The 72089-nt window shown below is 36.1% G+C and overlaps 5 protein-coding genes and 1 long non-coding RNA gene across 6 annotated transcripts; 3 read left to right on the top strand and 3 right to left on the bottom strand.

The window, feature by feature from the left end:
- Window positions 1-19087: 19087 nt before the first annotated feature.
- On the top strand, window positions 19088-21172 carry LOC113301866 (pentatricopeptide repeat-containing protein At5g66520-like). The gene has a single exon (XM_026550711.1). It carries the CDS (start codon window positions 19205-19207, stop codon window positions 21125-21127), a length of 1923 nt encoding a protein of 640 aa, XP_026406496.1. The 5' UTR covers window positions 19088-19204; the 3' UTR covers window positions 21128-21172.
- Window positions 21173-22121: 949 nt separating this feature from the next.
- Window positions 22122-23876, bottom strand: LOC113301872 (tryptamine hydroxycinnamoyltransferase 1-like). Its single transcript, XM_026550716.1, has one exon. The coding sequence runs from the start codon at window positions 23699-23701 to the stop codon at window positions 22352-22354; it is 1350 nt and encodes a 449-aa protein (XP_026406501.1). The 5' UTR covers window positions 23702-23876; the 3' UTR covers window positions 22122-22351.
- A 911-nt stretch (window positions 23877-24787) lies between these two features.
- Window positions 24788-27954, bottom strand: LOC113301889 (indole-3-glycerol phosphate synthase, chloroplastic-like). Its single transcript, XM_026550732.1, has 10 exons — window positions 27597-27954; window positions 27225-27467; window positions 26954-27130; window positions 26373-26447; window positions 26209-26253; window positions 25912-26076; window positions 25655-25733; window positions 25346-25428; window positions 25176-25244; window positions 24788-25043 (listed from the first exon to the last, which is right to left on the bottom strand). The coding sequence occupies exons 1-10, from the start codon at window positions 27759-27761 to the stop codon at window positions 24960-24962; spliced, it is 1185 nt and encodes a 394-aa protein (XP_026406517.1). The 5' UTR covers window positions 27762-27954; the 3' UTR covers window positions 24788-24959.
- Window positions 27955-30028: 2074 nt separating this feature from the next.
- Window positions 30029-33956, bottom strand: LOC113301879 (ribulose-1,5 bisphosphate carboxylase/oxygenase large subunit N-methyltransferase, chloroplastic-like). The gene is made up of 12 exons (XM_026550723.1): window positions 33495-33956; window positions 33129-33292; window positions 32931-33014; window positions 32736-32793; window positions 32165-32218; window positions 31896-31967; window positions 31728-31808; window positions 31447-31619; window positions 31011-31113; window positions 30757-30888; window positions 30419-30541; window positions 30029-30315 (listed from the first exon to the last, which is right to left on the bottom strand). Exons 1-12 carry the CDS (start codon window positions 33876-33878, stop codon window positions 30229-30231), a joined length of 1515 nt encoding a protein of 504 aa, XP_026406508.1. The 5' UTR covers window positions 33879-33956; the 3' UTR covers window positions 30029-30228.
- Window positions 33957-34009: 53 nt separating this feature from the next.
- LOC113301899 lies at window positions 34010-37696 on the top strand. Its single transcript, XM_026550741.1, has 6 exons — window positions 34010-34559; window positions 35674-35819; window positions 36398-36566; window positions 36678-36776; window positions 36968-37050; window positions 37387-37696. The coding sequence occupies exons 1-6, from the start codon at window positions 34137-34139 to the stop codon at window positions 37520-37522; spliced, it is 1056 nt and encodes a 351-aa protein (XP_026406526.1). The 5' UTR covers window positions 34010-34136; the 3' UTR covers window positions 37523-37696.
- Window positions 37697-38649: 953 nt separating this feature from the next.
- On the top strand, window positions 38650-39903 carry LOC113301910. Its single transcript, XR_003336536.1, has 2 exons — window positions 38650-39258; window positions 39380-39903. It is a non-coding gene; the product is annotated as an uncharacterized LOC113301910 (long non-coding RNA).
- The last annotated feature ends 32186 nt before the right edge of the window (window positions 39904-72089 follow it).

Raw genomic sequence — 72089 nt, forward strand, 5'->3', positions numbered from 1 at the left:
AATCAACATCTACGACTTCGCAGGAGATAGTGATGAGCTATCTCATAGTTTCTTACAATGATGTCTTTTTGACGGATAACTTCACCACGTTCTCCCTCTAGAAGACGTCTCGTATTACTAATATCAACCTCAAATGTTTCTGCAGATAACAAGAAAAACAATTACTCAATATTTTGAATGTTGCTTGTGTTCTTTCTATGTTTATTCTGTATTGAGGCAAGGGTCAATAACTGTTAGAGCATAGCTCGGTAGACCTCGCATGTGTTGCTATATCAAGCATGTTTGTCAATGTTAGTGATCAAAACTATGAGTCTTGATTTCTAGTCTATTATAGCTAAGTCTCGGAGTAGGATAGAAAAGTGTAGTTGAGCTCAAGGACTTCATGGCGATTCATCATACAACGACGAAGATCTACTCAAGGAACCGTGAAACTTCATCAACAAAAAGGTATGTGGAGACTTGAACTTATCTATCACTCAAAAGTCTATCTATTCTATCTCCTACTTCTTATGAGACAAAAAGCCATATGTTATATAAACTGGATCATACACATTTGACATTTCGAGCTGAGTATTCACTACTTATCTTTTTCTCGAAATCGTGTGTTGGTAATTCGCTTTGATCAAGTTTATCTTCACCTAGTGACGAAAGTCATGGAAAGTTTCAATTACTTTGAGAATTGCTCTGACGTGAAACTGTCTGTGAATAACTGCCATATAACGTCTTCTGAGAATGTCTCAATGATTGGAATGAGAGTTTAGATTACATAACCATGTATTCCTTAATCCGAAGTTTTCGAACTTAGTTGATTGAGAGAAACCGGAGGAATTGGCTTTGCCAAGTCCGCGAACCCAGTCCGCGAACTGACGGAAGTTCTCTTACCGAGAATTTCTGTTGGGATTTTCCAAAAACTCGTTTGCGTGTTTAGTCCGCGAACTGGCGGAAGTCTCTTTGTCGAGATTTTCTGCTGAGTTTGGAAAACTATCCCGGTTGCTTTAAGTCCGCGAACTTGTTTGTGAGCTTATGTGGTTATGATCTAAAGATGTGCTGTGAACATGAAACTTAAATTACTAAGGAATGCTTTATGCAAACCGTGGATATAAAGTTCATGAGTCGATTCATCGAATCGAATCATCTTTGTTTCAATTGTGTCTTGTGTAGTTACATAAGATCTCATAGCAATTGAACAACTTTCTAACTAGTTCATTTGAGTCAATTGAACTAGTTATTGGTGAAGAAGAACTAGGTTAATATGAAATTCTCATATGGTTAACCTTTTGGGTTACTATATTGAACCGACATACACGTACACGTTTGGGAATGGTTTTCACAAACCCAGTAAACGTCTACCCAAGTGTGTGTGTGACAAGCTAAGTTTTCGATCTAACGGTTGAGAAATATTAGCTTGAATCTAAATCAGGTTTTCATCTAACGGTGAATATGGATTGCTTTGTAACTAAGGCAAAACCCTGATTTGAAGGCTATATAAAGGAGACATCTAGCATTGGGCAAAACTGATCCCCACACGTCTGTGAGATACTAGTGCGCTCGCTAGAGTCGATTCTCCTTTAACCTTTGGTTTTCTTCTCTAAAACCAGGTTAACGATTTAAAGACTTCATTGGGATTGTGAATCCAGACCGATACTCCTTTTATCGTAGTTGTGTGATCTGATCTTGCATCTTCTATCGTACGAGTACAATATTTGATTGGCTTGAGATCGTGAGAGTTCTCTGATAGGCAAGATAAAGAAGTCACAAACATCTTCGTCTCACTGTTTGTGATTCCTCGACAAACCGCTTGTGTAGTCAAGAAGGATTGTTTAGAGGTGATTGATTAATCTAGGATATTCTTCGGGAATATAAGACCGAATTATCAATTGGTTCATGTTCACCTTGATTTTATATCTTAAGACGGAACAAAACCTAGGGTTTTTCTGTGGGAGACAGATTTATCCTTTGATAGACTTTTCTGCGTGAGACATATTTGTTTATTATCAAGTCTGCGATTTTGGGTTGTAGTAACTCTTAGTTGTGGATGAGATCAGCTAAGGGAATCAAGTGCGTAGTATCCTGCTGGGATCAGAGGCGTAGGAGTAAAACTGTACCTTGAATTAGTGGGAGACTGATTGGGGTTCAACTATAGTCCAGTCCGAAGTTAGATTGGAGTAGGCTAGTGTCTGTAGCGGCTTAATACAGTGTGTATTCAATCTGGACTAGGTCCCGGGGTTTTTATGCATTTGCGGTTTCCTCGTTAACAAAATTTCTGGTGTCTGTGTTATTTCATTTTTCGCATTATATTGTTTATCTTTATAATTGAAATAATACAGGTTGTACGTTAAAGTTTAATCGATTGGAGATCCGACCTTGTGGTTGTCGATTTCATTGATTAACACTTGGACATTGGTCTTTGGTACCGTCCAAGTTATTCCTTGTATTTGATAAAGAGTCGCTATTATTTTTAGCTTGAGTAAAAATCAAATCAAGAGAGAGATATTAACTCTTTGAGATACTTTTATCTAGACTGAGTCTGACTGTCTAGTTGATTCTCTAGCAAAGTATTTCGGAGTTAGTCCATACAGATTGCTAAGCGAAATATTGGGTGGTGTTGTTATACCCCCGCTTTTTCAATAACCATCTAACACTTCGAAAAGTAAGTTGATAATAAAAATGAGATATCAAGTAATACCAATGAGGACAAGGTACGGAAGATTTCAATTTTGAAAGGTTGCCAATTTTTGAGAGATATGAAAGTGGATAGCACCTTACCAAAGTTACCGTTGTTTATGCCAACGAGTTCAATCCGCACGAGGGTTCAATTCCTTTATCATATGATATGCTACTCCCCCTTAGTCTATGCTTTACTCTTTCGTTAGATATAACGTTTAAGCACCATTTTCCTTTCCCTTAGTGATACCAATCAATATAAATCAATACCAATATCACTTGTTTACTCCATATATTTCTCCCCCTTTTTGTCACAAAATGACAAAGATACGAGCAAATAAAGGACAAACCAAAAGGATCATACAAATCTCACAAGACTTGCAACCTATAAGAGTTAAGAACGAGGGTTCCACACACCATTTTTGATAACCAATATCAAAACCGAAACTACAAAGTAATTTTGTTTTGATATGTTACCAAGGAAACAATTGCCTGAAGCAATTTTTCCTAATAGTTTAGCAAACCAAAAATCGACTAAGCACCTTGGTTCCTTTGCTAAACCGAATGCAGAAAAACAATCGCTTGTTCGATAAGACCAAAATAAAGATAACTCTATTTTTCTCATCAGGCTCTAATTATCCATATAGCTTAGACCTTTTACTTTTAAACAAGACAAGTATTAGGTTAGTTAACTAGCATTTCTTGTTAAGGCATTCGATTAGACTTGAATAACCGAAACCTCCACTTTGATAAGTCTAACTAAGATCAAAATTAACTTAGTTTCTCTTATCCGGAATCAAATTGTACTAAACAATTCATCCCGAAAACCTTTTCTTTTGTTAAACCATAAACAATTCATACAAACCAAATAAATCTTGCATAATTATTTACCTCAACCAGAAGCAATTGAAACAACATAGACATTAAAGCACCGCAATTGCACCGAAATTTCGTAAGCCTAAACGATTGATACCAAACAATAAAGCAAGATAACAATAGTTTATCTTAACCGGAAACAATTGAATCACACACACATCCATACACAAATAATGGAATAAACATCAATTGTACCGAAATTTTGTCAAGCAAAAGCAATAAATATACGCAATAAAATCAGGCTTTTCTTAAACAGGAAAACGGTTAACTAACAAAGTCGCTACCTCAAATTTTGCATCCTCTTCTCCAATAGTGTTTGCATCTTCATTCCAGGGAGAATTGATACCGAAATATCATTATGTTGTCCTCCTTATGCAAGACAAAAGAACAACAACAACCAACCTTTACCAGAGAAAGGTTGAAAACTGGTTTTAACTATTGCAAGCAAAAGTTGAAACCCCGAAACACATATGCTTTTATGCTAAACCAAACGATTCAACATATTGTGATTTTTCACATATTGTTTCAATCGGAACCCCTCATGATTCTTTGATAAAGCCTACCAACATGGGCTAGAACTTAATCTTGCTAAACCAAAAAGTCACCTAAACCATAAGGGTTCACAACATATGAGATCGAATATTAAGTTCATGAAAACCAAAATCAAACATCCCATAAACATACATAGCAATAAGATAAAGCATTCAAGCACATGCTATGTAATCAAAAACTATCACAAGAAAAATTATAAACCAATAATTTTATTCATAAATAAGATAGTTTTATTCATAATAGACCAAATACAGTTATTGAAAGAAATCAAAAAATTGATGTCTATTTTCCTTGATTATTGAAACTCTAATTTTATCCCTTTAGAGTTTCCTTCAAAGTTGAAGCCGGATCAGAAGATTTCACAGGATTGCAATCATCATCTATGATTACTAGTCTTGATTCAAGACTAATAATATGGTCGTTGACTTCCTTTACTTCCTTTCGCAAATACTTTTCCATGTTCCTTACTTCACACAAAATTAGATCTAATTTTAGTAAAAGGTTCTTGAGAAGATTATCATTGATCGAAGAGATTTCTTTATTAGGAACATCTTGTTGAAGCTATGGAGATGAATCAGAATCACCATCAGAAGACTCGAAATGAAGTTTCTTGTTAGGAAACAATATAGTCCAGACTTTTTCGGTTTTGCGAGAGTTGCAGCTAGAGGTAGACATTCCGTCAAATCTCTATAAAAATGAAGTAAGAGGTCTTCCCTCTTATAAGTTCTATAATTTTTTCTCAAAATCTTTGAGAATATTATTTCAATTAAATTCTTAACTGAAAAATCATTTTTAGAAATATTTTTATCCAAATATTTACATATATATCCTTACTGTATACTTTTGAGGGTAACAAGTAAGGATTCATGATAACCAGTTAGGTTGTCACTTTTTGGTTATTGAATTTTCTTCCGTTGAAGATTTCACATTCTTACATACTTGAGGAGACATTACATTTGAACTTTTAGGTTCAACTCTTAATCTTGATGTAAGATCTAGATGTTCTAAAATATTATTCTCCCTTTTAGAAGAGATCTTTGATCTACAGTTAGATCTTGATTTTTTGGTTTTATAAAGTCTCCCTCTCTGTTTAATATCAGGACATTGCCTTTGATAATGCCCTCTTTGCTTGCACAGGAAGCAAAGACCAGAAATATTATGTTTTCTGGATCTAGATTCCACAAATTTATTTAGTCTTACCTATTTGTCTTTTGATATATTCATACAAGGTGATGACTTTCCAAAGCAATTGAGTCTATCTCTCAGTTTCTGATTTTCTGCTTTTAAATTCCTTATCTCATCTTGACAACATTTTAATATCGAGAATGAGTTTAGATACTTATACCTTTTCGGAACATTGAGTGACCTCGATTTTCTCCAGTCGTTTGTTAAATTTTTCTTTATCATTCAGAAAACTTCGTTTGAGTTGATAAAGCGATGATTTTATTTCAATGATGTCAGATTCAAGAAGGTGAGTTCTTTTATCTTTACATGGAGATATTTCTTTGAAAATCGAAGAGGTAAACTCTTCTTGAGTATCTAGAGTTGGAAGAATTTCAGAGTCATAGACTTCTGCAATGGTTGCAACATGATCTATCACATCAACTTGATCATTGTCATTATGACAATAATCAAGTGTGGCAGTGTAAGCATTTCTCTTCCACTGTGTATCCTTAGTTGGACAATCTGGAGATATATGACCAAACCCTCTGCACTTGTAGCATTGAGGAATAACATCATCATCATCCCAAGTGTCTTCATGTTTATGTGAAGGAATATGTTTTCCTTTTGACACAGGAGATTCTCTTTTTCGATGTTTCAACAGTTTCTTGAATCGTTGAGTGATAAGAGACATATGATGATTTAGTTCAGCTTCATCTTCAGAAGTTCGATCTTCCTGTCGGAACGCTTTTTATGGATTTGTAGGCCAGATTGTCTTTTTGTTTAGACATATTCTCCTGATCAAATATCTTCAGTTATCCAACTAGGGAACTTCTAGATAGAGAAGAAAGATCATTAGCTTCAATGATTGCATGCTTTTTAGAATCGTACCTAGATGGCAACGATCCGAGAATTTTGCATACTATATCCTTTTCAGAAATAGTCTTTCCAAGAGAGAAAGCGGCATTGATTATCTCAGAGAGTTTAAGATGAAACTCTTCAAAAGTGTCGTTGTCATCCATTCGAAGGTTTTCCCAATCAGACGTAAGAGTTTGAAGTCTAGCTTCTTTCTCTGATGTGTTTCCTTCGAATACGATCTGAAGATTATCCCAAGCTTATTTTGAAGTTTGACATGTTGATACATGATGTTGTGGATTATGGCTTACATCATGTATTATAGTATTCAAACCATCTGAATTCTGCTTAGCAAAAGCCTTTTCTTCGTTTGGAAAATCCACTAAACGTTTAAACTCAGTTTCTGAATTTTCTACCTTCGGGTAATTATAACCATCGACGACTAATAGCCATGTATTAAAGTCTCGTGATTGAAGAAAAGATCTCATAGCAGATTTCTACCATAGGTAGTTTGTTCTGTCAAATCTTGGCGGTACGTTAATTGAAGTCGATTCATAAGAACTCGAGTTCATTCTTATAGGTTGGATCGCACCAAACACAGATTGTTAGATCTTTTCGTGTTTGCCTGCTCTGATACCAATTGAAAAGACGAGGATACCCAAATATACCTCAATCTAAAACTTCCCCACCTATAAGTCCTTTCTCCGAAAGTGATTGTCTATAGACTGAGTCGAGACAATACAACTAATCGGTTCACACTTCCTGTGATCGTCTATGGATAAGAGATCGAGACAATACGACAACAAGATAACTGTATGATTGACTATGGATACAAGATCGAGACAATACAACAAAGAAGTCTGTTTACTTGATAATAGGTTCGGACTTAACCAAACACAATAGGATTGCTATCAAGTAAATAGGAATTAATGTTTATGTAATTTACTTTAAATTATAATAACAACAATTATAATTGCGGAAAATAAAAGTAAATGTCACATCAAGATTTTGTTAACGAGGAAACCTCAAATGCAGAAAAACCCCGGAACCTTGTCCAGAATTGAATACTCTCAGGATTAAGCCGCTATACAAAATCAAACCAACTTCATATAGTTGAGACCAAGCAAATAAACCTATAGTTCACCTAGTTCCATCTGTATCCCTGCGCCTCCAACTCGTTAATAAGTCACGCACTTGGAACAATTCCTTTGGTTCGTATTCCAAACAATAAAGGAACAATAAATCTGTTCGGTAACAACTCTTTTCAACCAAGTGATATGAGTTTGACAAAAGGATCTTCCGTTTATCCCAATAAACTCCTTTGTCAGGTCCTTAGATCTATCCAATAACAACTACCAAAGTAATTGTCAAGATTTTGCAGTCAATATTTTTAATCACAAAGAATTGTATTGATGTCGATCTACTTAACTAATCAATCCAATCTACCACATGGATAAACCGATTATAGTTGGATCCTCTTTACCCGAAACAAGTATTGTGCACACCAAAGATTATGAACCCAAATCAGAAATCTTCAAAGTCTTCTTTGTCTTCAAATCTTCTTAGATCTTCAATAAACACTTTCACACAATCAACTTGAATCTCTTGTGATCAATCACACACAGAAGAAAGTCTGTTAACAATGGAATTATCACAAGACGTCTTTAGATCTATAAACAATCTAAAGATCCCTGTCGAAACTTCGATCTAGTTTGAGTGAATCTTATATCAGAAGAGAAGATTCTCAAGTATAAACAAACTAGGTGCAATCAAAGTTCAACAACCGTTAGTCAATCAAATCAATCGAAAACTAATAATAAAACACAATTATCTAGTTTCCCACCAACGGTACTAATGGAGCTTCTCAATCCCAAAGAAGTCTTTAAACCGAGCTTCCGTAAGAGATTTTGCCTAATTAGGTTATTTTCCTCTTCGAATAGGCGGCTCCACCAATAACAACACAACTAGGTAGTTTTGCGGGCTCTGAGGATTAGTTTGCTCGAAATGAAAACTTTGATATTTATAGACCAAGGAAGTTTGGACACCAAGGAATTTCCAAAACCGAAAATATTCTCAAGATATGCAATATATTTCCAAATTCGGTTTCCATAATTCCTGGAAATGCTTTGTCCAAATATTAACCGAAATCTCTTAGAAAATCTCCAATTAGTAAATGCACATTACTAATTTTTATTTTCCAAATATAAAATTAAAAACCTTAATAAAAGATTCTCAATTTATTTTCGATCTGGGGTTCTCCTTTAGTTATTAAGGAATATCTTTGAACAAAAAAAGATAAGCGCTACTGCACATGTTCAAAGTATGTCGACATCTTTACTTTGTAAGTCCTCTTTCATACTTACAATCTTGGAATCGATTTTCCACACTTCCAAACAAGTTTAGAATTGGTTCATCCGACTTCCAAGGACTATGTGATTGATTATCCTATCAAATCACCAAACATGGGTTTCACGGTTCTACCTCAATGTGGGTATTGGAATTAGTCACACTAGCTTTCCAAAATTCGGTTGACTAGGTACTAGGATTGGTTCCCACATATATATGGTATCTAACTTGTATTTGTTGCACATGTCCATAGGATCGGTTCCCAATATCTAAAAACGTGTTACACATGTTCATATGATCGGTTCCCAATAAATAGAAACTTGTTGCACCTCCTACAAGGATCGATTCCCCTCTTGTGATCGGTTGCACCTCTTACTAGGATCGGTTCCCCTTTGCCTAGAGTTGGTACTAATAAAACTAAATCGATCATACCATCTCAGGTGATTACTTAAGATCAGTTTCACTAATAAAAGTCATACCAATACAAAAGTCATGCCTTGTGAATAGTTTTACCAAGAACATAAGCAATTCATGAGCGGTTATACTAATCACACATATTGGTAGTTCAAAAGATATGTAATGAATAACAATACCAATAAGCCTAGCGACTTCCCTTTCGATTCACAAAACAAGTTCATGAATTTACTTCCTTTAAACGAATGTAAAACATTGTTTCCTAGGATGAAATCTTCACCTCATACCCATGCATAATCACAATAGCATTCAAACTATTATGTTGATGTCTTATATACGAAGTTCAAAAGCTAAGTATTGTACTTCGTATTATATTCCTTAATACTACGTCTAACTAGAGTATAATCATTCATAGCTTCGCAGTTTTGTTTTCAATATGCACGACTTGAAAGATACGTTAGGGAATGAAACAGTTCAAGTCAAATATTACTAACCTCAAGTGGAAGGATGATGTTGTCGTTGTAGCTCCGTACTTCTTCGCATTTTTCAAGTCTTCACGTAATACTTGTAATGTCTCATATCCTAATACTTTCAAGCTAACCTATATGAAGCTGACTCTAGTATATAATCAAGCGACTCTTTAAATGAGTTTTGGTTCACTAAAATATGACAACCAAACTTGGCATACCAACGCTTGGTGGGTTCAACCGAGCTATGCTCTAACACCTCCTTCTCCTCGCGAACCTGATGACCTCATGAAGCTCTTCCAGTGCAAGATTGTCTACCAGTGCGAGTGCTTTCTCCAGACGGGTCTCACTCCCATATGCAAACTTGTATAAGCTTCTTTCTGGCACTGGTTGTGTGCCCTGTGAATGTCCACATGGGTGAGATCTCGAGAGTAAAATGCTAAGTGGCCGAAGTCCTATCTAAAAAAAAATAAAAAATCAAGTTAACAATCGGTACATAATTAAACATATGTAATCCGGTTCTCAATAACAAAATACACAGGAATGTCAAACATAAACAATCGGTTTATGTGATACATATATAAAAACCGATTATGAAATGGAATCTGAAGGGACAATTCCACAGTCGGTACATTAACAAGCAAATAAAATCTGATTGTGGAAACCTGGAGTTAAAAATAAAAAAGTACCCAGAATCGGTTTATGCCAATACACTTATAAACCGATTCTGGTGATGTCTTTTCATATTCCGATTTCAGACACAAAATCGGTCGATGTTATTCATCATATAAACCGATTATTCTGCATGCTCTTCATGGCCGAAGAACAAAACCCAAAATCGGTTTATTCGATATGTCAACATAAACCGATTCTGGGTAAGATCAGAGATTTTGGTTTTCAAAAATCGATGATTTAAACATGTAAATCAATGAAGAAATGCGAATACTAGAATGGATTGATGGAGATTTACCTTTTTCTTGGTTGGATCGAAGATCGTTGGAGAAGAGGATGGTTATTTTTTTTTATTAGGATTTTGAGAATTTGGAAAGATTATGATGAAAATAGAAAGTTTTTCTGATTTAGGTTTTTAGGTTTTTGGATTTTGCTGAAAATGGTAAGGATTAGTATTTATATGGGTTAGTTTTAGGAATTAATTTGGGGGTAAATTAGACTTTTTGAGAAGTTTGGCACCCCGTAGCCATTTGGTGGAGTGGGAAGGAAAATTTGGTAGGCCCCAAAATAATTGTCCTAGGCCCCATTTTAGTCGGGCTATAAATCTTTCCAATATTTTTTTAGTAGAGAAAACCAATTGGTCATAAGAATAATATATTAGAGTTAGTTTGGTTCAGTTGACTCAGTCAACTGTCTGTTTGGTCCTTTTTAAAAATGTAAATTGTTGTTTGGTCCAAAAAATTGTTGTTTGGTCCTAGGATGGACAATACCCACGCGGGATGATGTCATCAATACCTTTTTTTTCTCTTTTTTCTCTCTCTTAATAAAAATAAATAAATAAATACTTAAAACTTAAATATCTTTTGAACCATATGTCCAAAAATGATAAATTTTATATATTCGGAAAGCCCTCGACAATAGCTTTCCAACGAGTACCATTGTCGCTATATTTCGGAGCTTTTAATTTTTGCCTTATTTTTTAGCTATAAAATGAATTATTATCATTCTATAAAATGAACTACTTTAATGAACTATTATACGAGTTCTTCAACAAAATCAACTACTTTAATGAACTATTATGCTAGTTAGTTCATTCCAAAAAGTGAACTCTTTGTATTAAATAACATACGAGTTCATTCTACAAAATGAACTACCATACGACTTCATTCTACAAAATGAACTGGTATAATGAACTATTATTACGAGTTCATTATACAATATGAACACCTATCACGGGTTCATTCTACAATATGAACTACCGTTTACGAGTTCATTTTATAAAATGAACTACCATAATGAACAACTATTACGAGTTCATTCTACAATATGAACTACCATTCTTAATTACTATTATGAGTTCATTTTACAACATGAGTTATCAATCCTACGATACGAACAAATATTATGAGTTCATTCGAAATCAAGAACATCTATCACGAGTTCATTCTTCAATATGAACTATAATAATGAACTATCATTACGACTTAATTCTTCAAATTGAACTACTATTATGAGTTTATTCTACAAAAAATTTCAGTAGAAACTCTATAAATTAATGCTGCCGGGACAATCGAAATTTATTAATTAAGCGAGATATTAATTAACCGAACACAACTTCAAAAATGTTGAATTGTTCTTTTTTCCACCAAACACAAATTAAAAAATTCAACCTTGTGACACAGGGATTATACGAGCTTTTAAAATGCATTATCGTCGTCGATATAAAGGTATTTGGAAGGTTATGAATTATGGGCATCAAATCCAGAAAAAATAAATGTCTTAGATGCAAGGAATCATGCTTTCATCATTGTAAACTTCGATCAACTGATAACACAAGTTTATACAATTTGGATGAACATACTGACTGTGAAATCACTCAAGACTTGCAAAATTTGATCGAGAAGTTGGGCTATCGCAATTCAATGAATGTCGAAGATGTCCTAAATTATCCAGAAGAAAATGAAGTTACACTGTTGTTGAGTGATAAAGGAATAATCGAGAGCTTTATGGGAGCTGATAAAGATGTGGAAGAAGATGATGAAAGTTCTACAATATAGCCCTCTTTACGAAACGAGGATATTAGAGCGCCAATCACATTGAATAATTTCTTGCTGATCTATGAGCAAACAATGCCAAAAATTCTTACAATGATAAGAAAAATTAGAGATAAAATTCAATGCGATATTGATTTTAGCAAAAAACAGAAGACAATTAAATCATTTTTCAAAAAGTCTTCGTAACTCTTTAATGTATTGAATATACATATATAATGCATTATTAATTTATATTTCATATGAGGTCTACATAGATAATCAAAAATGTATTATCTTATAATTTTAGCGAATTATTAATTTGGCACGTTGTCCCCGACTCGGGACCGGCCAAAAATATTATTTAAGAGAGTTTATTAAATAATCGAGTATTAATTAAAAGAGTTTCTACTGTATCTAGTATATACGAGTTCATTTTACGAAATTAACTGCTACTATTATGAGTTTATTGTACAAAATAAATTGCTAGTATATACGAGTTCATTTTACGAAATGATTTGCTAGAACTAGAATGAAGTACCATGTTTAAAAATAGTGTTCATTCTCGGAAATGAATTACTATTATACCGAAAAAAATTAAAAGCTCCGAAACATAGCGACAATGGTACTCGTTGGAAAGTTATCGTCGAAGGCTTTCCGAATATATAAAATTTATTAATTTTCGACTTATATCTTGAGAGATATTTCATTTTTAAGTTTTTATTTATTAAAGTTAGGAAGAGAGAAATTAGTAGAGAAAATAAAGAAGAGAGAGAAAAATCATTCACGTGAGGAGGAAAGAAAATAAGAGAGAGAAATGGTACTTTGGATATTTTAATATTTTTAAATAATTATGGACCAAATGGAAAAGATGATTTTTGAAATGACCAAATAGACATAGGACCACCTAAAAAAGGACCAAACCATATTTTTTCCTATTTTTTACCTACGAGTAGGGGTGTGCAACGGACGGACAGATGAGGATTAGGGATCACCCACGTCCGATCCGTCAAAGTTGCGGATTTGAAAAATCCAAACGTGTCCCGCCCAATCACCCGCGGATTTGACATCCGCGGATCAACTGGTGATACGAGACGGATGCGGATTAACCGCAGATTTAGCCCAAAAAACAAAAAAGGTAAAACAAAACCTAATTTTACACAATACCTTAATCTGATCAAGTAATCAATAATCGTCACTTAGGAAAGATGCGGATTAACCCATCTTAATCAACCAAAGATGCATCAGGCAAAATAAACTGTCACTTAGGAAGAGCAACATCTGTCAAATAGGAAATGGCTGGGATGCAGCGCTTTACTCCAATTAAAAATAAGCTAATTTCAAACCTACACAGACTATAATTACCAGGACCAGGACCCTTGCACTTCGATACTATAAAGTTCAGATGACACCAAAGAGGACAATAGATATGCTGATGGGTTAAGCCACCCAACCAGACCAGATCATGATGCCTAAGAATGATTTCGTTAACTAATAGAAAATCGAAGCTTTGGAAGCAAGTACAATCAGTAGCTTGATATACATACTTCTCTTGTCAATAATTTGAGCTCTGCGGAAACAGCTTCCCGTTCAGATGATAAGTTCTTATTAATTTCCAGAGTCCAGACTAGAGACATGCATGATATAATCGAAGGAATCTCATATAGCCAGGTCAAATCAAACAGGTCGCTTAACAACATAGACAAAAGGTGAAAGGAAAATTGTGGGTTAAACAGAACTAAATTTGACTTACAATATTATCATACGATGCGGGTGAATCCGCGGAATTCAAAGCTAGAACTATGTATTATTTAGGTTGGTTGGAAGAGAACACGGTTGAGAAGATAATAGACTTGAATAGAAAACGTTTCTTAATATTATTTCAACTTGTACAATATACAGAGACTCAATGCATATATATATGCATAACTAACTTGGGAGTTAAGATACTATCTTTCCTAAATAAACACAATTTCCTAATATACAGGGATTTCCAAATGTACAGGACTGCCGTGTATAACAAGGAGTCACGTTGTGTTAACACCCTCCCGCAAGCGTAACGGGTTATCTTGAACCGTAAGCTTGTACCTTAAAAGAGAAAACCGATCATTAGAAAGTGATTTTGTAAATATGTCCGCAATTTGATCCTTAGAGGATATAAAACGGACATCAAGAAGTTTGGAAGCTACTTGATCACGAACAAAGTGATAATCAATTTCTATATGTTTCATCCGAGCATGAAATATAGGATTAACTGTGAGATAAGTTGCACCAAGATTGTCACACCATAATATGGGAGGAGAGCGTGTGGATATACGAAGCTCAGAAATAAGTGACTGAATCCACATAATTTCGGCGGTAGCAATAGCAAGTCCTCGATATTCAGCTTCAGTACTAGAACGAGAAACAGTCTTTTGTTTACGAGCACTCCAAGAAATAATGTTACCACCCAAGTAAACACAATATACACTTGTATAACGACGATCATCAAGAGAACCAGCCCAATCAGAATCAGTATATGCACTGAAAGATAGTTGTAGAGAAGGAGATGGCTTAAGGAGTATACCAAACGTACTTGTGTGCTTGAGGTAACGAAGAATACGTTTGACTAATCCCCAGTGAAATTCTGTAGGAGCATGCATAAATTGACAAACCTTATTGACAGCAAACGCAAGATCCGGACGAGTAAAAGTTAAATATTGCAAAGCTCCAACAATGCTACGATATTCAGTAGCATCCGTTAATAAAGTACTACGATCAGAAGAAACATCACTAGAAGTGCTCAGCGGAGTAGTAATAGGTTTGACGCCATCCATTTTGACTCGAATAAGAAGATCTTGAGCATAACGTTGTTGCGAGAGAAAAAGCCCCGAAGAAGTACGAAGTGCCTCAATCCCAAGAAAATAGGATAATTGACCAAGATCTTTAATTGAAAATTCTTGCTGCAAGCGAGTGAGAATAGAGGTAATACCTGTAGTACTAGAGCCAGTGAAAATGATATCATCCACATACACCAACAAATAGATCACACCATGAGTCCCAGTATAAATAAACAAGGACGAATCACACTTGGAAGTAACAAAACCGATTTGCAACAAAAAATTGCTAAGTCTGTGATACCACGCACGAGGAGCCTGTTTAAGTCCATAAAGAGAACTATGTAATTTGCAAACATGTGTAGGAAAACGAGAATCAACATAACCTGGAGGTTGTTTCATGTAGACTTCTTCTTGAAGTTCTCCATGAAGAAAAGCATTCTGCACATCAAGTTGATGAATGGGCCAATTGGAGGACAAAGCTAATGTAATAATAATGCGTATAGTGCATGGTTTAACAACCGGACTAAATGTTTCAGAGTAATCAATTCCTTCTTGTTGATTGTATCCTTTGGCAACTAAACGAGACTTACGACGTGCAATGGTACCATCTGGATTACGCTTGATTCGAAAAAACCACTTACAACCAATAACATTCATAGAAGGATGATATGGGACTAAGGACCAAGTACCATTTCGGAGTAATGCATTGACCTCATCGTCGGATGATGTACGCCATTCAGGGTCCTTATGAGCTTGAGAAATACAAGACGGTTCAAGAACTGAATCACAGATGAGAGCATAGCGTGAATTTGGTTTGAAAATACCATCTCTAGCTCTTGTAGTCATCGGGTGTGTGACAGGAGAAGAATCTGTTGAAGGTACAGACGTAACAGCAGTAGTAGACGTCGGAACGAAGTTTAGTGTAGCAGAAGAAGTCGGCAACAACAACTGAGAGTCATACGAATCAGGAACAGGAGACACTGAATCTACAACATCAGTTGTTGTCGGTAACTGTCTCTGACAAACGTCAGAGAGTGATGGCAGCGGCGGAAGAATAGTGGCAGATGACGGCTGATGATTAGAGACAGAGACTGGCGGCTGATGATGAGAGACAGATGCTGTCGGCTGAGAGGTAACAGCAGGTGACGACTGATGATTAGAGACAGCAGGTGACGACTGATGATGAGAGACAGCGGGTGACGGATGATGATTAGAGAAGGATGTTGTTGGTTGTGAAGAAACATCAGGTGGTTGACGAGAAAAGGTTTCTGGCGGCTCATGATTAGCTGGAGACGTTTCATGATTGACAGATACTGATGACGTTGGAATATTGTGAATAACAGACAAGGAAGAGTTACCTGTGAAGGAGTCGACGACGGTGAAGGTGATGACGCGGATGCAAAGGGAAAGGTAGTCTCATCAAAAACAACATGTCGACTGGTGTATATTCGACCCGTAGGAATATGAAGACACTTATAACCCTTATGAGAGGGGCTATAGCCAATAAAAACACAGGGAGAAGATAAAGCATCCATCTTATGAGACCGATACGGACGCAAGTGAGGATAACATAAACATCCAAAAACACGAAGAGAAGTGTAATCAGGCGGAATACCAAAAAGAGCTTCATATGGAGAAGAATTATTAACAGAAGTCGAAGGGACACGATTCATCAAATAACAGGCAGTGTAAAAGGAGTCATACCAATATGAAGACGGCACAGAGGCCATGTTAAGAATAGTAAGACCAGTTTCACGAATATGACGATGACGACGTTCAACCAAACCATTTTGTTCAGAAGTGTGTGGACATGAAAAACGATGAAAAATTCCAAGTTCTTGGAGACGTGGAGTGAGTTTGCGATATTCAGCAGCATTATCAGATTGAAATATTTTTATCTTTCGACTAAAAAGATTTTCAACATGCTTTTGAAATAAGAAAAATATAGAGAAAACATCAGATTTTTGAGACATAGGAAACATCCAAGTAAAACGACTATATGCATCAATGAATATAACATAATATTTATATCCTTCATTAGATAAAATATGAGAAGGTCCCCACACATCGGAGAGAATTAAATCTAATGGATTCAAATAAACTGTTGTACTGGATTGAAAGGGTAATTTATGACTTTTATGCTCATGACAAAAAGTACAAAAACTGATAGTTTGATTTGAAACCGGAAGAGAAAACTGAGAAATAACTTTGCGAACTGTGCGTATCATTGGATGACCCATTCTAGCATGCCAGGCTTGTAAACTAGCACGTTCTCCTATGTAATCCTGAGGAATTGGAGATGAAACATCAAGTTGATAGAGACCACCCTTCCTAATGCCGCGAAGAAGAACCTTCCCGGTACATCGATCCTTCACAAGACAAAAATTTGGATGAAATTCAAATAAGACATTGTTATCAGTAGTGAAACGAGAAACAGATAAGAGATTATGAGAGATTTTGGGTGCAAAGAGGACATTACGAAGCTGCAACTTACGGTTGGGAGTCCCTAAAATAGAGGAACCAACATTAGAAATTGGTATAGAAGAACCATTACCCATCTGAATTTGATCAGGACCAGTATACTCAGTAGGAAATTGAAGACGAGAGAAATCATTGGTAATGTGATCTGTTGCACCACTGTCAGGCGTCCAAGAAGGTGATGATGAGAGCCCAGGTCCATAAGCAGCATAAGCCCGAGGTGCAGAGGATGGTGGTTGACGCCTAGGTGGTCGAAAACTCTTGTCATATCGGTTCCAGCAGTCTTGGGCCTCATGATTTTTACGCCCACAAAGTTGACAGCGAGTAGAAGAAGAATCAGAGTTCACAGGCCCACGGTGATTGTCAGGTGAAGCAGGCCCACGTTGATTCTGAAAACGAACAGGATGAGATGAAACAGGCCCATGTTGATTCTGATTTCTGTTGTTACCAGTAGGACGAAAAGAAGATAACTGAGAGTTGGGTGCTGAAGATGATCCAGATGATGAAAAAGAAGTAAACGAGGACTGTCGATTCTGGGCAGCAAGATTAGCAACTGGTTGAGAGTTGGAAAGCTTTGTCTGTTGATCAATACGTAGTTCAAACGTCAGGAGAAAAGTGATAAAATCTTCAACAGACAGCGAACTCATAGTGGTGGTTAATGATGTGACAATAGCATCATAGGTACTGTCCAAGCCAGCTAAGAGACAGTGACGAAACTCTTTGTCTGTGACAATGGTATCTGCTGCTGCTAAGCTGTCCACAAGATCACGGGCACGGTCTATGTACTGACGCATAGTTTGGGAACCTTTCCGTAATGCTCGTAGTTCACAGTGAAGATGATGAACTTGAGCATCAGATTTAGAGCCATAAAGAGATTCAAGAGACAACCAGATTTCTTTAGACGTTGTTAATCGATGTACATGACGAAAAGCAGCCGGGGTAAGAGAAGAAAACAGCCAACTAACTAAGAGTTTATCATGTTTTCTCCAGGAAAGATAGGCAGGGTTTGGGAGATCATCAGCAAGAGTTGTTGGAGGGAATGGAGTTGTACCTGTGACATAACCATCCAAGTCATGTCCCTGAAGAAAAGGAAGAAATTGAGCACGCCATAAGGAGTAATTGGTGTCATCTAGCTTCACAGTGATCATGTGATGTGGTTGAGAGAACTGAAGAGAAGACATAGAAGATTGCATTGAAGACATGGTAGAGTTAATTATAGCAGATACTGTAGAAGAGGTTGTAGATGAGATGGTTGATGATTCTGTCATAACTGAGTAGGATCGGCTAACCTACTGATACCAAGCTAGAACTATGTATTATTTAGGTTGGTTGGAAGAGAACACGGTTGAGAAGATAATAGACTTGAATAGAAAACGTTTCTTAATATTATTTCAACTTGTACAATATACAGAGACTTAATGCATATATATATATATATATATATATGCATAACTAACTTGGGAGTTAAGATACTATGTTTCCTAAATAAACACAATTTCCTAATATACAGGGATTTCCAAATATACAGGACTGCCGTGTATAACAAGGAGTCACGTTGTGTTAACATTCAAAGTCCAACCGTAACCAAACCATTAAAAGTGCGGATTTGAGAATTCCACCCATGTCCGACCTATAGATCTTGCGAATTGAGTTTCACTTATAATCTTACGGACGGATGCACGTGAAATGGGTGGTTGCAGACTTTTTGTTCACCCCTTCGTACGAGTATTCCAATAGGTACCCAAAGGCTCCAAAGGGACCCAAGCCGATAAGGTATCCTAAGCTTGCGAGGGTTGCATGATAATACCCAATTTTCGAATGACCGTTGAAGTTGAGATGTTCGACTGATATCTTGATGCAAAGTTGAGAAATGATTTCTTCATTTTCCTTATCTTCTGTTCATATTCCTCCATTACCGAAACCAAATCAAATTCAAAGAAAAAACTTGAAATCATCTTCTTCACCAACAGAAACACTAACTCCAACACCAAAAGATCTTCTTGACAATTTCAATACTGTCTTTGAACTCAAACAACTTCATTCCTACATAATCAAAACCAACAAAGACTATTCTATTTTACCTGTAACTCGAATCGCATCTATATGTGCTCTCTCACCGAGTTTTGATTATGCCCGTACAATATTCGAGCGCGTCGAAAAGAATGAAACTTTTATATGGAATTCTTGTTTGAAGACTTATGCTGAAAGTGAGTCTCCAATTGACGCAATTCATTTCTTTTATCGGTTAAGGCAATCTAATCTTTGCCCAGACACATTTACTTGTTCTTTTGTTCTCAAGGCTTGTTCGATCTTATTAGATCTTCATAATGGAAGAATTGTTCATGGGTTGGTTTTGAAACTTGGTTATCAATCAGATTTGTTCCTTCAAAATACGATTGTTCATATGTATGCAAAGGGTGGTGCAATTAATGATGCTAGGAAGTTGTTTGAGAAAATGCCTAGACGAGATAGTGTAACTTGGAATATCTTGATAACTCAATTGACGAAGTTGAATGAGATAGATAAGGCACAAGAGCTGTTTGATCAGATGCCTGATAAAAGTGTTAGGTCCTGGACGGCCATGATTGCTGGTTATGTACAGTGTGGCAAACCCAAGGAAGCTGTTGAGCTTTTTAAACAGATGGAAGAAGCTGGGGAAAGTCCTAATGAGGTGACCGTCGTCGCTGTGCTTGCTGCTTGTGCAGATTTGGGCACGTTGGATCTTGGTCGCCGTATTCATGAATACTTGGATAAATGTGGATATAGGAAGAATGTGCGCGTGTGCAATACATTAATCGATATGTACATAAAATGTGGTTGTTTAGAGATTGCCAGGAGTGTTTTCGATGAGATGGAAGAACGGACAATTGTATCTTGGTCTGCCATGATAGGTGGCCTTGCAATGCATGGGGAAGGAGAAGAAGCTTTAAAGCTTTTCTCAAAGATGACTAGGATAGGCATTCGGCCTAATGCTGTCACCTTTGTCGGTCTTTTACACGCTTGTAGTCACATGGGATTGATAGCAGAGGGTCGTGAATTCTTCACCAGCATGACTAGGGATTACGGAATAACCCCAGAACTTGAGCACTATGGGTGCATGGTTGATCTCTTAAGTCGCTCAGGGTTACTTTCAGAAGCACACGAGTTTATCAAGAACATGCCAATAAAGGCTAATGGAGTTGTTTGGGGCGCTCTACTTGGTGGATGCAGAGTACACAAGAATATCAAATTAGCAGAAGAAGCAATCAAACATCTCCAAGTTTTAGACCCACTTAATGATGGATACTACGTGGTTCTTTCAAACATCTATGCAGAGAAAGGGAGATGGGAAGAGACAGCTAGAGTAAGGAGGTTAATGAAAGATCGCGGAGTGAAGAAAACGCCTGGATGGAGTACAGTGACGGTTAACGGTGAAGTTCACGAGTTTGTGGCTGGGGATGGAAATCACCCTCAAGCTGAGGAGATATATCAGAAATGGGATGAATTACTCACACAAATGAAGCCAAGAGGATACATTCCAAATACTAAAGTTGTATTGCTAGACATGGATGGAGAAGAGAACAAAGTGCAAGTTTTGTATCGTCATAGCGAGAAACTAGCGACAATGTTTGGACTTATGAAAACACCTCCCGGAACGACTATAAGAATCATGAAAAACCTCCGCGTTTGCGAAGACTGTCATTCAGCTTTAAAATTAATATCAGATATTGTTGATCGAGAGATAGTAGTGCGCGATAGAAACAGATTCCATTGTTTTAAAAATGGGTTGTGTTCTTGCCGAGACTACTGGTAGGGAAGTTTTTGAACCCAATTCCATATTGCTGTAAATGTGAAATATTTGTTTATCACGGCTGAATTTCAACTTTTTCAAACATCTATATCTAGAGTTCAAACTCTGGGACCTGGGTAATTTAATGGGATTTTTATCTCTACTAGTTCTGGCTTTTCATCTTGTACCTGAAATCCTCAGCTTACTTAAAGAGTATACCACCCATCACCGTACCAAATCCTTGTAATTATTCCAATCCAGTGGTCAGCTGCAGCGCTGAACCCTTGAAAAGCAGCCAACCAGTTGGCAGCGTATCGGTATCATTGATATCCACTTATCCAGGGGATAAGAGAATAAATGTAAAACCACTCGTTAACTCTACTGAGTTCTGGGGGTCATTAAGTTCGCAAGTGATATGACATATACTCCATTTCCCCTTTGGGGTTTCAATTTTCAGTGGAAAGAAAGAAAGCAGAAGCAGTCTTTTGGGGTCGATGTCTCCGGTCATCATAGTGTGGATAAGTGGAGGTGAATGGAGAATCCACTCTTCCGTTATTACATTATAATAATAATTTAGTGGAACAATATTTATTTTCTTAGAACCAAAAAAGCCTATGTACATTGACATAAAAAAACTTGATGCAATGCGCTTTACAAAGACATTACAAATGAATTTCACGTTTCCCCTTCCACTCAGCTGCCACTACACAACATACTGCAGTAGTTTGCAAATATTTTTTACATGTCTCATTCTTATGAGAAGATATTTTCCTAAATAAATAAAGGAATATAGATGTAAAGGGATGTTTCTTGAACACATGCTATTCTGAATGCCTAAATTATTAAAGTAGAACTGCAACTCATTAGCATCCGGGATCATGTGCATAATGTCTTCAGTTGATTCATTTCACTATTGCAGAAATCACATCTTGGCCAAACCATCTTATACATGATTCAATTATGGTTTGATCTGATATCCCCACATAATTATTATACTCCATTTGTTGACACCAAAAGTTTCAAATTCAAGTAAATACATTTCATTTCATTTCACTGAGAGATTAAAGAATACAATCAAACTATACCTTATTTTGATAAGTTTATTACAAGTATATATGCGATTTTACATATATAATAACACAGCTTTACAAGAATTAAGAAAATAATTTACCTTGAACAATTTAATCACTACTAAACATACATAAACAACCTTCAGTTTGTTTATAAGGTTAAGTTAGGAGACTGTAGCTAGTCATCCATCGAGTGGGAAATTTGTCTAAAGAGAGGCACATGTTCAGGTAAAAGCGAAATCACCACATCAACCCCGCCATCTTCACTGCATGTAGGCAAGAAAATTATTAAACCTTCAACCGGAATGTTGGGTGGAAAAAAGGCACAGGGACTTCCACCACCAAAATCAAGATCATGAAACTGGAATCTCAACCAACTGTCCACTTCCAAATTCGGGCACAGTGTGTTTCCAAATTCTGGTGCTGTTGCTTCAAGTTCCTCACCTTCAGTATTTCCAACATCTGTTGAGGCTCCGAAATCGATAAAGGATTTGAAATACCTACTATCTACACGAATAACCTCATCATGGATTGCTTTTGCAACATATGAATGACTCTCGTGCAACAATTCCTTCACTTTCAAAGTTGGATAAGCCCACAGTACTAAATTGCCGAAATACTCCATTGGTACTGCTGGTTTGATTCTTGCTCTTCCATTTACAGCAACTCTAACTTGTGTTGACTCTTCTAAGTCAAGTCCTCTAGCTTGGGTCACTTTCTTCCACGTATGAGAAAGTAAACATTCAAAAGTACTGTATCTTCTGTGTGGGTTACTATTTTCACCAAGAACCTTAGCTTTGAGCTTGTTAATGAAATCAGTTGAATAGTTGATGATCAAAGTTTCAATGGAGGAAAAGACTGGAGTGATGTCTGGATTGACAACAGTCTTTTTGAACTCGATGGACGGATGGTCGAATTCAACATTAGGTGGGCTTCTAGGTTGAGAAACAGCAAATCTATCGTGATAAGGAAGTGTATCTATGTCGAAACCTCTGACCATTCTAGCCCATGCTACAAAGAAAGAACTCATGGATTGACCATCCGCAACACGGTGATGAGAAGTTTCACCGATGACTAGACCACCGCATGCGTAACGGTTGAGTTGAATTTGGAACAACTCTTCAACTCCTTCAACGGGTGGAAGAAGATGGCTAACATCTTTCGATGGATTGAATGGAAGCTGCTCAGCTAATGTTGAGGGGATGTAGGTTTCGGTTATGCGAACGCCTGCATTGTTCAAAATGATACAAGTTCGGCCTAGATCATCAGTTATGAACCTTCCTGCTAAGTGTGGGTAATAAACAAGAACTTTGGAGAGTGCATCTTTCAAGACTTCATTTGATGGCATGGGAGGTTTAAATGCATATAAAACAGCTACATGGAGATCAAACGCAGCTTTATCAAAGACTGTAAGAGGAATTACAACATCATCAGTAGGGAAGCTAACCGATTGATCATGCATCGTGCTTAGTGATGTAAGAGAAGATCCAGCTTTCAAGATGGTGTTGTTAATCAAACCAATTGCCATTGCTAAGGAATTGTGAGAGGTTGCGTTTAAAAATCAAAACCAAAGTAAGGAACCTAAGAATGGATGAAGAGTACTGATCTTGGAAATGGATATGAAGCTTGGAAGTTGAAATGAAAGTTGTTTTAGTTTGGTAAGGAGGAAAGGATGAAGTTGTGTGATTCTTTTAGATCATTCCGTCGGGTTTATATATATGTTGATATGGATAGAAAGAAATGAGCACTAACAGCCTACCTTGATTTTTATTTCTAATCAGTCACGTGTTTCTTTCTGTATATGCTAGAGACTTTCCAAGCAGATTCATGTTCTTGGCCACACCCAGCATATGTACTACTACTAGTAGCCCATTCACTTTTTTACTTTTCCTTTCCACAATTAGTGTCTTTCTTTTTTTCGAAATTCAGAGTGGTGTTTGTGGACCAACCAAAGGATGACTTTGTATATAGGTGAGAAGAAGCTAAGAAAGTCAGAAGAATGAACTACTGAAGTATTAGATTGACTCATGCTGATGCATCACTATCTACATGTAAGCAAGCACAAAGGCTTGACCTGACCAAATGAGGGGGTTGGTGCATGATTACCATAATCATATTTACTACTTCATTTTTTATTTAAAGGTTTTTCACCAGAAAAAATACATTATACTTGAAGAACCAACTTGGTGATGGGAGTAAAGTGCTCCACCGGTCAAGAAACAAACACCAAGTAAAACGATTAAAATACTGCCACAGCAGCCGGCTTATTTAGGCTAATTCGTGCTATAATTTTGAGATGGGAAATTAGACTGGCGCTCCACCCCTGGGTAATTTATGTTGACAAATCCTAGCTTAAAACGAAATCTGAATTAAGTTTTAAACTGTTAAAGTATGAAAAATGACATACATATTTTTTAAAATTTTAATCCCACGTATCTCAATATCCCTGCCTTAGGCCTGATTCGCCTGAATAGTATTCCAGCGCCAGGCCTGGAGTCTGGTCATATTTCTTGGTGCATACGAAGGTTGGTTCATCGTATGCACAACAAAAGATAGCAATCCATCGTACTGAAGGTTGGTTCCTTGAAAGATCATTTTGATTTTAACATTCATGGAATTTTTATAATCGTCATTCCCTTGTTTCTGGTTTCATTAAATTATTAAGAAATAAAAAACATTTCAGTGTTTTCTGGGAAAAAACTCAATTTTATTCATGGCAGTGCTAGTAAACAACATACAACAGTGTTTGTCGTAGACAAAGGGAAAATGAAAAAATTGAATCATGCTTATGGCGATATGTCTTTACCAAACAGTCCACTTATTCCTTTCCCTGGATCATCTTGTTTCACAATCGACTCCCCAACCAGTACCTGCAAATGAATATCAAGATTTGAATTATGCTACATGTAAAGCAAACAAACCCAGCCATAGAGTAATAAGTGGTTTGGGAAAAATAAGAAAGAAAACTCTTCAGCGATATTGAAGTGTTTTAGAGGGCTTACCGCTTTAACCCCAGCATCTTGTACATAAGCAATATCACTTGGAGTAAACAACCCTGATTCCCCAACTACCTGCAGTATGACCAAAAGAACAAGTGTCATAAAACAAATTTGTTCAATCAACATCTACGACTTCACAGGAGATAGCGATGAGCTATCTCAAAGTTTCTTACAATGATGTCTTTTTGACGGATAACTTCACCACGTTCTCCCTCTAAAAGATGTCTCGTATTACTAATATCAACCTCAAATGTTCCTGCAGATAACAAGAAAAACAATTACTCAATATTTTGAATGCTGCGTGTGTTCTTTCTACGTTTATTCTGTATTGAGGCAAGGGTCAATAACCATCTAACACTTCGAAAAGTAAGTTGATAATAAAAATGAGATATCAAGCAATATCAATGAGGACAAGGCATGGAAGATTTCAATTTTGAAAGGTTGCCAATTTCTGAGAGAGATGAAAGTGGATAGCATCTTACCAAGGTTACGGTTGTTTATGCCAACGAGTTCAATCCCCTCTATTCCAAGAACACGATCCATTTCCTTTTCATCGTGAACCTTGAAAGAAGAATTAGGCCAAACAACATTTAGTTCGTTAATTCAGTGAAAGAACGCGTCTACTTGTACGATACACATCATTAATTAAAAATATATTAACCAAAGGATGCAACACAAGCTATAATAAGTTCAAGTTAATCATAAGATAAAATTTAAAATGGAAAGTAAATGCACAAACCTCAACTAAGGCTGCCAAACCAATAGTTTTACAGATCTTGGTCATGTATTGTATATCAAGATCAGGCAACACAGCCGCAATCAAAAGTACTGCATCTGCCCCTTTTGTGCGAGCATAGTATATTTGCCATGCATCGATGATGAACTCTTTGCACAGAAGAGGGCACTGCAATCGTTGCACAAGTACCGTGAACTTATTAGCTTGCAATGGGTGGACAGACTACTATATCGGCATATATTTAAAAAGTATGAACTCAGGGATAGGGTACATAAGTGTGATGATTTAAGTAACAAAAACCTTTACTCCAGCATTGCGTATTTTCTCCAGGTTTTCAAAACTTCCCTTCAAATAACAATAACCCAAACAAATGGAAGAACAATTAGATACTTCTATACCTTTCGCATTTCAGAGCCCAGCAAATCTTCAACAAGTATCCATGAAATCAATATACAATTATATACCTGGAAGTACTTCTCATCCGTCAAAACACTGAGGCATGCTGCTCCCCCTTTCTCATATGCCTGAGCTATTTTAACCTGTTCAATGGTCAAACCAAAACCCATCTTATGGATGAGAATAATCATCACCAACCAAAAGTTGCATCATTTCATTTCCAGAAGCCATTTACTAGAGATGGGATGTTCTATCATTAGATTCAAGTGAAGCCTAATATTCATGCTAATTGAAATGTGACCAGTTCGAGGTCCACTTTTAAAATCACTAATGACTATTCAAGTAATGCTTGTCGCTTGAGGTGTTCTAGATGAGAAAACTGAGACAAGATGCATCAACCAAGCATACCACTGAGTTCCTATCTGTCACTAGTTGAAATCTGATCAGACCTCCTAAATTTATATTCTTCACAGCAATGAGTTTGTCATGTTTAGATTGATTAGTTTCATGGAATGAACAGGACTAAGAGTTTCAATGATTGAATACAGCCATTGGGTTTTACAATGACTTATAAGGAAATGGGGAATAAAGCGAGATTAAATCAATGTAAAAGTGAATCAAGAAAAGAAAGAACCTAAAACAGACTTACCGGATCAAAGTCCTTTCTCAATACCCCTCTGCTTGGAGAAGCCTTTTTCACTTCAGCTATCAAAGCGGGCAATCCTGTCCGCAGATGAGATTTGTGCAAAGCGCCCAAAAAATCTCTAACTGGGGGAGCATTTTCGAGCTCTTTCTTTAGAGTAGCTAGAGGCTTTCTCTCTTTTAGCTGCCACCCAACAGTTTAAAATAATTCAAAACATAATTATCCATCATCAATGACAAATAGTGAATTGTATCGTACAAACAAGATTGGAAAGTACCAGTGAGACTTCTTTGTCCTTGTTCCATACGATTTCCTCTAGGATGTCACGAGGAGTATTGTCATCTTCATTTGCTAATCTAAACTCAAATGGACCAACATAATTCAAAGGAGGTCCTGTAGGTGGCCTTCTTCTGATTTTAATTCCCTGGCTTGCAGCTAACTCATCTTGGAACTTACCCACTTCCCACTCCTTGATTTTGAGTGCATTCTTGTAATCAGTTTCTGTAATCGTCGCTGTGGACTGCAAATACCAAAAAAGCAAAACAATAGAGAATTTTGTGATTAAAAATGCATATATTTTATCCCAATCAGCAAATTTAAACTTAAACCCTAAATCTTGGGGGAAGCAAAGCAAGATGAAGATACTAACCTGTTGAGCTCGAATTGAATTTGGAGAGATCGATTTTGTATCCATTGGAGATCTTAATAAGACAGACTTTCTGAATGAGAGATAGTTTTGTTTAAATTTCAGAGCGGTTGAGTTCATAACACAAACCCTAGTTGTGGTTGCTCTAATAGAAGTTGTTGCTTCCATAACTATTGGATTGCCCAAAAATGAAAATGCGCTATAATTTTTAGACAGGTTGGTGAAAGAGATTTTTAGGTCAATGTCCTGAGAAATTTCAAATAAAAACAAAGAAATCAAACGGAAAAGGAAAGAATTTTTTGTTGGTAGAGAGGTGAATCATCTATATGTGAACTACGAAACAAATTTAATGGGAAAAAAATCCCATGTGATCCCACAATTAACTAGTAGTTATACAGTTTGATGGCAGATATGAGTTGGCGTCTGACTCAGGTCTCCTTGAATGTTTGGATCTGACTCGACCTAATAAACTTGATGCATTTTTGACCTAGCATTTTTAGGGGCTACTCAAAAGGAATTAGGGGCCATCTTTTTATTCCCATCCATTGAAAGTGGTTAAGGGGTGTCTTAAAATAGTAAAGTGTCTATATTATCCTTTACGTTTATACTAAATCTAAACATATGTCCCTCATATCATTCCTCCTCTTCTTCTTCTCTTTTCTACCCATTGAATTTTTTTCATCATTTTAGTTTTGATTCAAAACAAAGATCGTCGATCAAACAGACATTTTGATAGATTGTTTAAAATTAAAATTCAAAATTCATTAACCTTAAAGTTGAAACTTAGAACATAAAAGAAAGGAGTTAAACAAACAAAACGAATAGATGATAATAGTTGTGATTCAAAATTAGGATTTGATTACTTGAAATCAAAATTTTGATCCGAAAATTTTCTTGCATTTACAGTAGCAGAAACATAATCGGTAGATAATAATCTACTTTAGCTACCGATTATGGTTGATGTTCTTGGATTTGCAGTAGCAGAAACATAATCGGTAGATAATAATCTACTTTACCTACCGATTATGGTTGATGTTCTTCATTTCTTAAGAACATCAACCATAATCGGTAGGTAAATTTATCATTATCTACCGATTATTCTTGATTCAAAAAATTTAATTTCTCTGTACTAAAAGTTACGCACAACCGGTAGATAATGAACACCATTAACTACCGATTATGAAAGTAGATAATTTCGAAATTTTATTAAGTTTTGAAAATTTGAATTTTGGGCCATGAACACAATCGGTAGATAATAAGCATCACTTATTAACACAATTTACTAACGATTATTGTAATACCAAAATTCGAAAATTGAGTATATTCGGAGGTTAAAGTAACACACTTTACTACCGATTATTGTAGCACGGAAGTTCGGAAATTTTAGAATTTTGGCAAAATCACATTTTATGGCCAATATATATTCGGAAGTTAAATTTACTACCGATTATGGTAGTACCAAAATTCGAAAATTGAGTATATTCGGAGGTTAAAGTAATACATTTTATTACCGATTATGATAGTACCAAAGTTTGAAAATCTTAGAATTTTGGCAAAATCTCATTTTGGGGCCAATATACATTCGGAAGTTAAATTTATTACCGATTATGGCAGTACCAAAATTCGAAAATTGAGTATATTCGGAGGTTAAAGTAATACACTTTACTACCGATTATGATAGTACCAAAGTTTGAAAATTTTAGGATTTTGGCAAAATCACATTTTAGGGCCAATATATATTCGGAAGTTAAATTTACTACCGATTATGGTAGTACCAAAATTCGAAAATTGAGTATATTTGGAGGTTAAAGTAATACACTTTACTACCGATTATGATAGTACCAAAGTTTGAAAATTTTAGAAATTTGGCAAAATCTCATTTTGGGGCCAATATTCGGAAGTTAAATTTACTACCGATTGTAGTAGTACTAAAATTCGAAAATTGAGTATATTCGGAGGTTAAAATAACACACTTTACTACCGATTGTAATTAAACTACCGATTGTAGTATTAACTACCGATTGTGGAAGGGCAACTTTGCCATTACGAAATACTCGAGATAAGGACTAACTTTCATTTAGGTTTGGGTGACCCTATTTTCTCTTATTGTTGGCCCCTAATTCCTTTTGGGTGGCCCCTAAAAATGCTAGGATTTTTGACTCGATTAATATATCTGACTGACTCGGAGATATTATTGTACTCTTTATGCACGTCTGACAGGATGCAATTTTTTTTTTTTTTTTTGTAATCCAACTGTTTAATGATTTTGAGTCACACATAATAACTTAGATCCACATGCAATGAGTCAAATTCAGATGAATCAGATTTGATTTAGAAGAAAGCATAAAACATGTCATAAACCTTAGACGGAGTGACAACCGAGTAAGACAGTCACGACTTGCAAATGACTTCTGTGACATGAACCAGAGAGCAAAAGAGAGAAAAGGAACCCATGAAATGAGCAATTTGTTCTTGCGTATTCACTGATCAACCTTAGAGTTGCAACAACATACAAGGATCTATAACAGCGAGACATCCCGAAATTCTTATATTACACATAGTATTATCCTTTAGTTCCTTCCTTGCAATGTTACCAGTGAAGCACTACTTGTGCCCTCTTATCTATCCATCTATCTTAGTTGAAGAACTTCAAGAATCCATTCAGAATCTTAAGACCCTGAAGTTCACCGCTTTTCATGTCTCTCAACTTCCTTCGCAGTATCTGGATTCCAACATAAAAGGTCAAAAATTAAACAGCTGCAAGAAAATTCATATAGTGTAATATTCAAGTGTAGCAAAATAAGAGGGCATATTAATAATCTTACGTATTGGGAACGGAATAATATACGTCTCTCACTGGTACACAAGTCTATGGCTAACTGTTTCAGAAACAACTTCCTGTTTATTTGCTTAGGTGAAGTGACATCCAGATCCAGTGAACCACTCCCCTGAAAGATGGAAGAAAATCAATGCGTAAGCATAAACCCAAGAACTTAGACCTCAATAGAGTAGTAAGCCTGAGTAAGTAGTAAGGAGCGGCCTCAAGTACTTCGGCATATGTAGACAATGTGTTTGGAATGATGATTTATGTTTCTAATACGACTAATCTTAGTTAGTGAGTAAGTGGCAGCATATTAATCAAAAAATGAGAGAAGTTCCTTACCTGAAGGAACTTCGTGTATTTTGATATGCTTGATTCACAACTATCCAGAATGAACTGTAGAGCCTGCTCTTCCAATTCAGGGTATTTCATGTCCTTCTTGGATGTTGTTTTATTTGAAGCTGCTGCAGCCATCTGGTTCATGAAAGGAAGGAACGAAGCACTATATTAATCTCATATCATTCTCAATCCGTGTGTATCTTACGAAGCATTTGAAGAAATTATAGGAACGCCAGAGAGGGTTTCAACTGCCTAACCTCTTCAAACTGTCCAGACATACTTGGAGGACTGACTGCTAAATAAGCATATGCCATCAACTCTAATGGCCAACCAGTGATCTGCACCGGAAACCGCTGAAACCTGCTCAACGAGAACATAAACCACAATTGTGTGTCATGCTCATCATGTTAACAAAACATTGAAGTTGTAATAAACGTGATGTCACATACATCAGTTCTAACTTCCTATATGGGGCAATACGTGGCACACATCCACACTTCAAAGTTGCAATATCGGGATAAGAATATTAGTCGAAGATAATCACCCTGGATTATCTCTCGTTCACCATCTAGAGAAAATTTTACTAGTCAAGTATGACGATGTATTACTGAGAAGATGCGCATTATAGCTGGAGTTAATCTTTGACTAACAGTAAACACTTTTTTTTTAATATCTGGAGAACTGTTCACTCACGCAGACAAGCCATGCCTCCTCAAAGCTTCTACTTTCTCCCCATAACAGTCGTCAGATTTATCAAGTGATAGTGACAATTCAACTGAATCACTTGGGTTTGTGCCTTCCCTTGGAACAAAACCATAAGACAGCAACAGCTCTCCGTTAGATTTCCTCCCATATGATATAAAAACCTGTCAGCAAGCAATTGAAACAAAATAATTGCAAAAGCTTAGTATATAGGAAAAATAGTAAAACCTTTAAAGAAATATTTAAGATATAATAGTAAAGTTGGTAGTTACTTGCTCGCCTGGCTGATATGGCCGATCAGTTGTAAAAACAATTCCCTTTGATGACTTATCATAGTCCAAGAATGTCTCCACCTAGAGAAACCAAGTGCAGCATCTAATTAGACTCCGAAATACATTAGCACGAACGCAAAGCATATTGAATTATGCGCAAGAAGTTACATCGCAGCTGTGATTCAACATGTCCGCCCAAGGGACTAAAGCATTCCTTCCATCCAGTGAGGGCAACCGAACCTGTGAAGAGACGAGTAAATTTTATCGAATAAGTAACCAGTTGCCAAGTTTTTAGAAGCTAAGCATTTACACGAATTTACAGTGAAAAGTAAATGCCAGTAGTGCAACTGCGCACACCTTTTTTTGATACTTTATTCAGCTGTTATTCAGAAATTGAAAAGGAAATAAATCTGAAACTAAATGTAAGGCTTGCTTACTAAACGTGAGAAAAGAATACCGAAAGACCACTTGAAAGTCTCCATATTGAACACCTGCAATTACATGCAAGTTAAAAATACTTTGTTAATAAAATCTGCTTAAGAAGCAATAAGAGGATAACAGCTTCATATATCCAACAGTAGAGTTAGGAATCAAACAAAACACTGCATACTTCACCAATTGGAGATAGGGTTCATGATATGACTTATTAATACAAAGATTTAGAAGATATGGGTGAACAACAACCCTTAGGGGCTAAAAGGCTAACTAGCCGGCCTACTACTGAACATTATATCCTAAATTATTGTCGATGGTCAGAAGATAAACATGGAAAGCAAATAAACATTCAAGATTGCTCCTCTAGCCTCTGGTCATATTTTCTTACTCTATAGCTGATTAAGTATTACTACACCTCATATTTACCTTACAAATAAAACAAATTCAAGTAACCTATACACGAGTTGGTTTGCAGGGATACAACACAAAAGTTGCTTAATGAATGACGTACAAGACCAAATTCGAGAACAAGTTCAAAGTTAAACAAGAGTCAGATGGACTTTAATGAAGTACCTCCTCTGGAAATAAATGAGGGTACTTAGAAAAAATCCTGAGCCTCAAATCTTCGTATCTACAAAAGCAATTTAGACTAGATTTAGTTACTAGAACCTCCAAAGCCATAAATCTAGCTACATAGAAAAAACTAACAAGGATGCAAAGTACGCGAAAGAAGTGGTACACATTGGTAAAGCAAGATAGAATGCATACGTTCCAGTTACATTGTTTATTCTTTCAATAGCTCTTTCTCTGATCTGCGAAGCAACTAGATACGTGTCTAGTTCTGAGCGTGTCCTGAAATCATATATAGAAGCTGTAGGGAAAAAACTGAGAGTACACCCTTCTGTAACGGGAAACATAGACCTTCACAAAGTACTCACTAAGTAGTTAATGTAGAAGGAAATATACCAATACAAGAGTGAGTAAGGTTGTCGTGGCAAGGCCGAGATATAATTGTTCCATCTCGAAGACTTCATGTAACTTGCTTCACTAATAAGGTATGTTGCCAGCAATGGCCAATCCGGTACAGAATTCTTTTTTAAAACCTCTCCAGCTTCTGGACAGCTCCATTCCTAATGCACATAACAAGAGATGCAGTTCTAATTCATCGACAATAGGTGATAAACCTAAGCAGTTCAAAAATCTAATAAAAAGTGCAAATGCCTGCTTCTCTAGTACAGTGGTAAAGCCATTGGGCTGTCAACTCCATAATTCCTACTAGTCAATAGAATAAAAAATGCTAATAAGATAAAAAGCTTAAATCAAAATTCTTACCGAATCAGCGGAAATAACCAAAGATGGAGGAACAAAGAGCAATTTTTCACCCTTTCTAATATTTTTCAAAGCAACAAGACCTCTCTCACCAACATCGACTTTTCGGATAGCCATTCTTTGTTCAGGAAGACCTGATTCTGTTAACCATGACTGCAACAAAGAAGCATTCTCTAAAGAATCAACATCACAACCCCAAGGAATTTTCTTATTTGCTGTGATTGTGCTGCTATCATTTGAAGTAGTAGTAGAAATACTAGAGCAAAATATTGAATTCCTTTTTATGATTGTAGTTGGAGAAACAGATGTTGTTCTTCTAATTGAAGAAATGGGTTTTGAGAAATTGGGTATCAGTGTTGAATAGAAACTTCTGGAAGTTTCAGCCATGGTTACAACTTACACAGAGAGTGAAGTAGTAGAGAACTGAAAGGAAAAACCCTTATCTGTAAGGAGAAGAAGATAAAATGTAAGGCTTTTATTTGTAGTGTTTACGGTAATAAATACTGTTAAATCTCGTTTTCTATGGCGGGTAGGGGCAATAACTTTGCCTCGTAATTGACGAAAAGACCCATGGCTTATCTACAGAGAGTCAAAGGCGATGAATCCCAAGCTTGAGGACTTCCCTCTCTGCGTTTCCCTCCAAAAATGTTACCCAATCTAAACCTAATCTCCTGCAATTTATCATCCTCTCCATCACTATTACTAATCAAACCGGTAAACTCTAGGAATTCGTTTCAGTCAATTCCCAAATTCCAATTTGCTATATCTAAAGTTTCATTTTTCAAAACTGTAATAAATCATAGAATTTCTCTTAAACCTTGCAATAATCTCTCAGTTTCAGCTGCATTTTCCCCATTTAAGAGACCTGGGTTTCTTCAAATTTATAGAAGTTCTTTTAGTATCAAGAATTCAGAGAATGATGTGTTGAAGAAGAGTACAAGTGATGAAAGTAAGCTTGGTAATAGTGGTAATAACAATGGTGGAGATTGGACGACTTCAATTTTGCTATTTGGTCTATGGGCTGGACTTATGTACTATGTTTTTATGCTCACCCCCAATCAGACACCGGTAAAAATCCCTATCGCATATTCTAAAAATGCATTTCGTATATGAATATGAATTAAGTGAATTGCCTTGTATGTTTCGGATTCGATCGCATATTAGCTTTTATGCACATTGCTTACATAATATAGAAACACTCTGGTTTTTCCAGCTCAATCGTATTAAGCTTGTTGCATTTCATTTTTTTTGATTGCTTATAATGTTAAGTGTTAACCTTTTTATATTGGAATTGTCAAAAGACATGAAAAGGCGAATAGAAGATTGTTCTTTTAGGAGTTTATCACAGTTTTGCTTAGGATTTATTATGAGTATACTCTTGGTAACAGCTATGTTGTCTGATAATGACACAAGATGTAGGGGATGTTGAGATGCGAAATAACCAAAATGAGGTCACGGGTGTACATGTTCATATATACTTGTCTCAGATATCATCTGCTTTACTTTAAGTTAGAATTTAGAGTTTTGGATCAAAGATTGTTACATATGCACACAACATTAACTGAGAAAGATTGCCATGTCTGAACACCAACCAAAGACTGTTACATATGCACACAACATTAACTGAGAAAGATTGCTATGTCTGACCGCGTACATACTATATATACGCACAATATCTAACATTATTAAGTGCTACTGCTCACTAGAGGGTCTGCAAGTATCAGACACAAGTTATGAGTTCCGAAGTGTTGATATGGAGAATATGTTGAAAGTGGAGTGTCTTGTTACATAGACTTAGAGGAAGAATTCTGAAAGTGGGAGAAGCTCAAACTTATGGTGGTGGTGATTGTCAAACTAAATTACCTATACTTAGAGGCCCATGTTAAAAGCTCATAGCTTGCAAAGGGAAGAGTTATCCATGGCTTATACGTCGCAGAAATCCAAGTTATCCGAGCAGCTTGGACTACCTTAACAATCCCTTGGCATAACATGTGTCTTCCCTCCTGGGTATATACCATTTGAGGTCATACTCCTTGTTGTCGCTATTCAGTTTAACTATATGTTTTTTCGACTAGAGTTGAAACATATGTGTACCTGGATATATAATCGGAAATATATCTTTATTTTGTTTTTCTGATTTAGTGATTTACTTTTTCTAATTGCCTTTTTCGGACTTTAACAGACCAGGGACATATATTTCTTGGAAAAGCTCTTAAATTTGAGGAGAGATGATGGATTTGAGATGAACCAGGTGCTAGTGTCATTGTGGTACATCATGGGCCTGTGGCCCTTAGTTTATAGCATGCTTTTACTTCCGTCTGGTAGAAGGTAAGTTATGATGGTTTATGAATATAATTTCATGGTTTATGATTCGAATTTGCTATTATCTAGTGATTCAAGGGTCAGATGGTAGCTTTAAAGAGCTGAAATTGATCTGCACAAAGGGGTTACCAACCATCCATTGAGAAATTGTGTGTTCTCATTATTCACTGCATTCAACCACTTCGAATTGAGGATGTCATTTTTTTCTCTATAAGATATGGTTAAGATTTAGGTCATCGAATGATGACATTTTAAAGATGCTTGACAGTTAAGTGTCATCATGAAATGGCTCTATATATTCACTAAACTGCTACAGCTAGGTTTAGAATTATGAAATAGTATACAAAATGAACATTAGATGAAAAACAGCTCTATTAGATGATCATAAGTTTATAACCAGTTTACCTTGAATTGTCCTTATGGGACTTCCTTCATAAGATTTCCTTGATGAGTCATATTCCGCTGTGGCAATCTCCATGCATGCATGGAGCTAGGTTTAACAACACCTGGCTCGAGTATTCCCTTTTACTGCTGTATTGTAAATGAGTATGTCTAATTTCTCCACTATCGAATTGAATATGCAGCTCAAGAAGCAAAGTTCCTGTGTGGACATTCCTAGTTCTTTCTTGCTTTGGTGGTGCATATGTTCTTCTTCCATATTTCGTTCTTTGGAGACCACCTCCACCTCCAGTAGAAGAAGCTGAACTCGAGAAATGGCCTTTAAACTTTCTGGAATCAAAATTAACTGCAGGGGTATGAGACTTATCGGTACTTGAATTAATATATACCATCTCAGTTTTTTTTTTTTTTAAGTCATTACTTCTTTATTCGATGAGGGAAAAGTATAACTCCATTGCACATTAGATATCAGTTGCTGCAGGATTAGGTCTGATCATATATGCTGGACTGGCTGGTGGAGATGCGTGGAGAGAATTCTATCAGTACTTCAGAGAAAGCAAATTTGTAAGCGTTTTAGTCTGTGTTGATTCGTTTAATATAAATCTCCAAAGAGATTCCTATACAAAAGCGATACAAATATTTAAATATAAGAAAGCGCCAAACCATTACTCTGTTTGGAATTCACTAGTTGCAGCTTGCTACACAGTCAGGTCACATTTACATTTTCGTTGAGTATTTTATGATCTACATTGCAGATCCATGCCACATGCCTTGATTTCACTTTACTGTCAACATTTGCTCCTTTCTGGGTGTACAATGATATGACTACCAGGAAATGGTGAGGTTCTATCCACCCTTGTTTCTGTGTTGTTCTTTGGAATTCCCTATCATCTCTCCATTTTTGGTTGTCGAAGCCTGTTTTGTTCAACCATTCTTTTAGCAGACCAACTGGACCAATATAAATTACAAGGAATAATCGGTTACATATCTTCCCTTCAAACATGTTCCCCTAGTAATCAGTTACAAGAAGAGACTGGCTATTTAAGTCCCACACCCAATAATCAGAAGTTACAAACTAAAGAAATACTGCGGTCTTGTTGTTGTGTTCAATGACCATCTTATATATATTATGTATATAAAATTATGTACTTCTGTTCCATTCTTTTCTTGGCAGGTTTGGCAAAGGATCATGGTTGCTGCCCTTCTCACTGATTCCATTCTTAGGTCCTGCTTTGTATCTAGTACTGCGGCCACCAATTCCAGCTGTTGGGCCTGCATCCATCACTTCCAATACTAACGAGAAAGATTAATAGATCTCTCGTTTGATTGGTTGGTTGATTGAACACGAAGAAGTGCTGGAAATCTTGGAGTTTTATATATGTTTGTACGTGCATATCTTATTTGTAAAGGGTGGTTGTCCTTAAAAAGACCAGTTTAACGGTTATTTTCCTCTTTTTTATCGGAAATTATCAAGGTTTTTCTTATCTCATCTCTCCTTGGCTTTAGTGATTTTTCTTGGAGCAAAACTTCCGGTGATCCCGTTTTGTTGGGATCAGTCCCACATCATTTAGATGGTGCAAGGGATGACTTGTATAGGATGGATTAAGGTGTGAGGGCACTATGTATATGGGCATAGTTGCCATCATATTGAATACTAGTAATCGAGTGACTTATATCAAGTTGTGGAGGCACTGTCTATATGGGTATAGTTGTAGTGGTCGAGCGGAGCCACCACATTGAATATCAATGGTCGAGCGGAGCCGCGAAAGACGAAAGGGGTGTGGGGACACCATGTATGGCCATATTTGTCACCACACTGAATGTAGTCGAGTGGAGGCACCACATTGATTATTGGTGGTCGAGTGGAACTGTCGGAGAGGAAATGAGTACCGCCCAGCCAGTGTTGATCGAATGGGACAACGAGAATGCTGGGTCTAGAAGCATGATGGAACGGTGGGACCTTAATCCCAACTGGGTAGTTTATAAGCACGTGGGTTCTCTCAATTTGTAGACCATTTTTAGAAAGAGAATATTTCTACTCATGGGCATATAACGATTTAGGGTTTGGTATCCTAACAATTACTAATCCATGAATCAAGAGAGTGATAGCTTCTACATGCAGTCCGATGTAGCTGTATCCGATTTACGTTCAATTTCTAAATCAAAATCACCATTTTTTTATGTTTTTTTTTTCAAAGATTTATTTTATAAGAAGAGGCATGCTACGTGCCCGAGTAGCTTGGAAAAGAAGAAAAAAAATGGAATAATTGGAGTTTGGTACTCAGACTTAGACCGACATTAGATTTTGGTCTAACATTTGTCCAACGTTAGGGCTTGGTACCTGGACCTGACGGTGACCTATGTTGACTGTTTATGACGGGACTTTAATAAATTTGTGAAATAATTTTTTTTTTAAAAATAACGAGTTTACCAAAGTACTCTTGGGGTGGGTTTATTCCCTGAAACTAGATCCAGAATCGAGATTATCCATTCCCAATTCTTCCCCTCTTCTCCTCCCTACTCTCTGCTGCAGCTGCAAATCGATTTTGAGGATGAATTTTGATTGACTATTACAAGAACTCTGTTGGTGTCAGTGCCATGAAGATGGATGTGCTAATTCGAGAAGAAAAAACACTGGTTTGAATCAATGAACAGACAGAAAATAATAAATTAGGGTTTGCAGAGATTAGAGATGGGTTTTGATGGAGGAGATCAAGGATAGAGACTCAAACAACTAGGGGAGGTGTCTGTGTTGATTTCGGGGGTAAGATTTAGATGGGGTTTGAAGGATTGTGGTTGAATCGAAGATGGTGATTGATTTAATGGCTTATTTAGATGCTGGAGGTGGATTATAGATCGATGAAACGGGATCTGCAGTCTCTGAGTGAAGCAGTGAATAGAAGAGATCGGTCGGTTTCTTTAACTGAGATTTGAAGCTGGTGATGATAAGTCCACAATGTCGAAAGGAAACTCTCTTGGTACTTCAGGAAACTATCGAAACACGCATAAAAACAGTCGGCGTTTAATTGATGATGAAGACAAGGAGGTAACTAATCAATCTCCTATTATGCAATTCAATTACTGTAATTAATGGCAGAATTATGATAAACCCATTATGAAATTGAATTTATCCATCTAAAACTTGCACCTGTGTTTTGATTGAAAAGGGAACAAACCCCATGAAATTTCTCCTCAGGAAAATTGATTTCAGACTCCATTTATGAATTAAATCAGTGAATGGGTTAAGCGTGGTGGTTAGATTTATGAATGAATGAAATCAGTGAATGAGTTAAGCTTGAATATGAGTATTGCAGATCGAAAGATGTTATGGGTGGTCTGAGATGGATGCAATGAAGGATTTTTGTGATGTGTATGAGTGGGGAAGATCAACATCAACAGTTGGGATAAGAGACGGAATAGATGGGGTTTGCTGAAGTTGTATGGGTTTGGTGGCTGTGTAGGTCTTTTGCAGCTGAATTGGACAAGTATTGTTGCTGTTACAGGCAATGATGTAAGAAATGGTTGCCATTTTTTTGTTTTTTTGAAGCATTTCAAAAACAATCCGTAAGATTTGAGTTGCACCATGGATTCTCTGTATTGAGAAGAAGTTGAGAATTTTGTAAATATTAAAAAACAAAAGGGTATTATAGCAAACACATTAATAATTAAATTTTATATTATTTTTTAAATAATTACTAAACAGAGGTTAGGACTTAACCTAGTCAACACGGGTCAACGTCGGGTTCAGGTACGTTGGACAAATGTTAGACCAAAGTCTAGTGTTGGTCTAAACCTGAGTACCAAACTCTAATTATCCCCAAAAAAATCCCCATCACCCTGATGTTAACGTGTATCGAACTCGAATCTTCTGTTTATCAAGAGGGAGGGAGAGCTTCAACATGCTTGACACAGTGTGATGTATATGTATCTGATTTACGTCCGAATCGGAGTCGTCATTTAAAAAAGGAAAAACCTTTCATGAGAAGCGGCATGCTACCTTAAAGCCTAGATAGCTAGGCAAAGAAGAAAAGAAAGATCCCTTTCATCCCGATGCCGAGGAGTTTCGAATTCGGGTCATTGGTATATCATCACCTAACGACTTTATCAGTATATTGAAGCTTAACACTGACAAGGACATTAATGACACACAAGTCTATCAAATCACATAAGATATAAATTGAGTTATTAAACTTTTAGGTTGTTCTGGTGATTAATACCTTCGTAGCTACTTCTTTAGGATCCATGCTTCTCACTGGCAGAACCAAGATTCACCAAGTTAACGTGGAAAACACCATTTCACCTTGAACGTACTAATGAAATAAGATTGTATTACTTGAGGAAAAGAACAATGTACAAAAATGTACTCAATAGCCTCCGCCTCCGATGAAGAAATCTAATATCAATCTGGAATTATGCAAACACTTCCAATTACGATTTACCAAATACAGTCCAACCTCGATAAATGAATAACCTCGCCAAATGAATAATTTTCTCCGATCCCGACTTGGGAAAAGGAGATACATGAATAACCTCGCTTAATGCATTCATGAATAAAAAAGATCGAATCCCTAAAGGCCCTATAGAAATATAAACGAATAATCACTAAATTTCATATGAAAAAATAGAGATGAGAATAAACCAAAATACATAATTAGTAAATTTTACATAAAAACTTATGTAGAAACAAACTAAAATGTGAAGTTATTCTTCATCTATGGTTGATTGTATTTTTCTTCCACCCAAACCAAAATGCACCGCATCCTTAATTTTGTGTAATGCTTGCATAATTTCTGGAATATTTTGCTCATGTTGTAGCAAGTAATTTTTTTTATGGTGATCATCGCTTGAAATGCATCTTTGGATGACACATTTGGTACGATGCTACAATCATCTGGTTCACGATTATTCTCACCGTATATTACTGCCTCAATAGTTTCTTCATTTGTTGGAGATTTCATAATTGCATCATTTTCGTTAGGATACTTTAAAAGATGTTCGACGTCCATCACATTTCTATAACGTAAATTAAGAATGACATTTCTATAACGTAGAATGACACCAGTTAATCATTGGTTATATTTTTCTATGACCATTGAATTATTGAATTTTGACCAATACCCTCTAGGTACATTTGTACATCTTCTTTTATACAATTTAATTTCTTAATTTAGAAAATATCGTCTAAGTAAATAAAAATTCATTTATCGATAAATGAATAATGTATTCATTTATCAATAAATAAATAACTCGCTAAACGAATATTTTTTGTTGGTCCCGAGGGAATTCATTTATCGGGTTAGACTGTAACTGCCAACCTTAGGCTATACCCAACATAAAAATACTCAGCACAAGGTACCCGACTAGCGTCTTGATGAACTTGCAATGCGGAAAAACTTGATTCATAATTTGCAGGGAACAAGCTTCATTTGCTCTCTTTTGATTCATAAATTGAACATAAATCATATACGCCTACATCAGACTGTGTCAGGCATGTGAAGACTGAACCATCGACAAAGAGGTATGTGAAGATTGAACCATCCTACTTACTTACTTGGGTGAAAAAGGGAAGAAAAAGCTTCGTTTGATCTGTTTGTATCTTATTTACGTTTAATTCTGAAACAAAAGAGCTCCTTTCCAGGTGTATCTGAAGTTTTCATATACCTCTTTGTCTATGAAGTTCTCCAAATATATTTTTTTTTCAGTCTTCAATCTTCGAGAATTATTCAGTGATGTCTGGTATTCAACCACCATACTACAATCCTAGTCCGGGACTTGATTTTAGTAGACTAGAAATCAAGATATAGTGTTGTGCATCTAACATTGATATAACAATCTTGAGATAACAAAATTTGCGAGTTCTACCGAGCAGTTCTCTAAACGTAGTTTTATCTCCACCAGGAGTGTCCTCTACGCAGACTTAGGATTTGGATATATTGGACCCTTCGGTGAGCAAGTAGTATATGTCGGCGCTTAGAGTTTGAATGTGCATCACCAAGTGCTAGTAATGACGTCAGGATGTCAGCAAAAATATGAGAGATAGAATGTCCAAAGATGAAGCCTTGTGTTATAGCACGTGGCAGTAAGGTCGGGGACAACAGAATCCAGTAGATTCTGATTTATCTCATATCATGAGCATTAAGTAATAAGGATGGCAACATCAGCATCAGAATTTGAAACGACAAGGGTCATAGCAGTGGAGTAATAGTGACACAAGGTTGATGAGATCTTTTGATGTGAACTCTCTTAGGAGATTAAGTGGAACCTGAGGTGATAGTGTCCTTGAGCATATGAGAACCTATGAGTGGATAAGGTCTTCGTGAAGCTGAGTTTCTTAAATACCCTCTGGAAACCCTTATTTGCACACCATTCACTCTAGAAGCCTTACAAAAATTTTAGTTCACTAAGTTTGCATTGAATGAACAAATGTTCTTTGACTACCGAATCTCCTCATCGCTTGTATATCATCTCTGTCTATGCTCTAGTAACTTGATCTTATCATATATAATAAGGGAGATATCAGAGTCTTATGTATTGTCGGTTGTTATTAATGTAGTTGGATTATAACTTGGATGGAAGTTGAAGTTGAAGTCAGCGCTAGCGTCGAGCATCTGCACTGTCAATCATCGTGATACGGGGCGTGACTGAGATGGTCTGTCTTCTAATGAATGCTTATTCTTCTGAGTATCTATATAGATTAAGTTGTCGTATAAGTATAAACCATCTTTACTTAGAGAGTGAGGTAACTATAAGCATCTATTTCTCTTCATCATTGTTGATTATTGTTGGAGCATAGACATCCTCTCGGCGAGTAATACCACATCCTTGAGAGTCTTGATAGGTATGATATTGATGGTGGTGCCAACATCGATATTTCCAAATTTAGTATCTTTGAGACTGGTGGTGGCGAGCAGTCCGCAGAGAGTGAAAGTCCCTTTGAGAAGTAGAGAAGATCCGGGATTTTACTTTTCTCTTACAGGTTCTCTAGAGAAAGTAAAATTCCTAACTGGAAGAGGAATTCGGTGTACTATTTCATTACCCAAGTGCAGCTCTCCTGATTCGACTTTTTCCTTAATTATGCACTTCAAACCATTACATTTACTTGTGGAATGATTAACAAACCTTTGGAACCAAAAATACTTGGGTTATTTATTTCTTGTTCAGTTGTTGGTCGTCGGGAAGGTGGTCATTTAATAGCTCTATCTTGTATCCACACTTCCAGTAATTCAACCATTTTTTCTATAGGAAGAGGAAAGTCCAGAAATATTGGAGCTTCCCTCCGTTGTTGTTGTGGGCGTTGAGTCAGAGATGGTGTCGCTTGAATTTAAGTTGCTCTTCATGGCAGTCATGCTAGTGGTGCTGGAGTAGAGGATAGTGATGGTTCCACACGCTTAGGTTGTTGCATCTCTGTTGTGGTACATTTCCTCTTGCTCCCTTCAGTGATTACAGACTGCTGTAGGTTGTACGGCTTGTTGATGAGGCATCTGTTGCCGTTAGTTCACAAGCTTCCTCGATCTTGGTAGGTCTGCCTCTCTCCAACAAGGTAGGTGCAGTAGTAGCCTATCATTTGGATGCTTCATGAAGTTCGTATGATGTTTGGAGGCACAAGTTCTCCAATAATGCTCGATATATAAAAATTATGCCATTAATACATAATTCTACAAGATGATTTACGGTCATATTCGGATCACGATAATCTAAAGTTTGGATCGTGAACCTCTTTACGTAATCGTTGGGATGTTCGTTGTTTCTTTGAAACATATTTCCTAAGTTAGATAAAGCGATTTGTTCAGACAAAAATAAATATTTACTATAGAAATCTTTGATCATCTTTCCCTAGCTGGTAATATAGTTTGGGATGTGTTGTTGTACCACGTGTAGGCTCTCTCTGTAAGGGACGTCGAGAATTTAACACGTGATTGTATTCGTGATCTTCTAGCGATCCCAAGAAACGTAAAATGTGTTCTCGGGCAATCCCAGTTCCATCATAAAGTGAAAACGGGGGAGAGGAGTATTCTCTGGGAAGAGGCCTCCTCTGTATCTCAGCGTGATTAAGAGGATGATACTGGTGGACATAGGATGAGCTTTCCTTTCCACGGATTTCCAGGAGACATTCTAAGTATTCACGGGTAATGAAGTTAGATTGTTGTCTCCTTTTTGGTGTTGGATTCACGATAACATGGACCTCTTCATCTCTAGGAGTAGTAGTTATTGAAGTGCCAGCATCATCGGATGATATGAAAGTGTTCATGGCTCTTCATCATTTTGGTGGCGTTGTTGTGGTAACTTTTGCTCCGTCAAAGTCTTGAGATAATCAAGAACTTCCTTATGGGTTGTAGACATATCTTCCTTAGTCGTAGTAAGAGCTTCCTTCCTCTGCATTAAATCAACTATGGTAGGCGAAGCCTGGTCATTCCTCACTTCTTCAGTAGCCCGACCGGAGAGAGAAGTGTTAGTAGTGCCAGTATTGCTACTAGTATTAGCACCAGCGTTGGTAACAAGAGGGTGGTACCAGGAGTACCAATGTTGGAAATGGGATGAGTGGTACCAAAAGCACCACCACTAGTTCTAACATTGGGATTAGCGTTAGGGTTGTTAACTGAACCTGAACTAAGATCAACCATTTTTGAGAAATTGAGTTTGTAACCGAGAAATTAATCCCCCACTATGGTCGCTAGTTGTTTTGAGGTAAAAACGATTTACATGGAAGAAGGTAAAATAAAGGGGTAAGCTGATGCTAGTGAGAGTCTAAACCCTTAAAAAATGTATTATATAAGTACTTTTAAGTTTGAAAGATCAATTTGTACAATCCTCACCTAAACCAATAAATGGTCGTTCCAGAGCATTTCTCGGTTGAACCCATTCGCGTTGGTATGTCAAGTTAGTTGTCAAATTTAGATTACAAAATGTATTATTGATTTAGTCTCCTAAAAGTCAGTTTCGGACTAGATTAGGTTTAAGAAGTAGAATATAAAATCAAAGCTATCAGTGAAGAATAGATATTCAAGACTACTCGAAGACATCTTGGATAACTTCATTAAAGGCTAGTAAAAACTCTTGATTATCTTGTTTATTCTACCTCTCTATCAAACGAAACAAGTGCTCACTCTATGGAACAATTCATGTGACGGTAAGTATACATTTTTGCATAGACTCGAGGATATTTGATCCCAAGATTTTAATGAGGATGACCTTTATCCCTAGAAAGGTTCTCATGTTGTAGTCAATGAAAACACGAATTCAACGAGCCAGGAATCCCCTCAATTTTGAGTTATAACGAAGAAGTTATGAGTGATTTACTATAACAACACTTATATGTGTGGATAAATATGATTTTGTGAATTGGAAATTGTGCACAAACTTTTGGCAACAATTCAAGAATTAAAACCGTGAGTGCGTGACTAAAGGCCTATTTTAGTCATATACTTGGTGTTTTCGTGTTCTAGACAAGATAGTTTTGTTTCCAAGCAACCTAGCCTTGATCAATCACTATAAATAGAGGTTTCATGTAACCACACAAACCATCCTTTGAAAAATTGTGTGTGTGTGTGTGTGTTGCATAAGGTTGTTTTTCACATCTTTTTTTTCATGAACAAGAGTGAGATGACTTTGCTTGGGGATCGTAAAGTAAAGAGGAGTTATCTTCGTTAATAGTTAGGAACTTGTTCTTAGTGTTTTCCATAAACCCTGGATTTGATATATCAAGATATCTCTAGATTATTTCTAGGTGATCTTGTAAGGAAGAATCAATTATGTTACGGAACGGTAAACCCTAATTGTCGAGGAGCATCTTTTAAAGAGATTAACGTTCTTCTAGAAGATTTTCAAGAGTATATTCTAAAGAGAATTGGTGTTCTTTTAGAAGATTTACAAGAGAGATTACTAAAGAATCGGTGTTCTGCTAGGAGTTACACAGGTGCAAGAAGACTACTGAAGCATGTATTGCATCTAGTCCGAAATCTGGTAGTAGGTAATTGGTGTAACAGTTTAAATCAGTGTGTGTTTAATCTGGACTAGGTCCCAGCGTTTTTCTACAAGATTGTAGTTTTCCTCGTTAACAAAAATCTCCGGTGTCTGTGTTATTTGTTTTCCGCATTACATTGTTTTATATTTATAATTGAAATATCACAAGTTGTACATATTTAAACCTAGATAGTATTAACTCAACTGTAAAGAACCTACATGACTCGTTCTTGAATTCGTATCTTGAAATATAGATTACAAGACTTGTTCTTGTTGGAATTTGGTTCGTGAACAATTCAGGTATATACTAGGTTTACCTTGTTAAAACAATCTTAAATACGGTTTCGTAACCGAACGTATAGATTGTACAAGGATTGTCCATATAAGTTCCACGAACTAAAAAGTTGGTGGTGTACTAGTTACCCTATCCATTTCAGTTCCAGTCTTGCTTCAGTCACAAAGGTGGAAAAGGGTCGATCTATAGGTAGAGAAGCAAAGAAAGTATTGAGATCAATGGAATTGAGTGCTTATATTAGGATGTATTTAATGCTATAAAGATGATTTCTCTATGTTAGAACTGAGAGAAAAAACGTCTATAAGTGTGATAGATTTGTAAGTATGTTGGAGATTTCGGAGATATAAGTTGAAGAACCTATTTGTATCAGTAGTAGTAGAACACATAGATATCGGTAAGTGGTGTCAGTTGAAGATGAGTGGCAGAGTAGAGAAGTAGAAATCGTGGTGTAACCAATTCCTCTTTGTTATGGAGACTTCACGGTATTATGACCACCACTCGATTTACTCATTCAACGACCATTAGACTTAGTTACTTTCCCATTTTGAGTGTATTGCTACGCTGCGCCTTACATAGGCCGTCAGACCAAAGCCCTAGTGAATGTCCCCCGATGTGACATGATTGATGTCTCGAGTAACACTAAGTGATTTTACGGTTTAGTCCATTTAATCATGGACATGTATTTATTTGGTAAATTAGTTGACATAGCTAGACTGATGTTAGTCTTATCATATTGGTGAGTCTAGCACACTTCTCAGTGTTGCGTCTGGCATGCTTCGCAGAGGCTCATTATTTTAGTAAATGAAGCATAAAGTGTCTACTGAGACAAGTAGTGATGTTTAATATACGTGGAAGTAGGAAGTCTGGTAGAATTTGGTATTAATAATATCGGCATATATATTACAGTGTCAACTGAGATATTAATGGTTTATTATATTAGTAGATGTAGGTCTAACAAAGACCGATATATATATTTTTCGAGATTTTATATGTCAAGCATTGACAGGAATTCATATGAATATCAATTAGAATAAACTGCTAACATCACCAATAATCTTAAAATATTTAGCTTCGATCTATGTCAAAATGGTTTGAACAACAAAGCAAATACTAAAATATAAACCTTATCAGCATGACTTAGGTGATAATAAGTGAAAAGGCGGGGGTACAACAACCACACCCAACAATTCGATTAGCAATCTGTATGGACAAACTCCAATATACTTTCTAGAGAATCAACCAGACAGTCAGTCTCAACCTAGATAAAAATATATCAAAGAGTTTATATCTCAATCTTTCGATTTGATCTTTACTCAAGCAAATAGAAATCTGCGAGTCTTTATCAAAGAGAGATAACTTGGATGGTACCAAAGATCAATATCCAAGTGTCAATCAATTTAAATCAACAACCAAAAGATCGGATATTCTAATTTATTGAACAACGCACAACCTATGATATTTCAATTATATAACAAAATATAATGCGGAAAACAAATAACACAAACACCAGAATTTTGTTAACGAGGAAACCGCAAATGTAGAAAAACCCTGGGACCTAGTCCAGATTGAACACACACTGTATTAAGCCACTACAGACACTAGCCTACTCCAAATTAACTTCGGTCTGGACTGTAGTTGAACCCCAATCAATCTCACACTGACCCAAGGTACAGTTATGATCCTACGCCTCTGATCCCAGCAGGATGCTACGTACTTGATTCCCTTAGCTGATCTCACCCACAACTAAGAGTTGCTACGACCCAAAGTCGAAGACTTTAATAAACAAATCTGTATCACACAGAAAAGTCTACGTCAATAAATAAATCCGTCTCCCACGAATATACCTACGAGTTTTGTTCCGTATTTTGATAAATCAAGGTGAACAGGAACCAATCAATAAACTGGTCTTATATTCCCGAAGAACAGCCTAATATTATTGATCACCTCATAATAATCTTAATCGACGCAGCGAAAAAAGATATTGTGGAATCACAAACGATGAGACAAAGTGTTTGTGATTACTTTTCTATCTTGCTTATCGGAGATATAAAATCTCAAGCCAATTATTTCAATTGTACTCATACGATAGAAACAACAAGATCAGATCACACAACTACAAGAAAAATAGTATCGGTCTGGCTTCACAATCCCAATGAAGTCTTTAAGTCGTTAACCTGGTTTAGAAGAAGAAACCAAAGGTTAAAGGAGAATCGACTCTAGCTATGCAACTAGTATCACACGTAGGGTGTGGGGATTAGGTTTCCCAGTTGCTAGAGTTCTCCCTTATATAGTTTTCAAATCAGGGTTTGCAATCAATGTTAGCTTGGTAACAAAGCATTAAATATTCACCGTTAGATGAAAACTTGATTAGATTCAAGCTAATATTTCTCAACCGTTGGATCGAAAACTTAGCTTGTTACACACAAATGAAATGTCCTATTTTGGGTTTACGAACCGTTCCCAAACATTAACATTTGTTGGTTCAACAATAGTTAACCAAATGGTTATCCATATGATTACTTTCATATCAACCATATTCTTCTTCACCATAACTAGTTCAAATGACTCAAATGAACTAGTTAGAGAGTTGTTCAATTGCTTAGATATTGAAGCAAAAAGGGTTTGATTCACTCGAATCGGTTCATGAACTTTATAGCCACGGTTTGCAAAAGCATTCCTTAGTTTAAATAAACATGAGTCCAAGAACAACCGGTTTTAGATATAACCTGCACAACTTCGCGGACTTAAGCTCATGGAAGGAGTTCACAAACTCCAACAGAAATTCTCGGGTCGAGAACTTCCGCCAGTTCGCGGACTTGGCTCACGCCACTTCCATTTCTCTTGATCAACAAAGTTCGCAAACTTTGGTTCAAGGAATAAGGACTTATACATATATGTGTTTCCACAACAATGCTTATATCCTACTAATGGTTATGTAATCTAAACTCTCATTTCAATCATTGAAACATTCTCAGAGGACGGATATAGCCGTTATTCACAGACCATTTTTCGTCAGAGCAATTTTCAAAGTGATTGAAACATAACATAACTTTCGTTACTAGGTCAAGATGAATTCGTCTAAAGCGAAAGGTTACCAACACATATTTCGAGAAATAGATATGCGAGATAAACTCGGCTTGAAATAACAAATGTGCATAATGAAAGTATATATATCAAAATGACTTTTGTCTCAAGTAGGAGATAAAATAGATAGACTTTTGAGTGACAGATAAGTTCAAGTCTCCACATACCTTTTAGTCGATGAAGATCCACCAGTTCCTTGAGTAGTCCTTCGTCTTGTATGATGATTTCCATGGAGTTCTTGAGCTCAACTACACTTTCTATCCTAGTCCGAGACCTTTAGCTATATAGGCTAGAAGTCAAGACTTATAGTTTTGATCACTAACATTGACAAACATGCTTGAGATAGCAACGCATGCGAGTTCGACCGAGCAATGCTCTAACAATCTCCCCCTTTGTCAATTTTAGTGGCAAAACCATTAATACATATGGAATACAAAAAATAAATAAATTAACTTTTGTAGCTCCTATTTCACATGCCTAATCTTCAATATTACTCAAAATATTCGTCACTTCTATGTACTCCAATTATACCAAAGGTTGTAAGTTTAGCATCATCGTTGTTGAAAATCCTTAGCTATAACAACAAGAAAACAATAGTTCTCAATCATTGTTATACAGTGTCATAGTATCATTACACAGTGTCAAAGTCCAATTGTATCACAACTTCAACAACAATACTATGGTGATATGTATCACTCCCCCTTAGTCAATACTCCATCTCACATGGAAACCACTCCCCTTACATAATAATCCGAAAACCATATGTATTTGTATTTGTAGTACATATTAATTCTCCCACTTTTTGTCAATAAAATCGGCAAAGGTACAAGAACGGGATCCTAATGAAATTTCCGAAAGAGACATTTCTTGACCAAAAGAAAGCAAAAATATCAACTTGTTCTTTAGATGCAATCATAAAGCCGAAGTTAAATGCATTCATCAAGGAGTTTATAAAGATACAAGATAACCCCTATAATATTCCACAGCCGCACTCCCCACAAAGATATGGCAATAAAGCGCAAGTTCAAAAGAACTCTTCCCCATTAAATGTCATTCCCGAAAGAACAACAAGAGCGACCTTAATTTCGAAAGAAAAGAAGGATTTATTTGGACATAAAAAATCACATACAAGTATGAATTTGAATAAAAAAAAATCAATTTAATTAACCGCAAGAGAACCCATGATTAATTTAATCGACAAATGCTCAAACATAAGTGAACTTATGGAGACTTAAAAAATACAATTAGATTAATCACAAGAGAACCCATAATTAATTTAATTGAAATATACAACCAAATTAATCACAAAAGTAATCAATTTAATTGGTCATGCTCGACATAAGAAAACTTACGGAGCAACAACTAGATAACCAAACAAGATGATTAACTTAGTTGAAAATGCTCGACATAAAGTACCTCACAGAACAACAACATAGCTAATCAAAAATAATCAACTTGGTTTTTTAATGCTCAACATAAGACACTTTACGGAGCCTCACAGTAATACATAAAATATGGATCAGGGAAGATCAATTACTGCAGAATACACAAGGATTCATTCTATTTTCCATCACTATTTTGACAATGACATACAATAGACATAATCCTTGCAAACAAAATATTTTAACCTATTTTCCATCAATAATTGACAATATAGGCTTAACTTTTGTATTTTTCAAAATTCCATTCATTCTTTTATCAATACATGCATATCGACTTACGAAAGACTTTACTTTTGACAAGATATGGGACGGTCAAGTTCACGGACGTAAACACACACATCCCATAACAATATTGCAATATATAAAACCATAAAGTTTAATCCTGCAAAAATCATCTTCCAAACAAATTTAGAATTTAAACCAATAAATCTAAAAACATGAAGATGAAAACGTTGGACATAGCTATGTGTAATCACAATAATGGCTATTCCAAACTCTTGTTATTCTTCTAATAAAAACAAATAAAAAAGAAGATTTACTAGAAATCGACAAGCTAAGGAACAAAAGCAGACTCCAGTGCCATGTCCGAACACCAACTAAGGTCAAATAGACGGTTCAGGATCCTCACGAGTCTTGGCGTCTTTGAGCTTGTGATTAGCAGCATCCGTTGCATCTTCAGAGAAGAGATTCTCTTTATGAAGATCATTGATGTGAGATTTTATGAGACCAAGGTCAGTTGAAACCTTTTTCAACTCAGTTTTAAACACATCAAGATTTTTCAGAGTATCAACGAGCTGCAGTTTTGCTTCCTCAAAATACTTAAGAAAGTCATGGACCACTTCAGCAGAAATCATATCATCCTTCTCAACATTCTCATGAGTATATGCATAGTAACACGAGGCATTACGATGATCTTCATCTACAAGGGTTCTTTTCTTCCTCCCTCCGGATTCAAAACCAATACCTTTATCAAGAAAGCCTTTAGCAAAACCACACGTTTGTGAAGAGGACGACATTCTTGATAAACCAAAATAACCTAGAGTATGCAAACGAGACTCATAGGTTTGCTATATATATGGTTTCTTAGGGAAGAAGACCTTTAGGGTTTTCAAACCGTTGACTCGTGATGGTAACCCATGTACACATACGAATACAACATGGCCCATAAAGACTAAAACAACAAAAGAACTTTTGCTACATGACAAATGGATCAACAAATTCCTTACCATAGGAGAAATTTAGAGCACACTTGTAGCAGCTCACAAAGATGCAAAAGAAATGCAAAGAGAGAAACGATAAAATAAAAATACATCCTAGGCAATATTGTCTGCAGGCACTAGTTTAGCTATAAACGATAAGAGGATAGCTCAACTAAGCAGAACACCAAATTGCCATAGTATACCTGATTTTTACACATCTTGCTCAACAGGATTTTTATGAGCAAGTTCTTAACCCTTGTGATTAATTAACACAAGTATGAGCTCTGAGCTCATTAAAAGAACTGTATTTATGATCGAGTCTCTTTTTCCTTATGAATCTAAAGAGAGATTCCCTTTTATGTGAGAAATTATCATAAAACTTACTCTCATCAAAATACGAGACATAGTTAGAGTTCTTACCAGAAGAATTTTGACTTGCGGAGGATGACAACCTGTCGACAATTTCTTTATATCCTTCGATTATCTCCATCAGGTTATCATCAATTTTTCTTCTTTCTCCTGGAATTTCGTTCACATTAAGGGAAATGTTATTTCCAAAGGAAACGACTTGATCCTTCCTTGGACGATTCTTGTTAAGACTACTATTCTGCTTTAAAGCATTTGAGGAACTCATTGAACTGACCTTCCTGGTAACATACACGGGGTAAGTACGAAAACCAACTGGTTTAGACATACGAATGTCAGTTACACCTTTGAGAATTAAGTCTAAGGTGTGTTGAAGTTGAACCAAGGAGGTTTTATTCAACCTAGAGTTTCTCTTTTGTTTAGCAGAGCCTTTTGCATTGAAAAAGAGGCATGCTTTCTGATCACAAAAGTGATTAGACAAAGCAGTCTTAACAACCTCGTTAGGAGATTTCTTCCTTCCATGTGATGTGGAACATCCTTGATCAATAGGTAATTCAGACACATTCTTTGCAACAGGAAGGGATTCCAATTTTACTTCTGGAGATGGAACGTTTTTAGGCTTAGCAGAAGTACTTGGTATATTATACTGCTTAGAGCATCCTTGAATAGAGAGTTTACTCAACCGATGTTCAATTTACAAAGCTTCTTTTTTGAGGCTAGCCTCAAGAGTCATACGTGAAGAATGATCTTCAGTATTTTCTATGAAATTGCAGTCTCTAATTACACCAAGTAGAACATCGACATGATGTTTTAACCGATTAAATCTATCAGCTTAGATTCTAGCAAGATTTAGAATCAAGACACTCTCTTCAGCCGTTTCCCGTTCATTTAGAGAGATAGACTCTTTTGAAGGGTAATCGGAAATACTCATGTCGGAGCATGTTTGTCTTGTTGGAACGCATGGTTCGTCTATATTCGAGATTGAGGAATATTTCTCTTTAATAGAATTAGGCAAGACAAAGCCTTTATTTCTGGTGACTCGTTTATCAGAAATACTATCGTCCATCCTCAGATCGTTACAATCACAGACTTGTAAGGTCTTGAACGTGTTTTCCTGCTCTGATACCAATTGAAAAAGCGGGGGTACAACAACCACACCCAACAATTCGATTAGCAAAATGTATGGAAAAACTCCAATATACTTTCTAAAGAATCAACTAGACAGTCAGACTCAATCTAGATAAAAGTATATCAAAGACTTTATGTCTCAATCTCTCGATTTGATCTTTACTCAAGCAAATATAAATCTGCGAGTCTTTCTCAAAGAGAGGTAACTTGGATGTGTTAGACCATTGCTCTGTTGAACCCACTAGCGTTGGTATGTCAAGTTAGTTTTCAATTTTAGTTTCCAAAATGCATTCTTTATTTAGCATAATAAAGATAGTTTCGGACTAGTTTAGGTCTAAGAAAGTGAATCGAAGCTATCCTTAAAGGATGAAGATTGAAGATTGAAGGCTACAAGAAGACATAAACAAGGACTTCATCAACAAATGTATGTGATTGATTTCATTTGGATTCTTGTTCAATTCTACATTTCTAATCTATCGAGATAAATGCTCACTCTATGGAACAATTCCTATGACGGTAAATGTACATTTATGTATATATACTTGAGGTTATTTGATTCATGACTTTGGTGATAATAACCTTTATCCCTATAAAGGATCTCATGTTATAGTGAATGATCTTGTGAATCCAATGAGCCAAGAATCACTCAATTCCGAGTTATAACGATAAAGTTATGAGTGATTTAAGTTCATTAGTAGGAAACATTCCATGGGCTTTGGAGTGGTCCGCGAACTTGGGCCCAATACGTGACTAAAAGGGATTTTTGGTCAAGTTGGTGATGTTTCCTTATCTAGGCAAGTTAGCTATTGGTCCAAACACTTTTGATTACCATATTAAAGTGTTTGTGATTCCTGCCCAAGTTAAAATGTGATTTATTCACATAAATATAATTTTTGCTAAATAAGTTATTTATTTAATTATTTTGGCAAGAGTTTTAACTTAGGAAAGACTCCCATATTTAGGAGAGTCTTGTAAAAGGAAAATAGCTTTGCTTAGCTTCCAATCTATTGTTCATTATAAACAAGGAGTTCGCGAGTTTACACGTTTTTCATCCCTTTGGAAAATTGGCGTAAGCTCTGCAGGTTGTTTTCCACGTCTTCCGTTCTTCGTGAACAAGAGTGAGATAAAAGTCTTTGTAATAGGGATCACAAAGCCAAGTTGGATTTAATCTTCGTGATTGATCATACAACTTGTAATCTAGGTTTTTCACCTCTTGTCTATTCTAAGGTTTTCTCTTCTGATATAAAACCATTCAAGAGTTGTTGATCATAAACCCTAGGTTTTGATAGATTTCAGTTTCCGATCATATACCAACACTTGTTAGTCGAAATCGTAGGCTAGAAAGAAAAAATTCTTTTGAGGCATCTAGTAAAAATCTTTGAGAAGTTTTAAACAAGATATCTCTAGATTTATTCTAGTTGTTCTTGTTGTAGAGTTATTAGGTTTCTCTTCCTTTTATTGAAGAGTATAATAATCCCTAATCTACAGGTTTGTTTTGATATTACTTTTGCCTAGTAATTGTTTTTATCAAAATAAACACAATATTTCCAAAACCTTTATTTACATCTAAAGGGAAATCAAACCGGTGTTTTGTGCAAACAAAATATCGAATCGTATCAATCGTGGTGGTGTATCTTCTAAAGAGAGCCTTGGGTTCTGCTAGAAGATTTGTGTGAAGAATTTCTAAAGAGAATCGGTATTCTGCTAGGAGTTCTACAAGTGCTGAAGAAGGTATTACATCTAGTCCGAATAGGTAGTAGGAATTTGGTGTAACAACTTATAATCAATGTGTGTTTATTCTGGACTAGGTCCCGGGGTTTTTCTGCATTTGCGGTTTCCTCGTTAACAAAATTTCTGGTGTCTATGTTAATTCAATTTCCGCATTATATTGTTTTATCTTTATAATTTGAAATAATACAGGTTGTGCGTTAAAGTTTAATCGATTGGAGATCCGACCTTGTGGTTGTCGATTTCATTGATTAACACTTGGACATTGGTCTTCGGTACCGTCCAAGTTATTCCTTGTATTTGATAAAGACTCGTTATTGTTTTTAGCTTGAGTAAAAATCAAATCAAGAGAGAGATAATAACTCCTTGAGATACTTTTATCTAGATTGAGTCTGGTTGTCTAGTTGATTCTCTATCAAAGTATTTCAGAGTTAGTCCATACAGATTGCTAAGCGAAATATTGGGTGGTGTTGTTAGACCCCCGCTTTTTCAATTGGTATCAGAGCAGACAAACACGCTAAGACCTCATAAGTCTGTGTTTGTAGCAATCTGATTCTATGGACAGAAGTGTTATCTATATAAACGTACCTCCAATCTTCAATGGCACGAACTACTTATGGTGGAAAATTTCTATGCGAGCTTTTCTTCAAGCACGTGATTTTCAATCATGGGTATATGTCGTTAATGGCTCGGATGCTCCCGTTGTGGCAGTAGGAGATGTAAACGTTCCCAAACCTATTGGTGAATATAACCCTGCTGAGATACTTGATGCAAAGAAAAATTACGACGGTTTGAATGCTATTATCCATGCCATTATCCCATATCTTCAGCACCACGTGACTACGTGTAATAAGTCTAAAGATGCTTGGGATATATTAGAAACCTTATTTGAAGGGAATGCCGCAGAAAAAGAAGCGAGGCTTCAATACCTAGCATCTGACTGGGAAAACCTTCACATGTCTGATGATGAAACCTTTGATGTGTTTGACCAAAGACTTTATCGAATAGTTAATTCCTCGTTTGCATTAGGAAGAACTATTCCAGAGAAAGATATTGTGTGAAAAATTCTCAGGTATCTACCATCAAGATACGAGTCTAAGAAACATGCCATTGAAGAAGCAAACGATCTTTCTACACTCTCCAAAAATACTCTTGTTGGAAAGTTAAAGATCTTTGATAATGAGCACGCAAGAAAAGAGGTGATTTCTCTTAAAGCTGCAAACAATTCTGAATCCCCTAAGGATAAATTTGGTTCTCCAGATACTAAGGATGTTACTCCACGACAATTTAGAAAATTCTTGAGAGACAGGAAAAAGAGTTTTTCTAAAAGTACAACATCTCCTAAGGAGAATGTACAATGCCATAACTGTCGTGGTTTCGGGCATCTTTCTTCAGTATGTCCTAGTTAGAGCCCTAGACAATCGACATATGCAGCAGATTTGCCTACTCTTGATGATGGACCTGAATATTATAATCCTCAAGAGCTCATAGGCGAGGTTGCATTAGCTTCTGGAAAAATTCTTTCGGATACTGATTCTGATGAAGAAGTGTTCCATGTTGATCCAGTTGCTAATAATCTTCTTAAAGAATGTCATCGGAAACTTTCGGAAGCTGATAGTACCATTTTTCAGTGATAAAGTTAAATATGACAGACTTCGTAGTCGGAATAAAGACTTGCAATACCAACTTGATTCTAATGGTGCAAGAGATTATCTCAACGAAATACGAAAGCTTAAAGAAGAAATTGCCGAAGGTCGAGATCGGGAAATTACTCTTCAAGCAAAGCTAGATAACTTGGAAAACATTGAACTTGTTATTTGATTCGGAACGAGAAGATCTCAAAGTTCAATGTGAATCATCCAAGAATGATCTAGTTATTGCGCTTGAGAAGGTCAAAAGTTTGGAAGAAGAAAACTTGAGCTTAAAAGAGAGTTTGTCTAGAAATATCAGATCAGATAAATTAACCTTGATATTGGGAGCATGTAGAATTCATCGTGATACACGAGGATTGGGCTATGAAGGAATAGACACTCCTAGTATTTGCAAATAGGTAAAATTTGTCAAAGCTAAATATTCTTCTCAACCAAAACCTTCCACGGTTGACAAAAGTAAAGTATCTCTACCAACTACGGATGGCGAAAAGAAGAAATCCTGCCAAGCTCCAAAGCAAGCACATACACATTCAGGTAATACTAAACATAACTATTTTCATTATACTAAACATTGTTTTTATTGTGGAAAACCAGGTCACTTGCAAAGGAATTGCAGATTTCTTAAACGAGATAAAACCAGATATGATTTTGTTAAGAATACAAGATCTGATGTTCCAAACTGGAGAAAAACTGAGTCTCATAATATCAGTTCCTTCAGTATTTCCCCCAAGAAGTTTTATAATTATATTGGGGAGAAAAGGAAATACTTTGCTCCAAAAGTTACTCAGAAATGGGTACCAAAGAAGATCAATAAAGCAACGAGTACTATTAAGAAGGATCTTCCAGACAAGAGTTTGACAAGGGATAACATCTTAAAAAGGTATAGAACATTTATTGAAAGTTTCAAGGAAGTTGTTAAATTCCTAGACTCTATGCATGATTTTGTTTCGAATACCTGTCGTGAGCAAGATTTTACTCACCTCAACACAACCTGATTGTGTTGAAAGTGCATCCTCACCAAGGAGCCCTACTAAATGCGGTGAGGATTGCAAAAGAATTGGGGCGCACGTATTAAGTTGGGAAAATTCTGAATATGTGGAACAATTTATTGTTTCGAGCTGAGTTTAACTCGCTTATATATTCCTCGAAATATGTGTTGGTAAGCTTTCGCTTCGATCAAGTTTATCTTTACCTAGTGACGAAAGTCATAATGTTTCAATCACTTTGGAAATTGCTCTGACGAGAAAGGTCTGTGAATAACGACTGAATAACGTCCTCTGAGAATGTTTGAATGGTTGGAATGAGAGTTTGGGTCTATATAACCAATGATGTATATAAGCATTGTGTGGTAACACATATGTGCATAAGTCCTATTCTTTAATCCGAAGTTTTCGAACTTTGTTGATTGAGAGAAACCGGAGGAATTAGCTTTGCCAAGTCCGCGAACTCAGTTTGCGAACTCAGTCCGCAAACTGATGGAAGTTCTCTTACCGAGAATTTCTGTTGGGATTTTCCAAAAACTCGTTTGCGTGTTTAGTCTGCGAACTGGCGGAAGTCTCTTTGCCGAGATTTTCTGCTGAGTTTGGAAAACTCTGCCGGTTATCTTAAGTCCGCGAACTTGTTTGCGAACTTGAGTGGGTTATGATCTAAAGATGTGCTCTGAACATAAACTTAAAAGACTAAGGAATGCAGTATGCAAACCGTGGCTATAAGTTCATGAGACGATTTAAGTGAATCGTATCATCTTTGTTTCAATTGTGTCTTGTGTAGTTACATAAGATCTCATAGCAATTGAACAACTCTCTAACTAGTTCATTTAAGTCAATTGAACTAGTTATGGTAAAGAAGAATATGGTTAATATGGAAGTGATCATATGGCTAGATACCACATGTATGAGTCTTAATTACCTAACTTGATTTGTGATTGAAATTCTTAAATTCAACAGGTTAGAAGCAATTATCAAAGCCATGGATGTTGGTTTTCATTGTCAAAGAAACTTTTTCATACTCTTGTGGTAACCATTCTTGGTGTAAATCCTTGTGGAAAAGTTTATTCTTCCTTCTAAGCATATCAAGTCTTGTTTATACAAGTTTGTATGTTAGAAAAGATGATCACAATACTTGATCTTCATGATCACATATTGTGTATTGTTACCATGAGATAGTTCTAAACATTTTAGTAACATGATCTCATGAGAGACTTTCAATGATTGGTTCTTAAATCATATCTCCTTGTAGGATTTCTAAGATCCATTATAAATCCTTCTCTCTGGAGTAAGGTCGCTCTTGTTGTTATTTCGGGAATGACATCAAATGGGGGAGAGTTCTTTTGAACTTGTGCTTAATGGTAATATCTTGCGGGGTGTGCGGCTGTGGAATTTTAGAGGGGTTATCATGTATCTTTAAACTCCTTGATGAATGCTAATAGCTTCGCCTATATGATTGCATCTAAATTAAGATGATGTATGTCTTTTCTTTTAGTCATGAAATGTATCTTGTGGAAATTTCATTATGATACCGTTTTTGTACCTTTGCCAATTTTATTGACAAAAAGAGGGAGAATTAATATGTAGTTCACACTACAAATGCATATGGTTTTCGGATCATTGTGTAAGGGGGAGTGGTTTCCATGATCGAGATGGAGTATTGACCAAGAGGGAGTGATACATATCACCGTAGTATTATTGTCAAAGTTGTGATACAATGAAACTTTGATGTTGTGTGATAATACTATGATGGATCTTCAACAAGTACAGGATGAGCACACTCATAGTTGAAGAACCAAAGAAATCAAGCATGTAGGTTTTTGGTTTTGTCAAGTACAATCCATATGTAAAATGGTTTTGTCACTAAAATTGACAAAGGGGGAGATTGTTAGAGCATTGCTCTGTTGAACCCACTAGCGTTGGTATGTCAAGTTAGTTTTCAATTTTAGTTTCCAAAATGCATTCTTTATTTAGCATAATAAAGATAGTTTCGGACTAGTTTAGGTCTAAGAAAGTGAATCGAAGCTATCCTTAAAGGATGAAGATTGAAGATTGAAGGCTACAAGAAGACATAAACAAGGACTTCATCAACAAATGTATGTGATTGATTTCATTTGGATTCTTGTTCAATTCTACATTTCTAATCTATCGAGATAAATGCTCACTCTATGGAAAAATTCCTATGACGGTAAATGTACATTTATGTATATATACTTGAGGTTATTTGATTCATGACTTTGGTGATAATAACCTTTATCCCTATAAAGGATCTCATGTTATAGTGAATGAGCTTGTGAATCCAATGAGCCAAGAATCACTCAATTCCGAGTTATAACGATAAAGTTATGAGTAATTTAAGTTCATTAGTAGGAAACATTCCATGGGATTTGGAGTGGTCCGCGAACTTGGGCCCAATACGTGACTAAAAGGGATTTTTGGTCAAGTTGGTGATGTTTCCTTATCTAGGAAAGTTAGCTATTGGTCCAAACACTTTTGATTACCATATTAAAGTGTTTGTGATTCCCGCCTAAGTTAAAATGTGATTTATTCACATAAATATAATTTTTGCTAAATAAGTTATTTATTTAATTATTTTGGCAAGAGTTTTAACTTAGGAAAGACTCCCATATTTAGGAGAGTCTTGTAAAAGGAAAATAGCTTTGCTTAGCTTCCAAGCTATTGTTCATTATAAACAATGAGTTCGCGAGTTTACACGTTTTTCATCCCTTTGGAAAATTGGCGTAAGCTCTGCAGGTTGTTTTCCACGTCTTCCGTTCTTCGTGAAAAAGAGTGAGATAAAAGTCTTTGTATTAGGGATCACAAAACCAAGTTGGATTTAATCTTCGTGATTGATCATACAACTTGTAATCTAGGTTTTTCACCTCTTGTCTATTCTAAGGTTTTCTCTTCTGATATAAAACCATTCAAGAGTTGTTGATCATAAACCCTAGGTTTTGATAGATTTCAGTTTCCGATCGTATACCAACACTTGTTAGTCGAAATCGGAGGCTAGAAATAAAAATTTCTTTTGAGGCATCTCGTAAAAATCCTTGAGAAGTTTTAAACAAGATATCTCTAGATTTATTCTAGTTGTTCTTGTTGTAGAGTTATTAGGTTTCTCTTCCTTTTATTGCAGAGTATAATAATCCCTAATCTACAAGTTTGTTTTGATATTACTTTTACCTAGTAATTGTTTAAACACAAGATTTCCAAAACATACAAGAAAAGTATTATTTCCAAAACCTACAAGAAAAGTATTATTTCCAAAACCTACAAGATTTCCAAAACCTACGCTAGAAACAACAAGATCAGATCAGACAACTACAAGAAAAGTAGTATCGGTCTGGATTCACAATCCCAATGAAGTCTTTAAGTCGTTAACCTGGTTTAGAAGAAGAAACCAAAGGTTAAAGAAGAATCGACTCTAGATATGCAACTAGTATCACACGTAAGGTGTGGGGGTTAGGTTTCCCAGTTGCTAGAGTTCTCCCTTATATAGTTTTCAAATCAGGGTTTGCAATCAATGTTAGCTTGGTAACAAAGCATTCAATATTCACTGTTAGATCAAAACCTGATTAGATTCAAGCTAATATTTCTCAACCGTTGGATCGAAAACTTAGCTTGTTACACACAAATGAAATGTCCAATTTTGGGTTTACGAACCGTTCCCAAACATTAACATTTGTTGGTTCAACAATAGTTAACCAAATGGTTAGCCATATGACTACTTTCATATCAACCATATTCTTCTTCACCATAACTAGTTCAAATGACTCAAATGAACTAGTTAGAGAGTTGTTCAATTGCTTAGATCTTATGTAACTACATAAGACACAATCGAAGCAAAAACGGTTTGATTCACTCGAATCGGTTCATGAACTTTATAGCCACGGTTTGCAAAAGCATTCCTTAGTTTAAATAAACATGAGTTCAAGAACAACTGGTTTTAGATATAACCTGCTCAAGTTCGCGGACTAGGTTCGCGGACTTAAGCTCATGGAAGGAGTTCACAAACTCCAGCAGAAATTCTCGGGTCGAGAACTTCCGCCAGTTCGCGGACTGAGTTCGCGGACTTGGCTCACGCTACTTCCATTTCTCTTGATCAACAAAGTTCGCAAACTTTGGTTCAAGGAATAAGGACTTATACATATATGTGATTCCACAACAATGCTTATATCCTACCAATGGTTATGTAATATAAACTCTCATTTCAATCATTGAAACATTCTCAGAGGACGGATATAGCCGTTATTCACAGACCATTTTTCGTCAGAGCATTTTTCAAAGTGATTGAAACATAACATGACTTTCGTCACTAGGTAAAGATGAATTCGGCTAAAGCGAAAGCTTACCAACACATATTTCGAGAAATAGATAGGCGAGATAAACTCGGCTCGAAATAACTGTTAGAGCATGGCTCGGTTGAACCCACCAAGCGTTGGTATGTTAAGTTTGATTGTCATATTTTAGTGAATCAAAACTCATGTTAAGAGTCGCTTGATTATGTACTAGAGTTAAACTTCGTATAGGTTAGCTTGAAAGTATTAGGATACGAGACATTACAAGTATTGCGAAGACTTGAAGATGTGAAGAAGCAAGGAGCTACAACGAAAACAATCATCCTTCTACTTGAGGTTAGTGATATTTGACTTGAACTGTTTCATTCCCTAACGTATCTTTCAAGTCGTGCATATTGAAACATAACTGTGAAGCATACTTGAACTCTAGATAGACATAGTATTAAGGAATACAATACGAGGTTTATTGCTTAACCATTAAGATTTGTAGATAAGACATCGCCATAATCATTGGAATGCTATTGTGATTATGTATGGGTAAGAGGTGAGGATTTCATTCTAGGGAACAATGTTTACATGTGTTCTAAGGAAGTAAGTTCATAAACTTGTTATGTGAACCGAAAAGGAAATTGCCAGGTGTTATTGGTTTTGTTATTCATTGCATATCTTATGAACAACTAGTATGTGTGATAAAGTAGAACCACTCATAACTTGTTGTGTTTTTGGTAAAACTATTCACAATGTCCTGACTTTTGTATTGGTATAAATTTTATTAGTAAAACCAATCTTAAGTAATCACCTTGGTATGATCGGATTATGTCTTCCTTGGGGAAAAGGAATCGATCCTTGTAAGGTAAAGGGGAACTGATCCTAGTATGGGAAGGGGGAACCGATCCTTGTAAAGGGTGTGGCACATCAAGGGGAACCGATCCTTGTATGGGGTGTAACAAGGTTTACAACATAAAGGGGAACCGATCCTGTGAACATGTGCAACACATATAAGTTAGATACCATATATGTGTGGGGAACCGATCCTAGTACCTAGTCAACCGAATCTTTTGGGAAGCTAGTGTATGCGTATTACTCACATGGAGGTAGAACCGAAACTTGTTTTGATAGAACCGTAAACCCATGATTGTGATTGAATGTTGGTTTGATCAATCACATAGTTCTTGAAAGTCAGATGAACCAATTCTAAACTTGTTTGGAAGTGTGGAAAATCGGTTTCAAGGTTGTAAGTGTGAAAGAGAACTTACAAAGTTAAGATGTCGACAAACTTTGAACACGTGCTGAGAATATTTATTTCTATAATTGTTCAAAGATATTCCTTAACGGCTAAGGGAAGAGAATCCCAGGATCGAAACAAAAATAAGTTAAGAATCTTTTAATTAAGGTTATTAATTTCATTTGTATGGAAATTACAGAATTAGTAATGTGCATTTACTAATTATATTTTCCAAGAGATTTCAATTGTTATTTTTGGATAGAGCATTTCCAGGAATTATGAAAACCGAATCTGTGCATTTATGAATATCTTGAGAATATTTTCGGTTTTGGAAATTCCTTGGTGTCCAAACATCCTTGTCTATAAATACACTAAGTTTTCCTTTCTATCAAACTAATCCTTCGTAGCAACAGACTTCCTCTTTTGTCTTTGTTACTGATGTAGCCGCCTATCGGAGAGGAGAGTAATCTAATTAGGTGAAATCTCTTACGACTGATCGTTTTAAAGTCTTCTTTGGGATTGAGAATCTCTAGCGCGACCCGTTGGTGGGAAACTAGATAATTGCGGTTTATCTTTGTTTTCGATTGATTTGATTGACTAACGGTGGTTGAAATATGATTGCACCTAGTTTGTTTATTCTTGAGAATCTTCTCTTCTGATATAATATTCACTCAAACTAGTTCAAAATTTCGACATGGATCTTTAGACTGTTGTTAGTTCTAAAGACGATCTTGTGATAATCCATTGTTAACAGACTCCGTTTTGTGCGTGATTGATCACAAGAGATTCAAATGATTGTGTGCAGGTTTTTATTGAAGATTTAAGAAGATTTGAAGACAAAGAAGATATTGAAGATCTGACTGGGGTTTTATAATCTTTGGTGTGCACAATACTTGTTTCGGTAAAAGAGGATCCAATTAATAATCGGTTTATCCTTGTGGTAGATTGGATTGATTAATTGAGTAGATCGACATCAATACGTTTCTTTGTGATTAAAGGTATTGATTGGCTTAATCTTAAACGATTACCTTAGGGTGATTGAACATAAGATAGATCTAGACCCGACGAAGGAGTTTATGTTAAGATAAACGGAAAAGTCTTTTTCCGACTCATATCACTTGGTTGAATAGAGTTGATACCAAACAGATTTCTTGTTCCTTTACTGTTTTGAATACGAACCAAAGGGATTGTTCCAAGTACGTGACTTATTCATAGGTCGGAGGCGTGGGAATACATATGGAACTAAGTGAACTATAGGGTTAGTTACTTGGTCTCAACTATACGAAGTTAGATGTAATTTTGTGTAGCGGCTTAATCCTGAGAGTATTCAATTCTGGGCTAAGTCTCGGGGTTTCTCTGCATTTGCGGTTTCCTCGTTAACAAAATCTTTTTGTGTCATTTACTTTTATTTTCCGCATTATAATTATTTTATTATAATTAAAATAAATTACACAAACGTTAATTCATATTTACTTGATAAGCAATCCTATTGTGTTTGGCTAAGTCCGAACCTTTGTATCTAGTAAACATACTTCGTTTTTGTATTGTCTCGATCTCGTATCCGTAGACAATCACAAGAAGTGTGAACCGATTAGTTGTATTGTCTCGACTCAGTCCATAGACAATCACTTTCGGAGAAAGGACTTATAGGTGGGAAAAGTTTTAGCTTGAGGTATATTTGGGTACCGTCGCCTTATCAATAGCAAATGTGCATAATGGAAGTCTATATATCAAAACGACTTTTGTCTCAAGAGTAGGAGATAAAATAGATAGACTTTTGAGTGACAGATAAGTTCAAGTCTCCACATACCTTTTAGTCGATGAAGATCCACCAGTTCCTTGAGTAGTCCTTCGTCTTGTATGATGATTTCCATGGAGTTTTTGAGCTCAACTACACTTTCTATCCTAGTACGAGACCTTTAGCTATGTAGGCTAGAAATCAAGACTTATAGTTTTGATCACTAACATTGACAAACATGCTTGAGATAGCAACGCATGTGAGTTTGACCGAGCAATGCTCTAACAATAGGTATGTAATCCTTGATAGGAGGACCAGTTATAGTGTTGGTAGCAAGACCAATTAAAATCTTGGTAGCAAGATCTCTTAGAAATCAGGTAGCAAGATCCAATTTAAATAGTAACTGGACTTACTAAATATTAAGTAATAAAACCTAATATGGCGAATGAACCAACCAAAGGAGAGGCAGAGAGACCAATTAAAGTGGTGATTGAGGGACCAACCAATTGGTAGAGAAGGGACCGGCCAAATGGTAGAGAGACCGTCCAAGGTGAGAGGGACCGTCCATGATGGCCAAGGTGGTGTAGGAGTCGACCATAGTAGTAACTAAACAAGCCATGTGGTCACGGGACAGGCCATGGTGGTAGCGGGATCATCCCATGTTGTTTTGTGTTTCTTTTGGTCATTCTGGGAATATTTAGGCTTTGTAGAATCTTGGTAGAAAAACCTAGACAACAAATCCTAGATAACGGACCAATGTGATGCATGTCGTAACAACAACAAATTAGTGAATATTTGTCCACTTAATTAACAAGTAATATAGTGGTAGTTAAGTTCATCCCCACGAGGAGCAAGAGGTTTTAGTTGTAAGATTTTCGTAGAAGGGGGTTTCTTGTTTCTAGTTCTGAAAAGAAAAAGAACTAAATAAAACAATTGAAAGTTTAAGTTGGAATCAATAAAAGAAATATGATCAAGGATTCGTTCTTCGTTGCAAAATCATGATTCGATCAAGTTATGTTTTTGTTTATTTTTTATTTATCACAAATTATCATCAACCGTGGGAATGCAGGTTCGCTTAGCTAACCCCAAAATTTTTAGTTTCACATAATAACAGGTTCACTTAGTTATCGGATTTTATTCTGCTGAACCACCTTGAAGTTCATTTACAAGATGTAATTCAATTGAATACATTAAGATTTATGAATTTAGGTTTAACACTAGTAGTTAAACTCGGATCGATCGGTAAAATTTCTAGCGCTGTTGTTAGATCATAGCTCGGTTGAACTCACCAAGCGTTGGTATGTCAAGTTTGGTTGTCATATTTTAGTATGAAAACTCATCTAGAGTCGTTTGATTAAATACTAGATTCAACTTCATTTAGGTTAAACAAGAAATCCTAGGAATGTTGAGACATACAAGTATTACTCTGAAGACTTGAAGAATGAGAAGAAGTAACAACTACAACGACGATATCATCCTTCCACTTGAGGTTAATAATATGGACTTGAACTTGTTTCCATTCCTAACGTATCTTTTAAGTCGGTTTATACTGAAAACATAACATGTGAATCGAGTATATAAATAATACTCTAGTGGATAGACATGATCATAATAGTATGGTCATAGTATTAAGGAATTGTATTACGAAGTATAACGCTTATCTTTTGAACTTCGTAGATATGACATCGACATAATCTTGTATATAGTTTTATGATTATGTTTATGAGTTAATGGTGAAGATTTCATCCTAGGAAACAATTTTTTACATTTGTTTAAAGGAAGTAAGTTCATGAACATGTTTCATGAATTAAAAGGGAAATCAATTGGTATATTGGTCCGGCTATTCATTGAATATTCTTTCGATGACCAATATGTGTGAGTTGGTAGAACCGATCTTAACTCAGGTTATGTATCTTGGTATAACCAATCACAATAACTAGACTTATGATTTCATATGACCGGTTCTGGTAATCGGTGGAACCGATCCTACGTAATCACCATGAGATGGTATGATCGATCCTTGTAATTGGTGTGACTGATTCTGGCAATTGGTATGATCGATCATAAGAGGTTGTGTGACCGATCCTTGTAAATGGTATGACCGATCCTAGTGACTGGTATGACCGATCACAAGTAGGTACCATGTTTAGGTAGAACCGATCCATGTGATTGGTATAACCGATCTGAACCCATGTATGTGACTTGGTAGGACCGATCACAACTAACCATTGTGACTTAGTATGACCAATCACATGGTAGTCTTGGAATATTGGTAGAACCAATTCTAAACTTGTTTGGAAGTGTGGTATAACCGATTCCAAGATGCAAATTCGTTTTTCCATGAATTACAAATTTTCTTCATGAACTTGTGTAGTTTTCGGAATTAGGTTTTGTTGTGTAAAGATGTCAACATGCTTTGAACATGAGCATTAACTCTTATCATTTATTGTGCAAAGATATTCCTTGGTACTCAAGGTGATCCTGTACCAAAATAAATTAAAAATATTTTAATTAAGGTTTTTGGTTTTATATGCTTTAATGACCAGCAATTAATGCATAGTTATAGAGAATAAAAATTAGTAATGTGTATTTTCTATGAGAGATTTCGAAAAATATTGGACTGCATTTATTGGAATTAGGAAAACCGAATTTGGGCATTCATTACATATCTTAAGAATATTTTCGTTTTTGGAAATTCCTTGGTGTCCAAACAACCTTGGTATATAAATACTTAAGTTTTCATTTCTAGCAAACTATCCTAAGAGCCAGACAAACTTCATTTCTTGTTGTTTCTGGTGGAGCCGTTATTCGGAAAGGAAAGTATCCTAATTAGGTGAAATCTCTTACGACCGCTCATTTAAAGACTTCTGTGGGATCAAGAAGCTCTACAAGTACCGTTGGCGGGAAACTAGATAATTGCATTGTTATTGTAGTTTTTGATTGTTGATTTGATTGACTAACGGTTGTTGAAACTTTGATTGCACCTGGTTTGTTTATTTATGAAAATATTCTATTCTGATACAAGATTCACTCTGACTAGATCAAAGTATCGACGGGATATTTAGAACTGTTGTTAGATCTAAAGATATCTTGTGATAATCTATTGTTAACAGACTCCATTTTGTGTGTGATTGATCACAAGAGGATTCAAGTGTTTGCAGGTATTTGAAGGCAATAGAAGATTTGAAGACGAAGAAGATTTCTTATTAGTTTTCGTATCTTGTAGATTTAATGCACAAACCTTGATCGGTTGGGATCCAACTAGAATCAGTTTATCTTTGATAGATTTGATTAATTAGTTGCGTGAGATCGACATCACTTTATAGTTTCTCGTTGAGATCTATATTGATTGATTGCAAATCTAAACTTGACTATTTCAGTAGTTATTGGATAGATTGATCTAACCAGACAAAAGAGTTTATTAGATTAAACATAAGAGCCTTTGTCAACGACTCATCTTATCTTCTAGCAAGAATGATTAGAGTGGTTACCAAACATACTCTTCCTTTACTGTTTTGAATACGATCCAAAGGACTTGATATTCACGTGTGTGAATCTAGAAGTCGAATGCGCAGGGATACTGGGGGAACTAAGTAGCTAGAGGTAGTCTGCTTGGTTTCAACTATACGAAGTTGGTATTATATTTTGTATATCGACTTAATTCTGAGAGTATTCAAAACTGGACTAGGTCCCGTGGGTTTTCTGCATTTGCGATTTCCTCGTTAACAAAATCTTGTTGTTTCTTTTACTTTGTTTTTTGTATTATAATTGTTATTATTATTAAGTAAAATACACAAGTACGTTAACTCCGTAATACTTGATATTGATCTTATAGAGTTTCGGTTATTACCGAACCTATTATCAAGTACACACTTTGTTGTTGTATCGTATAGATCTTGTATCCATAGTCAATCACAAAAGTGACCTTGTTGTTGTATTGTCTCGATCTCGTATCCATAGACGATAACACGAAGTGTGAACCGAATTGTTGTATTTTCTCAACTCTGTCCATAGACGATCACGTTCAGAAGAGGACTTATAGGTTGATAAATAAAATATTGTAGTGTATTTGGGTACCCTCGTCTTTTCAATTGGTATCAGAGCAGGCAAACACGAAAAAATCTTAAAATCTGTTGTTAGAGCACTGCTCGGTCGAACTCGCATGCGTTGCCATATCAAGCATGTTTGTCAATGTTAGTGATCAAAACTATAAGTCTTGATTTCTAGCCTATTTATAGATGTCTCGGACATAGATTGTGTAGTTGAGCTTAGTTTTCACGGCGTTCATCATTTGAAGACGAAGAACTACTAAGGGGAGCTTGTGGAACTTCATCTACAAAAGGTATGTGGAGACTTGAACTCATCTATCACTTGGAAAGTCTATTTCTACTCTATCTCCTATATTGAGACATAAGTCGTTTTACGATATAGTTTTCTATATACACATTTGAGATATTGAGCGGAGTTTAACTCGCTTACATATTTCTCGAAATATGTGATGGAAAGCTTTCGCTTCGACCAAGTTCATCTTATATCATGTGAAAATTGTCGAGTAACATCTTACATGGTTTGTGTGATACAATCATTTGGTGTTGTCTTGGAATGTTTCGTAATGATTATTTCAATAACTTGAAAATTGCTTTGATGTTAATAGTGGGTGAAAAACGGCTATTGTCATCCTCTAAGAAAGTTTCAATGATTGAATAAGAGTTTAGAACACTTAACCATTATTAGATATGTCATGTTATGCACTATTGCACATATGTAATCCATGTCCGAGAACCATAGTATGCGCACCCGTTTGCGTACCTGTTGGTTTGAGAAATCCAGGAACCTAAGTATGCGTACCCGTTTGCGTACTGGCGTACAGGTTCATGTCTGAGAATTTCTGATGGGATTTGAAGTTTGCGTACCCGTTTGCATACTGGCGTAACTCAATCTTAGTCCGGGTATTTCAAGTATGCGTACCCGTTTGCATACTTGAAGGTTAAAATTCTAAAATCGGTTATGAACATGAACACAAACATTTATATAATAAAGAATGCAATCTTTGCAAACCATGGCTATAATGTTCATGATTGATTCAAGTGAATCAAACCGATTTTGCTTCAATTGTGTTCTTGTATAATTCTATGAGAATATAGCAATTGAACAACTCTTTATCTAGTTTCATTTGAGTAATTTGAACTAGTTATGGTTAAGATGAATAAGGTTGATATGAGAGTAATCATATGGCTAACCTTGGTTAACTATTTGTGAACCAACATGGTGTACATGTTTAGGTACGGTTACATAAACCTAAATGAGGGTACATTTCAGTTGTGTGTAACAAGCTAAGTTCGATATAACGGTTGAAAGATATTATCTTGGTTGAATCAGGTTTGTCATCTAACGGTGAATATTGAATGCTTTGTTACCAAGGTAACTTGTATTGCAAACCCTGATTTGAAAACTATATAAAGAAGAACTTTAGCAACTGGGAAACATAATCCCCACACCTCATGTGTGTTACTAGTTGCATAAACTAGAGTCGATTCTCCTTTAACCTTAGGTTTCTATCGAGACCCTGTAGGTTAACGACTCCAAAGACTTCATTGGGATTGTCAAGCCAAACCCAACTATTTTCTTTGTAGTTGTGTGTTCTGATCTTTCCCGCTTCTATCGTATTAAGTACAATTGAAATAATTGACTCGAGATTAATTTCTTCGATAGGAAAGATAAAAGTAATCACAAACATCTTCGTCTCATCGTTTGTGATTCCACAATATCTTGTTTAACTAGTCGATTAAGATTATTGTGAGGTGATTGATAATACTAGGTTGTTCTTGGGGAATATAAGTCTGGTTTATCAACTGGTTCCTGTTCACCTTGATTTATCAAAAGACGGAACAAAAACTCTTTGGTATTTCTGTGGGAGATAGATTTATTCAATCAATAGACTTTTCTGTGTGAGACAGATTTGTTTATCAAGTCTTCAACTTTGGGTCGTACCAACTCTTGGTGGTGGGTGAGATCAACTAACGAAATCAAGTGCGTAGTATCCTGCTGGGATCAGAGACGTAAGGAACGCAAGTGTACCTTGAATCAGTGTGAGATTGATTAGGGTTCAACTACAGTCCAGTCCGAAGTTAATTGGTAGTACGCTAGAGTCTGTAGCGGCTTAATATAGTGTGGTGTTCAAATCTGGACTAAGTTCCGGGGTTTTTCTGCATTTGCGGTTTCCTCGTTAACAAAATTCTGGTGTCTGTGTTATTTCTTTTACGTATTATATTTTGTTATATAATTGAAATATCACAGGTTGTGCGTTAATATCAATCAATTAGAATATCCAACCTTTGGTTGTTGATTTACATTGGTTGACACTTGAACATTGGTCTTTGGTACCGTTCAAGTAACTCCTCTTATATTCAATTGGGCTCGCAGATTTCTATTTGCTGATTGCAGATTGAATTAAGAGTTAGAGATATTAAACTCTTTGATATACTTTACTCTAGATTGATTCTGACTGTCTAGTTGATTCTCTAGAAAGTATATTGGAGTAAGTCCTCTCAGATTGCCAAACGAATTGTTGGGTGTGGTTGTTAGACCCTCCGCATTTTCAATTGGTATCAGAGAAGGTAAATACGTTAAAGACCTTATAAGTCTGTGTTTGTAGCAATCTGTGTTCTGAGGACCTACGAAGTATCTCACAAGATAACGCATATCGATATGTCTTCTAAAGATTCTGATTACACCAAAAATCTTGGGTTTTCCTTAAAAGATAGCTCCTTAGTATA

Source organism: Papaver somniferum, chromosome 1 (genome assembly GCF_003573695.1).
Source record: "Papaver somniferum cultivar HN1 chromosome 1, ASM357369v1, whole genome shotgun sequence".
NCBI lineage: Eukaryota > Viridiplantae > Streptophyta > Magnoliopsida > Ranunculales > Papaveraceae > Papaver > Papaver somniferum.

Bases quoted from the DNA above. Each gene is read 5' to 3' on its own strand.
- LOC113301879 (XM_026550723.1), bottom strand. From the start codon at position 33,878: ATGGCTGAAACTTCCAGAAGTTTCTATTCAACACTGATACCCAATTTC. The intron at 31,114-31,446 runs GTGAGTGAACAG...CTCGTTGAGCAG, and splicing joins AGGAGGCATGGCTTGTCTGC to GTTTCAGCGGTTTCCGGTGC. The intron at 30,542-30,756 runs GTAAGGAACTTC...TCCATCTTTCAG, and splicing joins AATACACGAAGTTCCTTCAG to GGGAGTGGTTCACTGGATCT.
- LOC113301866 (XM_026550711.1), top strand. From the start codon at position 19,205: ATGATTTCTTCATTTTCCTTATCTTCTGTTCATATTCCTCCATTACCG.
- LOC113301889 (XM_026550732.1), bottom strand. From the start codon at position 27,761: ATGGAAGCAACAACTTCTATTAGAGCAACCACAACTAGGGTTTGTGTT. The intron at 25,734-25,911 runs GTTTGTGCATTT...TCTTCTTTCAAG, and splicing joins GTTTGGCAGCCTTAGTTGAG to GTTCACGATGAAAAGGAAAT. The intron at 25,044-25,175 runs GTAAGCCCTCTA...ATTCATTTGCAG, and splicing joins AAGATGCTGGGGTTAAAGCG to GTACTGGTTGGGGAGTCGAT.
- LOC113301872 (XM_026550716.1), bottom strand. From the start codon at position 23,701: ATGGCAATTGGTTTGATTAACAACACCATCTTGAAAGCTGGATCTTCT.
- LOC113301899 (XM_026550741.1), top strand. From the start codon at position 34,137: ATGTTACCCAATCTAAACCTAATCTCCTGCAATTTATCATCCTCTCCA. The intron at 36,567-36,677 runs GTATGAGACTTA...ATTGCACATTAG, and splicing joins AATCAAAATTAACTGCAGGG to ATATCAGTTGCTGCAGGATT. The intron at 36,777-36,967 runs GTAAGCGTTTTA...TCTACATTGCAG, and splicing joins ACTTCAGAGAAAGCAAATTT to ATCCATGCCACATGCCTTGA.